Here is a 72,089-nt window from a genome sequence, read left to right as displayed (position 1 = left end):
GTCCCAGGTACACGGAGGCCAACGGAAAGCTCTCTGTGGCCAAAGTGGAACCGTTTGAGCAAAGGGTAATAAATAATGTCATAGTGGATTACAACCCAAAGTACAAAATCAATATGCGTGAGTCCACATCCATACAAATAAACTGTGGAATCAATGAGGAACAATAGGCAAAGCTCCCATGACCCCAAATTCTAGATAATTTGCATAGATACGCTGCCTCAAGGAAATAGAGCATAACCCATTTCCTCAAGTGTGGGGTGTACATAATGATTTCATTCCAAGGAATATAGAATGGGAATAGGGTTGGGGCTTACAGGCAGAAACAACACAACAAACATGCCCTCAGGCCGAGGACCAAGGTCAGCATCCGTCAGCCATCAGTCACGTGGATAGTGGATAGCTCGTACCTGCCGTGGTCTGAATGTCTGTGGCCCTCCCAAAATTCACAGGGGCAGCCATGGCCCCTCAGGTGCTGGTGTAGGAGGCGGGGCCTTTGGAAGGTGACTCAGTCCTGAGGGTGAGCCCTTGGGAGTGGATGAGGATGAGTGGTCTTGGAAAAGGGACACCAGCAGGCTCCCTCACCCCTTCCATTATGTGAGGACGCAGCTGGACGGCACCAACAGAGAGAGCGTGTCCTGGATCTTGAGCTTCCAGCCTCCGGCCTCCAGAACTCTGAGGAATATAGGTCAGCAGTTACGAGCCTCCCAGTCTGTGGCATTTTATTCCAGCAGCCCAAGCTGACTAAGACGTGGATGCCCTTGGTATGATGTGACAAGAGGGCGTTTGCCTCTGTGGTCTTCCTCCCAAAACCCATAGCCCCAAACACGTTCCAGTCGAGGGAAACTATGAAACACCTGATCAGTACTCCTCAGACTGTCAAGGTTTTCAAAACCAAGGAAAGTCTGAGAAATTGCCAGAGCCAAGAGGGGCCTGAAAACACATGGTGGCTAAATGTGATGTGGTGTCCGGGTGGAATTCTGGAACACAGGATGACATGAGGCCAAAAACAAGGGAAAGTTTAATAAGGCAGGGACTCCAGTTCGTAAGAGCGTATCAGTATCGGTTCATTACCTGTGGCAAATACGTGAAGCAGATGGAAGATGTTAGTAACAGAATAAGCCGAGTATAGGGCGTATGGGAAATCAGTAATATTCTCCCAACTTTTCTGTAAATTGAATGGTATTCTGAATGTAAAGGTTTAGTTATGCACACACACACACACACACACACGTGTGTGCACACACTGCTCCAAGACAGAGACAGAGCTGTGTTTGCCACCAGGCTGGCATTTCCCTTAGTTGGTAATGACCCAGCCTCCCCAGGGAAACTCCAGGAGCTGCAAGCAGGCGGGGCCAAAGTGACTCACACACCTCCCCATGGCCCAGAAAGCTCGCCCACAGGTAACACCTGAGAGAACAGGGGCCTGGAGGAGATGTCAGTATGAACTCGTGTCTAGTTTAATACATGTTAATACATGTCTAGTTTAATGCAGTTTAATACATGTCCATGCAAAACACACAGGCAGAGACGTTCAGAGGAGCTTTATTCTCCCTCCCTCCTCCCCACCCCACCAGCACCCTTGGGTCCAGGTGGCATTGCACCACGAGGTGTCTACTCGCTTGTGTAAGGCAGGCCCCTGGGTGAGCCCACCCCCCAAGCAGTAGGCCCTGCGTGTGCCAGCCATGGTCTGCCAAACTGCTTGGCGCTAGTTGGATGAGAGGCGCAGTGCACAGGAACCTTGAGCCTGCTTCTGCTCCGTCTAACTCCCCAGGGAAGCAGGCACAGAGTGCCTAGCCGCAACACCACTGGCCAGGGCACCGCTACCAATCCCTGCATGTCCCTTTGTCATGAGCAAGGCTGACTTCAGGGCAGCCTTGGCCTGAGGACAGAGGAAGGCAGAGGTGGGAAGGAGACCCCACCCGTATCAGTAAAGGGGTCTTTCTTTTGTCATTTTAAGAAAAATTCAAAGGAATATGGTTAACTGCTAACACCTGTGTGTTTGGGATAGAGTTTTCCTATGTACTCATTTATATTTTGTACTTTTCTGCATGTTGGAAATGTTTTACTTTTGAAAAGATGATTTTAACACAATGGTGATTGTTAAGGAGCGTGGGTTCCCTTCTCGGCGCTGTTGCCTGTAATCCAGCCCTGGTGGAACCAGCCCCTGGCACAGGGGCTCCCAGCAGACGGGTGGGGCCAAGTGTGGAGCAGTGGGCCCGTGGGAAGGATGATGGGCAGAGGAGAAGGAGGCAGCCCTATTGAGAGGTCCAGCAAGGGTCCCCAGGCCCCAGCTTCCCAAATCCAGACCAAGTAGAGACCAGGCCTGGGCCTGGAGCCAGAAAGAAGCAGAAATGGGACCAGAACCTTTTGCCAGACCCTTTCCTGCCCACTTTATCTCCAGGGCTGAGACTTCACTCCTCTGCCATTTGCCCATATTTTTCAAAGGAATTTCTGTGATCAGATTATGGTGAGTGTCCTGGAAGAAATAAAGAGGCTGCTGTGGGGTGGACAGGGGAGAGCTCTATCAGGACCTGAGTCTGAGTAGAAAACTAAAAAAGAGAAAGGCCTGGTAATTTGGAAAATATAAATATATATATTTTTCAGGCAGAGAACAAAAGTTACAAAGGTCCTTGAGACAGAACAGGGTTTGGTGAACTCAAGGTTCACAACACAGCCCAGTGTGGCTGCAGCATCATCAGAACAGGAAGCACTGGGGATAAAGAAGAGGAGGACGCAGGCTGAGTCCTCATCCTAATCACACACTGAGCCCTGACCCCACCCAGCCACAGAGTGAGCCCTGGTCACACACTGAGTCCTGACCCCAGTCATAGACTGAGCCCTGAATCCACCCAGTCACAGGCTAAGCCCTGGTCACACACTGAGTCCTGATCCCAGTCCTAGACTGAGTCCTGACCCTGCCCAGTCACAGGCTGAGCCCTGGTCACACACTGAGTCCTGATCCCAGTCATAGACTGAGTCCTGACCCCACCCAGTCACAGGCTGAGCCCTGGTCACACACTGAGTCCTAACCTCAGTCATAGACTGAGCCTTAGTCACACACTGAGCTCTGACCCAATCACAGACTGAGCACTGGTCACACACTGAGTCCTGACCCCAGTCAGAGGCTGAGCCCTGGTCACACACTGAGTCCTGACCTCAGTCATAGACTGAGCCTTGGTCACACACTGAGCTCTGACCCCAGTCACAGACTGAGCACTGGTCACACACTGAGTCCTGATCCCAGTCCCAGACTGAGTCCTGACCCTACCCAGTCACAGGCTGAGTCCTGGTCACACACTGAGTCCTGATCCCAGTCACAGACTGAGCCCTGACCCCACCCAGTCACAGGCTGAGCCCTGGTCACACACTGAGTCTTGATCCCAGTCACAGACTGAGCCCTGACCCCACCCAGTCACAGGCTGAGCCCTGGTCACACACTGAGTCCTGATCCCAGTCATAGACTGAGCCCTGACCCCACCCAGTCACAGGCTGAGCCCTGGTCACACACTGAGTCCTGATCCCAGTCATAGACTGAGTCCTGACCCCACCCAGTCACAGGCTGAGCCCTGGTCACACACTGAGTCCTGACCTCAGTCATAGACTGAGCCTTGGTCACACACTGAGCTCTGAACCCAGTCACAGACTGAGCACTGGTCACACACTGAGTCCTGATCCCAGTCCCAGACTGAGTCCTGACCCTACCCAGTCACAGGCTGAGTCCTGGTCACACACTGAGTCCTGATCCCAGTCACAGACTGAGCCCTGACCCCACCCAGTCACAGGCTGAGCCCTGGTCACACACTGAGTCCTGATCCCAGTCATAGACTGAACCCTGACCCCACCCAGTCACAGGCTGAGCCCTGGTCACACACTGAGTCCTGATCCCAGTCATAGACTGAGTCCTGACCCCACCCAGTCACAGGCTGAGCCCTGGTCACACACTGAGTCCTGACCTCAGTCATAGACTGAGCCTTGGTCACACACTGAGCTCTGACCCCAATCACAGACTGAGCACTAGTCACACACTGAGTCCTGACCCCAGTCACAGACTGAGCCTTGATCCTCATAACAACCTGGTCATGGAGTGAGCCCTGATGTCTGGTTGCAGATTTATTCTTCATCACCAGTCTTGAGCTGAGCCCTGAATCCTGGTCACACACTGAGCCTTTCTTGTACCTGGCTACAAAATGCTGCTTTGGTGGGGGAGGGGATTAGAAAGATGACCGTAGCCGGCCCTGCAGTGAGAGATTCCACCCCCAACCCCAAACACTGGGCAGGGGCACAGACTGGCCTGTCCTGCATATAGCCTGGCTCCCCCTTAGCAGGCCCATTAGTCACAGAGGAGGGTTGGGCGGCAGCATGAGGCAGCTGCGCCTGCGTGCATCTGCAAAGCCACCATTTGGTCCGCGATGCGATGCTAATTGCTCTCAGTGGTGCCTGGTGCTTTGTTAAAATTTTTTAATGTTGATTTTATTGAAAAACAGAAATAGCACAACATATGCTCTGAGCATCCTCCATGCTAACCGGCACCTTGGATGGGCCCCTTTACAGCCCCTCCTGGAAGCCTGCAGGCGCTGATGAAGACACGGCACTCAGAGGCATCTTGTTCTCCTGCCACGCTCCTGGGAGGTGCCCCTCAAAGGGCCAGGAGGTGCAGGGGCAGGGAAAGGTGGGGAGGGGCAGGCCTGAGCTCTGGGTGGAGCCTGGGGCGAGGACTTCCAGCCAGGCCCACCTTCCTTCCTCCTTGTGGGGTGATGGCTTAGGCGGGAGTGATCTCTAGGAGCTTCGCCTGAGCCTTGAGCCTCTGGTGTGTCTGTCTGGGAGCACAGGCACCAGGGGATGATGGTGACAGCCATGTGGCTGCTGTCCGTGCTGTCAATGGCATGATGGCAAGGCCAGGGGAGCGGGGCTGGTGGTCACACGTGTGCTGTGATGTGTGAGGTGACCTGTCGTCCGCTCCGGGCAGATGCCTGCTATGGACAGACCAAAGCAAGGCCTTCCAGGAAGGACCCTGAAAGCCAAGGGGACAGAGCACAGAGCCGCCTCTCCCTCCCTGGCTCTGGCTCTCAAGCCTGGACCTGCTGGTCCAGCCCTCCACCAGCAGACCCTGTCCCTCCCCAGTCTCCCCACAACCAGTCCTTCCATGTTTCCTGCTCTGCATTCCGAGTCCGACGTGCCTGTTCCCTGTACCCACCTTCCCACCCAGACCCTCTCAGTGAAGAGCGAGAACCACGGCTTGCCCGGCTCACTCCCCTGCCTGTCAGCTGCTGGGGCCCTTGTCATGCTCCGGGATCTTGGCTCACCCACTGCGCCCTTGGCCCTGGGGTTGATCCATGCTCCCATGTCAGCTGGTCATGCACCCCCACATGCATGGGTTGGCCTCGAGGGGTGACATGGCAAGGAGGGTGGCTAGGCAAGGAGGGGTAGCTGGCAGGTCCTCCTCTGTGGGGGTGCCTGTTCCCTCGTGCCTCCTTCAATTGTCCGTCACACTCGCTGAAAGCATCATCTAGATGCAGAGGGCCCAAAGGAATCTGGGTTCCCACCTCTCTCTTTGTCTCTCTCTTTCTCTCTCTCTCTGTCTCCATTTCCCTACATCTACCTATATACCTACCTACCTACCTATCATATCTATCTATCTATCTATCTATCTATCTATCTATCTATCTATGTCTCTATCTTCTATCTACCTATCATCTATTATCTACCTATCTACTGTCTACCTACCTACCTATCTACTTTCTGTTATATCTATCATCTATCTATCTCATTTCTCTATCAACTATCATACCTATTTATGTATCATCTATCCATCATCTATATGTCATACTATGTATCCATCTATCACATCTATCATATCTATATATCATCTATCATATTTATCTTATATTTATCTATCATCTATCGTATCTATTTATCTATCATCTATCCATCTATTATATCCATCTATCTATCTATCATCAGGGAGGAGGAATGCCGTGGAGAAGACCCTCCGGCCCAAGGTGCGGTGGCATCCATGGGGTAAGGGCGGCCTCTCTGGGAGGTGTTGCATGAGCCAAGGGCTGAGGCGTGCCAGGCAGAGAGGACAGCAAAGGCAAGGCCCCTGGGACCAGCAGGCAGGGAGGCAGGGATGGAGGGAGGGAGGGGAAAACCCCACAGAGCACTCCCAGAGCCTAGAAAGCACGTGAGGGTGTGGGCGATGGCAGGGTCAGGTGTGATGTGGGCTGTGGGAGGGTCACCTGGCCTTCTAGGGACAGTGAAGTTGTGGGGACAATAAGAGAGGCAGGTTTGACCTCCAGCGCCACCCCTGCTGAGTTGTGTGCAGGGGACACATAGCTGATCCCACTCAGCCTCGGTGATCCATGTGTGCCGTGCGCCCTCTTAGCTCTGGCCACAGTGGGCTCTGGGTGGGCTGACGTGTGACAGTGGCTGGGCCTCTGCAAGTCCTCAAGCCCTGTTCTGCCCGGCCACAGCCCTGTCACATGTTGGCTGACCAGGCTTTGACCTCGGGACCCCTGCTGGGCTTCCCCAAGCAAGAGCCTTGAAGGAGCCATGGAAAGTGGTGGCCAACTGCAGCCCCTTCCTCAGCCCCTCCCCACTCCCCTACACACTCAGAGTGGCTCTTCCCCAGGCTCCACCCATCCCTGGGCTCTGGCCATTCACTCTGCAGCCTCCCGCATGCTCCTAGGCCATAAGACCAGAAGGTTCAATGTATGCAGTAGCCAGGGGCCTTCCCGTTCCTCTCCCATCCTCCAAGCCCCTCTCTTCCCCTCTTCGCCTCTTGCCTGGACAGAGCTCCAGCCTGCTGAGCAAGCCCCACTGGGACGAATCAGGCTGCCACTGTAGGTAGTTAACCCTGGCCTAGCCCAGGTACAGTCCTGCACCCAGCTCATGCCCAGAGGCCCCAAGCGGGTCCCTGTTTAGAAGAAGGAAATTCAAGAAGAATAAAATCAAAACTCTCTAGTGTGCATTCAAAGCCCTCCACTAGCAGACCCCATACCTCCCCGGTCTCCCCACAATGAATCCTTCCATGTTTCCCGCTCTGCATTCAGAGTGTAACATGCCTGCTCCCTGCACCCCCTTCCCACCCAGACCCTCCAGCCGCGCCGAAGAGCCAGAACCACAGCCTGCCTCCTCACTCCCCTTCCCATCAGCTGCTCAGGGTGGGCTGCAGGGCTCTGGGCCAAGCCTCCACATTCTGGTCCCCAGATGACCTTCAAGGACACCTCCCGGGTCCCACCCGGTCTGCTGCATTGACTTCCTGCCTTCTTGCTGCCCAAGCCCCCAGGGCTGCCCGGAGACAGGTGCAAGCTCACCTTCGACCTTGTGGCCCATAAGCGCCCACCCTGGAGGCTGAATGGAGCCTCACAGCCCAGTCACTGAGCACAGCGTGTGAGGACCTGCACTCTAGCCCCCTCCCGCCTACCTCACCTCGTCTCCCCAGGGCTCCCCCGCCTCCCCGGCCTTCCCACAGGAACCCCCTTCCCTTCCTTGGGTCATGGAATTTCTACCCACTCCTCAAGAGCCCTTTAAAATACTCCTCCTGAGAAGCCTCCCTGATTTGGCCATCCAGGCAGTAGCGTGTCCAAGCCGGAGCTGCTGTTCACTGGGGGCTGAGGTCAGCTCACTCCCACCCCGACTGCCAGCCATGGTCAGCTTGCTCCCACCTCACTGCAGGCCACGGTCAGTTCGCTCCCACCTCACTGGGGCCCGAGGTCAGCTCACTCCCACCTCACTGGGGCCAAGGTCAGTTCGCTCCCACCCCCACTGGGGGCCAAGGTCAGCTCGCTCCCACCTCACTGGGGGCCACAGTCAGCTCGCTTCCACCTCACTGGGGACCAAGGTCGCTTGTCCCCACCTCACTGGGGGCCAAGGTCAGCTCGCTCCCACCCCCACTGCTGGCCACAGTCAGTTCGCTCCCACCCCCACTGTAGGCCACGGTCAGTTCACTCCCACCCCACTGGGGGCCAAGGTCAGCTCACTCCCACCTCACTGTAGGCCATGGTCAGCTCGCTCCCACCTCCACTGGGGGCCACGGTCAGCTCGCGCCCACCTCACTGTAGGCCACAGTCAGCTCGTTCCCCTCGCTCCCATCCCCACTGTAGGCCACGGTCAGTTCACTCCCACCTCACTGGGGGCCAAGGTCAGTTCGCTCCCACCTCACTGGGGGCCAAGGTTGCTCGTCCCCACTTCACTTGGGGCCACGGTCAGCTCGCTCCCACCCCAATGGGGGCCAAGGTCAGTTCGCTCCAACCCCCACTGTAGGCCACAGTTGGCTCACTCCCACCCCACTGGGGGCCACGGTCAGCTCGCTCCCACCCCACTGGGGGCCACGGTCAGCTCATTCCCACCTCACTGGGGGCCAAGGTCAGTTCGCTCCCACCTCACTGGGGGCCACAGTCAGGTCGCTCCCACCTCACTGGGGGCCAAGGTCAGTTCGCTCCCACCTCAGTGGGCCAAGGTCAACTCGTCCCCACCTCCACTTTGGGGAAGGGAGGCAGAATGACCTCCCTCTGTCTGCAAACCACAGAGCCCAGTGATAATTACAAGGTTGGCTGAATACTTGGGCATGATGCTGAGGGGCCGAGCCCACGTCTGCGGGGTGGGGAACCCAGCAGAGGGACGGTGGGGTAGGATCCAACAGTTCCCAGTGGCGACGTGGGGCCCTGTCCAAGGGCAGGTCTCAGCCTTTCCAGGGCCAAAGACGGTCTCACCCAGAACCTGCTTTTACAGCATCCACAACGTGATCTTGAGAAAGCACAGACGTGTCAACCCTGCCCCCATCTCCTGTGAAACGGGAGCATGACTGTCCAGCTCTAGCATCTCCAAACTGGTCCTGAGGCCAGTCCTAATCACGACATTAAGCTGTGAGGCAAGCTCGAGCATCAGTGGCCACTGAGCCTTGCCCTGGTCAGGCCCCCAGCCACGCTCCTTCCACATGTGCTATTGTATTTCAGTACCTGGCACAGGAATGCCAAATAAATCCTAAAACCTCCTGATGACCTTCATTATGGACTCTGTGCCTCTGTGTTTGCAGTCTCAGATTCTGGCAGGGCACCAGCCAGCCTTCTGCTGTGTGCGCCCCTCCTCCCACCTCCCATTCTGAAAGGCGCTAAGTCTGACAGGCCCTGACAGCTGAGCTGGGAAACCCAGCCTGCAAGGGCTGTAAATCTACCGGGCTGCTCCCCTGCTGCTGCGAGGCCTGCCTGCTGCCTGCTCCCCTCCTCCAGAGCCCATTTCTCGGGGCCAGATGCAGCCATAAAACACGAGCCCTCTGGGAGTCCCTGGCAGTGATTCCCTTCGCCGCCGGATTCCCTGGCATCTCAGACCTGGCAGGGTGACCTGCACCAAGACCCACCGGGTGACCCTGGGGAAGGAGATTTCCTGCAAACTGGACCATCTGGGCATGCTCAGGCTGGGGCCGTGGGGAAGAGGGCAGGACTGCCTTTGAAATTCAGGATTCTGCAGCCTCAGCCCGCTGCAGCCACCCGCCCAGAGAAATTCTGCAAGGAGCCGAGTTCAGGGCCAATGAATGAGCCCGCGCGGAGCTGCAGTCCAGGGAGAGATTGAAAGGCCTCATTTAATTGGAAACACCTGCTCTTCAATCTCGGCCACACAGGCCTCAGAGAGGGAATTAGAAAGCCCAGTGCCCAGAGTGCATCTTAAGCAGCCACTGCCCCAGCTCCAGGTACCGACACTCTCTACTCAAAACCTGTCACCTGGCAGAGGGAGGAGTGGAGAGGGTGGGGATGAGGGGTCTGAGGCTCCCCTCCTGCCTCTGAAGGGCTCTTTTGTTCAAGAAGGGACAGCCTGCTCCGTGGAGCAAGATACAAGCAACGTGCGGGGAATCCGTCCACCTGGGCAGCACATTTTGCATCTGGAAGGAGTCCCTGTCTCTGGAACTGTTTGGGCAGAAAGATGGGGATCTGGCCCCAATCCCCAGTGCCCTTAGAGGTGAGCTCAAGCTCCACGGAGGCACTGATTTTTCCTTTGTCCTGTCGTGGGTGGGAGACAGGATGATGACCAAAGGCTTGGGTGCTTCTCCAAGGCCGGAGTCAGCAAACCTAAGCCGCGCCTCCGTCAACGTCCCCCCACCCCAGGCCTGCGGGGTTAGGATGGGGTACTTGAACCTTCTCCCTCTCTGTTCATGTTGCTCAGAGCATGCACCCTTTGCCCTTGCCAGTGTGCTGCTGAGAGGACTGGGCATGTTTCTAGGACTGAGCGCTGCCAAGGACAGAGTCATTGCTTTGGTTATGAGCTGGAGGGTTGTTGCCTGGCCTATTGCACCACAACCCCCTGTGACACCGGCCACTCATCATCGTCTCCCTCTTGGGCAGCACAGGGCCAGTAGCGGAGGCCAGTGTCATATGCTTCAGACTTCCCTTGGGCCGAGGCTGTTCACCCTGCAAAGGACAGTCCTGCGGGCTGAACTCCTGGCCCTATCAGAGGTTACAGGAAGTCAGCCAGCAGGCCCATCACGGCAAAAAGTCAACTCCCTTGTGGGGTAAACAGCCTGGCCAGAGAGTTCCCACCACCCCTCCCATGCTGAGGGTCTGAGGACCAAGTGCCTACACCCCTAGGACCACATAGTACCTGAATAAGCCACCTGCCCCATTTGCACCTCACCCAGCCATTTGACCTCACAATAGAAGGGACAGGAGACAAGGGGAGGGGACAAAGCCCAGGGCAGACTCAAGAGTTTGGTGGGTGAAGGCCCAAGGGCAGGGGGCCCCCACCTTTCTAAATACAAGTGGGAAGCTGGGCAGGGCTCACCCAACTCTGGAAAATCATCTGATGAAGGCTCAGAGGCTGGGGGAATGTCCATTAGGGAGAGGAAGATACCACACCCAAGAGACATGGTGACCAGCAGGCCAGGTCCAAGCCAGCAAGGTTTGGGCTGTGGGTACATCATGGCAGCACAGGCTCGGGGGGGCCAGCAAGGCAGATGTAGTCACACACCGGGTGCCACCGAGACCCCACAGAGGCACAAGGCCAAGGCCAAGTTGGCAGAGGGAAGCTGTCTTAGTCTATTTAGTGTTTTGCTATAACAAAGTACCTAAGGCTGTGTATTTAATACAGAAATTTTATTTGGTTCATGATTCTGGAGGCTGTGAAGTCCAAGACCAGGCAACTCGACTGTGAGGGCCTGGTGCTTTTCAACTCATGAGGGGAAGTGGAAGGAATGTGGTGTGCAAAGGCACCAAACACAAGAAGGAACTAACCCCATCCTGAGAGTGAGAGCTTATGCCCCAGATGGCACCAACCCATTCAGGAGGCATCCACCCCGATGACCCCAACACCTCCCGCTAGGCCTCTCCTCCCAACACTGCCATGGGCAATTAAACTTCAGCCTGGGTCTCATGGGGGCAAACCACATCCAAACCACAGCAGAGACTGGGGTCTGTGGGCCTCACAGGGAACAAGGCCAAAGTCCCATCAGCAGCAGTGAAGTTCAGGGCCACAGGGCAGGAAGGAGCGGTCTCACACCCTCTAATGTTTACTAGGGCTAGGAATGATGCTGGAGCACAATCCTGGATCTTGAGAAGTCCACGAGGCATGCTTGAAGTCCTTAAATCCCTCCTGGGTAAGGCCCCGGGCAGAGGCTGCAGCTGAGAAAGGAGGGGCCAGGGGTCAGCAGGCCTGGCCGGCAGACAAGCCAGGGCAGCCCACTCATTGCTTCCTGCCCTCATGAGACTCTTGGTGGAAAGGCTCTGGGCTGCAATGGTGCCTCAGGATACGGAGATGCCCCCCAGCCAGTGTGACTTTGCACTGTGCTCCAACCCAGGCTTCAGAGCGCACAGGCCCTTCGGCAAAACAGAACCATCTCCTGCTCTCTGCCTGCACCACAACTGGGATACGTTGACATTCTGAGCACTGTGAGGTATGTTGCTGGCATCTTGATCTTGATATCCCAGCACAGTTCCTGGCCCAGCACTGGTGTTGAATGAATGCATGAATGGATAAGTGCAAGAATGAATAAGTGAAAGCATGCATGAAAAAGATGTTGGCACTGAGCCCCAGCCTGGAGAAACGGTGCTGAGCCATACCTGGAAGCCCCTAACTGTGTCCCTCCCTCAGTCCTCTCACACCCACACTTGACCCCCTTGGGACGCACAGAGGCTCATCTCCCAAGCCCTGGTCAAGGCACTGCTGGCTGGAGAGAGGGAGTTGCTGCAGGGGCGCTGTTCCCCAAGCTGTCCCTCTGCAGAAGGCTTCCCAGAGGCGTCAGTTTGCCAGTCTAAAGGACTATGATTATGGGGACATGGGATTCAGCTCTGCAGGGGGCGTTTCGGGGGCAGGTGGCCTGGGAGGGAGATGGCAGGGACCCTTGTAGGAATGAGGGAATGTGCTGTGCACTCACGGCACAGAGGCCTTTTCAGTGGCTAATTTTTCTGGGGGTTGTGTCTCCTTTCGCTTTACACTTGGCTTTATTAACGCCTCTCTCTCCTCCCCAGATTCTAATCGCCCTCCAGAAGCAGCTGCTATTAGCTCCTCTCCTGAGCCTCCAAATCCCCAATGCTCAGCAAAATTCCCCCTGATGGAAGCAGCTGTGTTCAGATGCCGCACGTCTGCCTCCAGAGCTCATCAAAGCCCCTCAAAGGGAAGATTAGCAGCAGCTCCCATCAGCGGGGGCATTGTCGCCATTCAGCGCCTGAGCCATGCTTGGCCACTCGGGCCTCATGGAAGACACCGAATTAGAGAATATTGGACTTTTAAAAGCACGGACTCTCAGAAGCGTAGGCTTTTGGAAGCGTGGAATCATCCAATCTTCTCCACAAATCAGCTTAGGGTGTTTGAATTTTAAGGATGCATCCTTTTAGAAGCTTAAACTGTTAGAAGTCACCTCAAATTTTATTCTGATTAAGTTTAGGGTAAAATAAGTAAATCTAATCTTTGACACCGTCTTAGAAGCCTGGCATCTTAGCTTATTAAACCTCAGAATTTGAAACATCAGTGAGCTGCAGAAACTGTATCATCTGGGGGGTCAGAGTGAGAGGAGCCTGCAGCCCAAGCCTCTTGCTCAGTGCCGAAACCTCTCGGGGAGCCAGTGGGTCCTTCACGCTCCCCTGTCTCTCGACGTGGCGCAGAGCTTACTGCTGGCATGCTGGTCTTGGTGGGCCCAAATGCTTCCCTCCCCCAGCTTCAGACCCCAAGTCCAGGCGGTCTCAGTGTGGGGCAGGCACTCTCGCTCTGCTGGAGGTAATGCTCTCAGATCCCACCAGGGCTCACGCCCAGCCTTCTGAGCCCCCACAAACAGACTGCCCTCCTGAAGGTCCTGGGAGACCCTACTCTGGCTTTCAGATGTGTCTAAGCCTGGAATCCTTTATTCCAAGGAAGACCCATGAATCCGAAGGGGCCGTAGGGATGGGATTCTGGGTTCCATTGGCCTCCACATCCCACAGGCCTGACACCACCCACACCGGCCCACTGTGGCCCTGGGGGCTCCATGGAGCACAGGGTGAGAATGTGGCTCCACGTGCCGGTCTGGTCTCAGAGCCAGGCCCTGCCCCACAAGCACCACGCACCCCGTAGTGGACCATGGGTTCAGGAAGGACGGCACCCTAGAGTCCAAGCCAGGGCCCTCATAAGCTGAGGGACCTCAGGCCACCCTGGCACCCACCCATCTGAGTCTCAGTGTCTTCATCTGTGAAATGGGTCCATCAGGCCCATGGATTCTTCCCAGGACCGTGAGGCAGCAGCTCTGCTCCAGGCAGGATGCTGAGGAGGGCGGCAGGGTGCAGTAGGTGCAGAGAGGGTTTGAGGTACCTCTGGAGGCCACTTGGGCGAGGTGCGGTCCATGCTGCCGGGGAGGAGGCAGAGGGGGAGTGTGGACGGCACCGGGGGCCAGGTGGGAGGACTGAGCAGAACCTTGGCCCCCTGTGCCCAGCTCTTCAGGGAACAGGGAGGTCCTCCCCACAGATGTGCTGGGCTCCAGGCACCTGCATTCTTCATTCCCACAGGAACACGACACCAGGCTGGTGATGACTCAGGACCAGAATCATAGGCCTGGATGCCTTTCCGGGTGGCCAAGGTGAGCAAGGCCGAGTAAGTGGACCCCACCCCTTCCGAGGCTGTCCAGGGAGCCAGCCAGCCCACCCACTTATGGTCTCTCCAGAAAGGGAATCCTCTCAGGGCACAGCCTGAGCCAGAGGGCACCCTGCCCAGGCCATGCCACCCACAGCCACCAGTGCTGTTAATAACTTGGCTGGGCAGGGGCCTCTGGGCCCCAAGGCCCCCCAGGGGGACAGGTTCTGTGGGCTCCCCTATGTGAGTCCCTCCTGCAGCCCCTTTCTTTCTAGGCTCACCCACTGAGATATCCCCACCACAGCCCCCGACCCATATCCCCAGCCTGTCCCATTGTCCTGTCCCCTCAGCCTGTCCCCTTGGCCTGTCCACCCCGCCTGTCCACCAGGTCTGTCCCCTTGGCCTATCCACTCAGCCTGTCCACCTGGCCTGTCCCCTCGACTTGTCCCCTCGGCCTGTCCCCCCAGCAGCCTCTCCTGGATGAGTGTGGCTACCCCAGCCCTGGGACCCTCCTGTGCTTCCCGGCCCTCTGCACCCCCCACCCAGACAGCTGGAGCTGTGGGACCTCATCCCACTCCACCACCATCTCTCATTGGCGGGCAGTCTCGCTGGCTATTCCTGCGCACCCACAGGGGTCCTGAGATACCAGCTGCATCACTCGCCCTCCACTGATCGGAACTTGACATTCAGAGAGATCAGGTTACTTAGGCAAGGTTACACAGCTCCTGGGTCACAGACCCAGCTGTGCCTATTCCAACAGCCTGTGACGGTGATGCCTAAAGGTGACCATGTGGGCGGTGACCCCCGTGGTCCTGCTGAGGAAGGTGCCCTCTGGAGGTGGCTGGTGCAGCAAAGCAGTTTCCACGTCTATAAAGTGGGGCCGGCATTCCTACCCACCCGACAGGCTGATGTGCAGATTGAATGAGTCAGGATTAAGTGCACATGAGGCAGCTTGCTGAACACCAGGCCTCAAGCTCAGCAGGGGCCCAGCCAGCAGGGCGGCAGCGGCAGGTGGAGCAGGGTGGCCTGGGGACAGTCAGACCGGCTCAGGACTTCTGTGAACCTCTGCCTCCCTCTTCCACACCAGGGAAGGGAGAGCGCTCATTCCTACCCCCGCACTCTCCCAGTTCCTGTGTGCTGTGTGTGGGGGAGTGACTTTCCATCCACTGACGATATTCTAGGTTTCAATTATCTTTGCCAAATTAACACGATTTTACATTTCAGAATCAACCATAGGACACGTAGAATTGCTGCTCTTCCTGTCATTGCTTACCCTGATCTTATTGCAAAGTCTGCATGCTAGAGCCTGCAAGGCACGTGTAATGTCTGCATGCTAGAACCTGCAAGGCACGCGTGACATCTGCATGCTAGAACCTGCAAGGCACGCGTGACATCTGCATGCTAGAACCTGCAAGGCAAGTGTGACGTCTGCATGTCAGAGCCTGCAAGGCACGCGTGACATCTGCATGCTAGAACCTGCAAGGCAAGCGTCACGTCTGCATGTCAGAGCCTGCAAGGCACATGTAACGTCTGCATGCTAGAGCCTTCAAGGCACGTGTTGCACATATTTTCATTTGTGTTCTTGATAACAGGGCAAGGAAAGCCTGGCCTGAGCTCCATTTCTGAAAGGAGGGCACAGAGAACCAAGTAGGCGGCTCAGGGCAGCTAACTGAAGTCAGAGCCAGATAGGAGCTGGGCAGTAGAGGTCTTTGGCTCTTGCCTGCCTGGCCTCCATCCCCTCTGGTGGCACCCAGCACTTCCTGGGGGAGCCTTCTCTTCCCAGCTCCATCCCTGTGGAGGTGTAGGACATTGCCATGCCCCCAGGCCCCACCTGTGCATGAGCACACGGCCCTGCCTGGCCCGTCAGCAGAGCCTCTCCTCTGGACTCAGTGATTGGTTTGGAGGTGACCATGGGACTCCATTTGGGGACTTTCCCTGGAAGTGTCAGGGGAGAGGAAAACTCTTCCCCTTGCACTGGCTACATCCTTGGGTATAAGCCAGGTGTGGCCCAGCCTGCCAGAGAATGGTGGCCTCTCAAAGGGAAGATGAAACAAGAGACAGAAGGCAGCAATGGTAACGTTGGGTGCCTGGGACTTCCCTCTTTGGCTTGAACCAGTTGAGATGGGTTTCTGTCCCTTAAAACCAAAAGATCCTTGAAAAGCGCATCAAATGCCACGCTGCCCTCTCCACAGGTCCCAGGATGAGGAGGTCAAGCCTGCAGGAGGAGGTCAAAGCCCCAGGACGGGAAGGATTTGGGTGGAGGAAGAGCAGGGCACAGCAGAGGGCCCCTCTGCCGCGGCCATGCCTGCCCTGCACCTCCTGGCATTCAGCCCTTGCCCTCTGATCCCTGGAGAAGCCTTGGAGGGGGTCACACCCAAGACTGGCACCCGGCCTCACCGAGGCCGCTGGACCACACTGTTCAGCTGTGCAGCCCAATCTCACACTAATGACAAACATCTGTCCTCGCACAGGAGGCATTTGCGTGTCACGCTCAGGAACACAGGACCTGTTTCCCTGCCAGGCCTGGCGACCATCACAAGCCCATTACGGGTGAGTGAAGTCGAGTGAGTCAGCCTCCCAGGGGCGTGGGGCTGAGATGAGCCAGGCTGTGCTGGGGAGGGGGTGGCTGGACCAGTGGGGCTGAGTCAGCGTCGTTAGACCTTGACTGTGTGTCAGGCAACTTCTGTGGGCGTGGAGCATGGAGGGGAGAGGGGAAGAGGAGAAGAAGGGAGGGGAGGAAGCGGGGAGCAGCCCCTGAAGGCAGGGAGAGGAGAGCTGAGCAGGGAAAGAAGGAGGCCAGGCCGTGTGCTTCACCATGGAAACCTCAGCCTGCATCCTGGGTCAGGACCCTGTGCTCTGCCAGGAAGCGTGTCCCAGTATAGCCTGGCCCTGAGGTCTGTGGGGCTGGAACCCCATACCAGTGGCCTCCTTTCTGGGGATGTGGGTGGAGGAACCAGCCGGCTGGTGAGCAGCAGGAAGGAGTGTTGCAGGGGCTTTTTCTGAGAATGTCCCATCAACATGGAGTGTCTGACGGCCCCTACAAGTGCATGGAGCAGAGGGTTAGCAGACTGGGGCGGGGAGCACGTGGACCTCCAGGGAGCCAAGCTCTCGAGGAGGCAGGGATGATGCAAAGCTGAGATATAAGACTTGGTCTTCATTTATCTACATCAAGGGCAAGGATCCCAGGCAGGTGACCAAGAAACCCAAGAAACATCTCACGATCAGCCCACGTGGTGGGAGCAAGGGTCGGAGCCACAGGATATCAGGACTTGGTCACGGCGTAAGGACAGGGCCGGCCCAAAAGCCTGACCTCGCTCTAGGGCTCCGGATCAGGGCTGGTTCCGCTCCTCTCGGCCTGCACTGCAGCTGGCCCAGGCTCTGGCTCCATGCCGCCGCCTACTCGCCTGTGACCTTGTACTGCTGGCTCCCACCTGCAGCAGCGAGGGTGGCCTGAGTGCTGCGAGCCCCTCTGTGGCACTGCTGGACGCCTCCCTCCCTCCCTCTCTGTTCTCTGCCCATCTGACTCACGATCACCGGTCACCGCTGCTGTGAGAGTCAGTCTCCAAGCTCAGAAGCCAATTAGGAGAAATCTGTCCCCAGCCCCAGCTCTGAGGAGGCTGCCTCCTCCCCTCCAGCCAGGATGACTCAAAGCAGCGAGTCCCCAGCAGCTGTGGCAGCACCCGCGCCCACAGAGCTCACAGAGGAGAAGCTGTCCTGGAGGATGGCACCAGCTTCCCTGGCCTTGCAGGCCCTTCAGGTGACCACAGAATGAGCCCAGTGTCAAATGATGAGAGGGGCCAAGCAGCCCAGGACTCTGTGGCTATCTTTCTAGTCCTTACCAGCTCTCGGGAGGGCCACTGGCTGTTGGCAAAACCAGGACACTCCCAGATCAGAGGGGGTAGCTGCAGGAAGCCCTTGGATGGTTCCAAGCCCTGGACACTTGCAGGGGAGGAGGGAAGCCCTGTGGCTGCTGACCTGCGTCCGTCTCCCCCGCCCTCCCCCTTAGCTGAGCCCCCGCCCAGCAGAGGCCAAAGCCACCCACGCAGAGGAGCTAAAAAGTGGTGGTGTTCGATGATTCCAACACAAGAGCAGCCATTGTGGGAGCTGGGGGGACAACCGTGTTCCCTCCATACAGGGTGACAGGAGGAACCAGGAGGGGCCATCTGAACCTCACACCACCTGATGCTGATGCTGCTCTCGGGGGCTCTGCCCAGAACACTTGGCTCAGCCTGCCAAGCCCAACTCCAGGTCACCACCCCCTGGAAGCCCTCCCAGCCACCCAGCAGGCAGACTTCTTTCTCTGAGCTCCCGTCCTGTCTGCTGGACATTGGCGTCCATCACTCTGCCTCCTGCTACAGACTCTTCTCCTGTGGGGTCCACCTCAGACACAGCCCTGAGTGCGAGGGGCACGAGGACAAGCCCCGTGATTTACGGCTGAGGAAAGGGAGGCCGAGAGAGTGATTTTCCAAGGCCTTCGGGTCAATAGGATGGCAGGATGCAGGCCCAGGCCCCACACCCTGAAGCCTCTCCATAATATGTTCCACTTGTCAGTTACGCTGGCACCTCACGGCTAGCCCCGTCCCCCTCCCAGAGGGTCTGCCTTGATTTCCCCACCTGCAGCCCCGTTTCCAGCCTCACAAACCCGAGACCCTCTCTAGGTCCTGTCCATGCTCTTCCCCCAAATAGGGCCCCATATTTAGTAACTAAAAGATATAGGGCACCAGCTAAATGTAGATAAATTTAAATTCATCTAAACTTGAATTCCATATAAGCAACATTTTTTAGTACATGTATGTCTGGTGCAATCATTGGGACATACTTATGCTAAAAAAATTAGTATTCACTATTTAGCTGAGATTAAAATTTAGCTGGGCATCCTGTTTTCATGTGGAAACCCTACCCCGAAGGCCTCTTTCCTCACCACCTGTGGAATCCTGGAACGGATGGCTCAGTGACTCGGATCGAACCCAGGCAGCCTGGCCCCCACGCCCCATCCAACAGCAGTGCTGTCAGGTCTGGAGCTCTGCGCTGTGCTCAGCATGCCAGGAGGGCAGGCACAGGCCTGGAGTCCTCCCAGCTCTCCTCTACCAATGTCGTGACATGTCTGGGACCCGTGGCAGGGCCTGAATGCCTTAGACTGGGTCGGCCGGGGCATACGGGACGGACGGTGCTGCAGCCGCCTTTACCGCAACACCAGTCACAGCCACACCTGCCACCCGCAGCAACTGAGCAGCAGCAGCAGGCGGCACGCGGCCCGGCCCACACCCCGCACCAGGCTTTGCTCACAGCACTTAACTCAGTCCTCAAAGGATGCTGGGAGGGAGCTGCTGCGTGCCCCATTTTACGGAGGAGGAAACGGAGGCCTGAGTAAGCCAAGTAACTTGTGTGAGGCTGTTAGTAGCAGAGGCAGGAGGCAGACTTAGCCCCAGATTTATGCTCTTCACCACCCTCCTCTCTCCTCATGTGCCAGCACGGGCGGGTATCCACCCTCTGCCCTCTCCCCGTGGACACAGGCCTTCCCTTTCTGCCACACTCACTCCCAGGTGACCTCTGGGTTTAGCCTCATCTTTCAAGCCTGCTTGCCCATCCCTTCTGTACCCCTGGGCCTGGGCTGCAGTCTCCTGCCTGGGTGGGCTTCATGCAAGAAGCCTCAGAGCCCTAGGAGTCCAGGCCACATGGATACCTCATGGCTTAGAAAGTGTTTTCACGATGTTGGCAGTGGTGACGATGGTGCTTAGAATTTCTGGCTTAACCTACAGGAAGCACCACGCTTACTAATGAACCTTTAGAAGCATTTCCATTAGTGAGGAGTAAGAGGAGAATGCCCGCGACTGCCCATATCATCTTCAGTTTAATACCCAAGCGTGAGTCTCACTTGAGTAGTTGACTGTGCACATGGAAGAAAAGAAAAATCCAGGTGTGATCCAAATGTGATAAAACACTTTGAGCTAATTAAAGCACAGAAAACTTTTCTATGACCTCAGGGTAAAAAAGAGTTTTAAAATCAAAGACATAAAGAGAAAAATGATCAGTTTGAATATATCAAAATTTGTAACTTCTATGTGAAAAAGGTCCATAAACATAATTAAAAGGTAAGTGACTTTGTGAGGCAGACTTTTGCAACATGCAGCAAATAATGGATCAATGGCCATAATATACAAAGAGTATCTACAAATCAATAAGGTGACAACCCAAAGAAAAAACGGGCAAAGCATCTGAATAGGCAACTCCACAAAGAGGAAATCTACATCATGAATAGATATGAGAACATGTTCACTAATATGTGATGCTTATGTCAATATTCCCTAGAATATCATTCCACATCCATCAGAATGGCAAACATCTAGAAGTTTGACAATTCCAAGCATAAAAAGTTGCACACACTGTTGATGTGAGCAATTTAGAACATGATTGTTTGGGAGACCACCTAGGAAAATCGAGTTCAGAACAGGTGAGTCTAGACCCTGCACATTCCCTCCCACACATGTACCCTATACAAGTCAGGGATGCCAGGTGGCATGGCAGCAGAGCCAAGGCCCCAAACCCCAGGACGAGCCTCCCAGGGTGTCTCCCAGCTGGTCAGCCATAGGCAGGCCATGTGCTTTTGCTGTGCCTCAGTTTCCTTAACCGGAAAATGGGCACTTCCCCATCGAATGTCATCATGTGAGTTCCGTGAGAGGATGTATATAAACTTACTAGAACAGCCGGCGACAAACAATGAGTCTAATAGATGACGGTTATTTTCACCATGACTTTATTTGTAATAGAAAACACTGGAAACAAGCCAAATGCCCATCAGAATGGAAATGAATACATACATTTAAATATTTTCACATGATGGAATACACTACAGAACTTAAAACATATAAAATAGACTTAGATTGTCACCATGAATGGATCTTAAAAATAAAATGTTGAGTAAAAAGAGAAATTGTAAAACATGACTTATACCATAATCCCATTTATGTAAATGTTTAAACACACAGTACAACAGAACATATTGTTTATGGAGCTCCTATGCAGAAAAGGTCTAAAACGTGGACTCATTACTCTCTCATTCATGACGGTGGGCTGCCTCCAGGAAGGGATTTTTCACTTGGGGCGGTAGGAATGTGAGGGTTTGTAATAAAACCCTTTCTGACTTTCTGGAGCTTATTGTTGCAATATTTTTCTTGTTAAGCTAAGTCTCTCGGAGGCATCCCATCACACTTAGAAGCACCCCTGCTCCCATGGTCCACGAACCCCCTTCACACCCACAGCCCCGGTGCCTGCTAGCCTGGCTGAGTCAGCTCCTTGGCCACTGCTGTCCCCCTTGCTGATTTCAGCCCCACTGGCCCATCCATGCCTCACAGCCCACACCATCTGTCCCCTTCACCTGAGATCCCTTCTCCTGCTGTTTCCCTTCCCTGCAAGGCTCATTCTTGAAACCTTCCCACTCTCTGGGTCTCAGTTCAATGGTCACGCCTGGAGAGACGGTGCCAGACCACCTGCCTTCACGGGCACCCACCCCACCCTTCACTCTGGGATTTGTGCAGTTTCGTGAAGGACTTCTCACCCTCTGAATCATCTTGTTGAGATACCTCACTTGTATTTTCTCTGTCAAACTCTACCCCAGGGGACTGTGAGGCCCACCAGAGCTGGGGACCTTGTTTGGCTCACAGCATAACCAGCACCTATTCTAGTGCCTGCCACAGAGTCAGAGATGGAGTGCTCAGAGGGGGTTCTGATGGATGGACAGATGGGCAGATGGACCTATGGATGGACAGATGGAGTGATAGACGGATGGACAGATGAGTGGATGGATGAGTGGGTGGGTGGGTGAACAGGTGGATGGAAGGGTGGATGGATAGATGGGTGGGTAGATGAATGATTGGATGGGTGGATGGATGGGTGGATGGATGGGTGGGTGGATGAACAGGTGGAAGGATGGATGGGTGGATTTATGTGTGGTTGAACAGGTGGATTGATGGGTAGATGAGTGGGTAGGTGAACAGGTGGATGGATGGATAGATGGATGGATGGATGGATGGATGGATGGATGGATGGATGGATGGGGTGGATGGGTGGATGGATGGATGGGTGGGTGAACAGGTGGATGGATGGGTGGATGGATGGATGGGGGTGGAAAGGTGAACCGGTGGATGGATGGATGGATGGGTGAACAGGTGGATGGATGAATGGATGGGTGGATAGGTGGATGGCTGGATGGGTGGGTGAAAAGGTGGATGGATGGGTGGATGGGTGGATAGGTGAACAGGTGGGTGAGTGGATGGATGGATGGATGGATGGACGGATGGATGGATGGATGGATGGATGGACAGGCAGATGGGTGGATAGGTGAATAGGTGGATGGATGGATGGATAGGTGGATGGGTGGATGGATGGGTGGGTGGGTGAACAGGTGGATGGGTGGGTGGATAGATAGGTGGATGGGTGGATGGATGGATAGATGGATGGGTGTGTGGGTGAACAGGTGGATGGATGAATGGATGTGTGGATAGGTGGATGGCTGGATGGGCGGGTGAAAAGGTGGATGGATGGGTGGATGGGTGGATAGGTGAACAGATGGATGGATGGATGGGTGGATGGGTGGATAGGTGAACAGATGGATGGATGGATGGATGGATGGATGGATGGATGGATGGATGAATGGATGGACAGGTGGGTGAGTGGATAGGTGAATAGGTGGATGGATGGAGGGATGGGTGGATGGAAAGTATGGAATACAGGGAAGGTGGTAATAATAACAGCATAGCTACAGCTGGCTTTTGTGGTGACAGTGATGGTCCAGGGGCCATTTGGTGACTGAAAATGGTGATAGCAGTGATGGCAAAGGTGACAATGACAGCACGAAAGCTTGTCCATCCCTGCTTTCCAGTCCAATTCCCTGTGCTTACAACAACCTACAGTGCCCTCCCTCTGCCATGTGTCAGAACAGGTCTGTTTCCTTGACAATTCATTCTCTGCAGTGACAGCTGCCCCTGGCGCTTCCCATACAAGTGAGGGTTTCCTCCTGAGTCCTGGCTTAGCCACTGGAATCCAATGCACAGCTGTCCCGTTCCCCAGGCCTCCCGCCTCTGCCGGCTGCATGCGGGGTCTCCCAGACTCAATCCAGCCTTCTGGGCTGAGGAACACCCTCTGGAGCAGCAGCAGCTGCGGTGGGGTCAAGCGCCGCCCCTTGAGGCCCCCAGATTGATATTGGCAACACTGGATGGAATGCCATCATTACCCACTCCTCCCTGTGGGTTAAGGCATTACCACCTTCAAGTCACCTTTCATCAAGGCAGGTTCCCCAGATGGGCGGTGCAGTCAGAAGGAAGGGTCTGTCGTCTGTGTTGAGCTGAGACTGTGGCGGGGCTGGGACCAACAGAGCATGTGCAGGTCTCATTTGTCCCCCCACTGGCTCTACTGGGCCGCCATCGTCCACCCACTCCACCCACTCCATAAGGGGTGGCATCCGTCACAGGCCATCGAATGTTGGGCCCCACTCAGCCAGCTCCTTCCTGCCTTCCCCATGACTGGCAGGAATCTCCCTCCTGGGAGAGCCCTTCCCAGAGCTGGGCACCGTCTCCTTTGATGCTGCTATTGCCATCAGCAACTGCACAACCACGTCCTCACTCACTTGCTTTACCACTATCTCCACTGGACTTCCACCCTGCCAGGGCAGGAGTCATGCCAGCTTCCTCACCATGCCACGCCAGGCTCAGCTCATGACCAGTACACAGAAGCACTCCCCTAATGCTTGCTCATGTGTGAATATGTGGATACAGGTCACAGAAACAGAGCTGGGGCTCAAACCCAAGCCCCTCGGACTGGAAACACTGGGCCATCCCTGGGCACATTTTCAGCTGGGTGGCCTCCGTGGTTATCACCAGGGTGTGTGATCTGGGTCTGAGGGCAGAGGAGTGGGACCCTGCCGAGTCTCTCTTGGGTGTGCCTTGCTCATTCACCCAGCCTCTGTCCCGCCTTGGCCTGTAGGCTGCTTCCTGCTTTGTATCCAGCAGGATAAAGTGTGTAGATGTGCTTTGTGCTTTCATAACATCGTCTGTGCATAGAGGATCCACTCTGCCTCCCACAGTCTAAGAACTGTCCTTTAACTAGTCACAGGCTAGAAGATCGCGCTAACATCAGCTCAAAATCCCTCCATTGCCAGCCCTGCCTCAGTTTCCCATGTAATTGCTCACACTATTAAAAGCTGGGGCACTGGCCCCAAACCTGGGAGGACTGGGCCACGTGTGAGCAACCACGACTCCTGGAGCCCGGCAAGGGACTGGCTGGGCAGCCCTGGGGATGCGGCAGTTCTGACGGTGCGTCAAACCAAAGGACGACAACATAACGCCCTGCAGTCCCAGCCAAGCCGGCCAAGCCAGCCTTCCCCTGCCTTCCTCCTGGGTTCCACGAGGGCTCCCTGGGAAAGGGGACTCTCCCAACAGGAGGCCACCAAGGTCCAGTCTCTGCACTTGCTTGCATGAAAGAGGGCATAGGCAGTCCCTAAAGGAAACCCAGACACAAACTCTACAAAGGGACCCGGTGAGAACCAGCATAGCTTCGGCCCCCACACACATCAGGGTGCACCGCCCGTACTTCACCTGCCTCTCTGGGGTGAGACTAAGCCCCTGCACGTTAGCATGGCCCAGTGACACCACCCCTGGGGCTTCGGTGGCACCACCCTCCTGGCTGTGGTGATAATGTGGGCTGGCTGCCTCCCACAGTCTGAGAATCGTCCTTCAACGGTTCTCCGGCTGGAAGATCACACCCAGCATCAGATCTAGATCCCTCAACCACCCGCCACACCCGCCAACCAGGAGCGGCGTCTCCCACTCCTAATGAACAGGGTCCCTGTGTGCAGCTCACACCTCCCTGTGCGGGCGCTCTCGTAATGGCTCCAGGACCCATGTTCCATATGCTCTCCTCTTAGGACCCGCCTGCACGGTCCACCCAGGGGGTCCCTGTTTGGCTGTCTCTCTGGCTCCCAGCCCTGCAGGGCCTTTCCCTTTACAGCCCTAACTCTCCTCCCTCACCCCTGAGTCTGGGAACAAGCCCTTTAGCAATGACTGTTGGTCTCCCTAGGCCTGGGGTGGCCATCCTTATGGGCCACCTCTGAACGTGAGGGTCTATGTGTGTCTCAGTCCTCCGGTCCATGCCCTGGCCACTGGGCATTGCAGACAGCACCCTCAACTACCATTTCTGGTGCGTGTGGCTGACCCTCAGCATCAGATCCAGCTTCTGCTGGTACCACTGAGGGATCTCCTGGACACCCCTCTTCCGGCCCCCCTCCACCTTCTCTTGCTCAGAGACACTGCTGTTCTCCCAGTGGATCCTGACTGAGAGGCTTCACATTGCGCCTGGGCTAATGGCCCGATTAAGCTCAACTTAGCAGTACATGAAGAGGCACTGAGATAACGGCAGAGACTGGAAGGGTCATTACCAGAGGGGGCTGGAGAGGCTGAAAACCAATTAATAGATAAGGATTTCCATCCTCCTACTCCCCGAGCTTCCATTTGTCACTGATGGAATCAGAGCAGCCACCCTCTCAGGAAATGAAAACTCCCTCTGGTGAAGAGCTGGGATGGAAAAGAGCCCAGGAGCAAACAGAAGTCCAGGAAGCATTTGGCATCAGATGCACGTGTGTGTCGTTAACACAGCCACCTCCACAAGCACATTATCACCATTATATAGTCATCATCACCATGCCTACTATTACCACCACCACCACCATTCTACCATCACTGTCATCAATATCACCACCACCATCGCCATCATCACCACCACCACCACCACCATCCTATTACTATCATTACCACCACCATCATCACCATCACCACCATCACCACCATCCTATTACTATCATTACCACCACCATCATCACCATCACCACCATCACCACCATCCTACCACCATCATCCTGTTACCACAATACCACCACCATCATCACCATTACCGCCATCACCACCATCCTACCACCACCATCCTATTACCACAATACCACCGCCATCATCACCATCACCACCATCCTACCACCATCATCCTGTTACCACAATACCACCACCATCATCACCATCACTAGCACCACCACCACCATCCTATTACTATCATTACCACCACCATCATCACCATCACCACCATCACCACCATCCTATTACTATCATTACCACCACCATCATCACCATCACCACCATCACCACCATCCTACCACCACCATCCTATTACCACAATACCACCACCATCATCACCATCACCACCATCCTACCACCATCATCCTGTTACCACAATACCACCACCATCATCACCATCACTAGCACCACCACCACCATCCTATTACTATGATTACCACCACCATCATCACTATCACCACCATCCTACCACCACCATCCTATTACCACAATACCACCACCACCATCACATCACCACCACCACTACCACCATCCTATTACTATGATTACCACCACCATCACCATCACCACCATCACCACCATCCTGTTAACACAATACCACCACCACCATCACCACCACCACCACCACCACCATCCTACCATCACTGTCATCACCATCACCAGCACACACCACTACCACCATCACCATCATCACCACCACCACCATCATCCTACCACCACCATCCTACCACCACCATCTTACCACCATCTTATTACCACAATACTACCACCATCATCACCATCACCACCACCACCACCATCCTGTTACTATGATTACCACCACCATCACCACCACCACCATCCTACCACCACCATCTTACCACCACCATCCTATTACCACAATACCACCACCATCCTCACCATCACCACCACCACTACCACCATCCTATTACTATGATTACCACCACCATCATCACCATCACCACCATCACCACCATCCTACCACCACCATCCTGTTACCACAATACCACCACCACCATCACCACCACCACAACCACCACCACCACCACCATCCTACCATCACTGTCATCACCATCACCACCACACACCACCACCACCATCACCATCATCACCACCACCACCGCCATCCTACCACCACCATCTTACCACCACCATCCTATTACCACAATACCACCACCATCCTCACCATCACCACCACCACTACCACCATCCTATTACTATGATTACCACCACCATCATTACCATCACCACCATCACCACCATCCTACCACCACCATCCTGTTACCACAATACCACCACCACCATCACCACCACCACCATCCTACCATCACTGTCATCACCATCACCACCACACACCACCACCACCATCACCATCATCACCACCACCACCGCCATCCTACCACCACCATCCTATTACCACGATTACCATCATCACCATCATCCTACCACCACCATCCTATTACCATGACTACCACCACCATTACTATCACCACCATCCTACCATCACTGTCATCACCATCACTACCACATACCACCACCACCATTTTACCACCACCATTCTATTGCCACTATTACCACCACCATTAAAATCATCACCACCACCACCACCACTATCCTACCACCGCCATCATCACTGTCACCACCATCCTACCACCACTATCACCACCATCATCAGCAGCATCACCACCACCCCTACCATCCTATCATCACCCATCACCATTACCACCATCACCATTGCCACCGCCACCACATCACCACCATCACCACCACCGTTATCACCGCTACCACCACTACTATCACCACCATCAAATCAGTATCACCAGGAACACTTTTATTGGGTCACTAACTTCAACATGACCACAGTTATTATCAGAAAGATCAGTTCCACCATTATGTTCCCAGGACTTGACACATCTTGGCATATGCCAACAATAGTTGACAGATATTCTCAACAAACAGTTGAAGGACTGAGCTATCATCACCTCTATCTCCACCTTTCAAATCACCAGTCGTCATTTCACTCTGGGCTGGGCCTCTCACCTCTCCTGCAGGAATGTCCTCTCATCCAGGCACTGGTCGCTTTGGTGCCGCACACTCTTCACTCTTTACTCCTAGGAGATTATCAGCCTTCAATCCCCATGGGTCCTCCACTCTGCTGAAATAGCCTAGGAGACATAGAGATGTCAGGATCATCCTTTGCACTGATGAGAGACTCTGTGGGCTTCTGGTGGTGGCCTGGACACACTCACCCTTTGCCCCTGGTTGGCAGCCTCTCTTGCTGGTCTGTGCACCTATGCACCTGTGGTGCATCTCAGCAGCAGGGCGTGGGCCACTGCATCTCCAGTGTTCTGCCCCACACCCTCCTGCCACAGAGCTTCACCCCTTCCTGTCTCAGCCACCCATGGTTCAGTCCACCCATGAAGTGCTGGCCAGTTGCTGAGCCTGCCTACCCCACACCAATCCCAGTGCTCCCTGCTGCTGAGGCCTCTGTGGTTTGCTCCCTAATGGGTGTCTTAGATTGGGCTCCCTAGAAGGCTTCTGAAACAGATTTGTGTGCAGGGGCTTTACAGCAGAGTGCACTCTAGAGTGATGACTGTGAGCCAGGGAGAGACAGGACCAGGCAGAGGGAGAAGTCAAGTTCTGGCACACTTGCCAGAGGCCTCGGCCTGTCCCATGGGGAGCTTTGGGGCTGCAATAGCCGTGCAGACTCATTCCAAATTGAGAGCAGGGCCTTTGGCCAGAAAGAGTCATTGGATGTGGCTTGGACCCAGGCGGTGCTTGGAGAGGGGCAGCTGTGAGCAGTCACCTGGGGCACTCCCTGCAGCGGTGGTGAGTGGCTCAGTCCTGCAGGGCAGTGGACAGCATGCCAAGTGTCTTCCACAGTGCTCAATTTCCTCTGCTTTACACCCCTGGAGGAGAGGAGAGGCTGCCACCTCCATCTGGGGCCTATGGCCTCTACATGGCCTGCTGGCAGCAGGCACAGGAAAGAGAGGCTCTGGGGAGGTGAGGACAGGAGGCCAGGCCACAGGGAACCCTGTCTGGTCTCTGCTGCTCAAGTCATGATGACCTTGACCTTGGAGATGAGAATCCACCCCACCCCTCCATCTCCCATCTTCTCCCCCTGGACGCCTCTGCCCCACTGCACAGACCTGCCAGCTATGGAAGGAGCCATTCTTCTGCAGGTTGGGACCCCCAAAGTGCTCTGCCCACTGTCTGGATCACACCTCTTCACCCTTCACTCCCTGCCTACAGGTCACCTTCAGGGAGGCCTTCACTGACACTTCTCTGCAAAATGTTCCACACATGTATGTTACCTTCAGAATCACTATGTGTTTGCAGAATGACTAAATAAGTGTAGCATCTTTTTGTATACAATCGTATATATTCGCTATTACTTTGGACAAACAAGAGGGGGAGTGTCTCCATATGTCTGGAGGTGGGGGTGGAACAGCGCAGACATCGGCAAGGGTTTGGGATGCCAAAAGTGGCCCGGGGACTGAGACGCCACTAAAGCCAAGGAGCTAAGCCCTCGACCCCTGGGAAACATGTCTTCCTTGCCTAACCTCTGCTCCCACAAGCCTCAGCCCAGCCACAGTGAGGAGGAATCCCAGGAAACGTCACTTCCAGCTCACTGTCACCTGCCAGCCTTGAGAAGAAGACACCACAGCCAATAGAATCCAAGCCACCTTCTTTCCCGTGTCACCAGCCCATACCAGCATGTGATGAGACTCTGACCCCAGCACCCTCATTCTGTACAGATGGAGAACAGTGGAGTGGGACAGACAGGTCACTAGCCAGTTCCAAAGGGCCCTTGCCCACCTCTCCTGACATAATGGATGCCCTCAGAAATGCAAATGTTATTATCATTTTTATGTGACATCTACCAACTGTGTGGTCACCCTTGGAGCCTAATCTGAACTGACAGCTTCTCTGGAAAGAATGCCCAAGTCATCCATCTACAATTTTCCATGAAATATGTGTCATTAAGATACCAGCTGGGCAGGCAGAGAGTCAATTGTCTCCCTGTGGCAAGCAGACCCAGCCTCAAGCCAGGGACCAGGTGCCCAGGTTGTGCTCCCAGCTCTGCACCCACTTGCTGTGTGACTATGGAGGAACCACGGAGACTTGCTCTGTTTCTGTTTCTTCATCCATAAAAAGAGAATAATGCTTGATGCTTCTGCCAACACACAGGGCATGGTGAGGGTCCAGCCACCCAGGGGACACTGTGGACACTGTGGACATCTTCCCTGCACCAGACACAATCCAGATAAGGCAAACATGCTGACTGCAGTGACACTGACCACAGCACCCCAATAGCAGCACTGACACCAGCACCAGCAGCAGCACTGATGACATCAACTACAGCAGTACCAAGAGCAACATATGGACAACAGCCCCGAGAACACCACACCAACATGACACCAACACCAACAACACCAACACCAACAACACCAACACCAACAACACCACATCAACACCACACCAACACCAGTACCAACACCACCAACACCACACCAACATGAACACCCCCAACACCAACACCACTACACCAACACCAACAACACCACACCAACACCAACAACACTAAACCAACAACACCAACACCACCACATCCACCACCATCACCAACACCACATCAACACACCAACACCAACATCAACACCACACCAACACCAACAACACCAACACCACACCATCAACACCAATACCACACCAACCCCAACAACCCCAACAACATCACACCAACCCCAACACCACCAAACCAACACCAACACCAACACCACCATGCCAACACCAACACCACCACACCAACCCCAACAACACCAAACCAACAACACCAACACCAAACCAACACACCAATACCCCAACACCAACACCAACATCAACAACACCACACCAACACCAACAACACCAACACCATGCCATCAACACCAACACCAAACCAACAATACCAACACCAAACCAACACACCAACACCCCAACACCAACACCAACATCAACAACACCACACCAACACCAACACCACCAACACCACACCATCAACACCAACAACACCACACCCACCAACACAAACAACACCAACAACACCACACCAACACCACCAACACCAACACTGGCAATGCCAACCCTGACCACAGCACATGGACTAGAATACAACTAACTATACCATAGCAACACACAACAACACTGATAACAGCATTGACAACAACACACCAGCAACACCCACACAGACACTAACAGCCATGCACTAACCACAACACACCAGCAGCAACACTCACACACACATTAACAGCAATGCACCAGCCACAACACACCAGCAACACTCACACAGACACTAACAACAATGCACCAACCACAGCACACCAGCAACACTGACATAACCACTAATAACAGCAACATGGAGACCGGCACACCAACCACACTGACATCCACACTAACAGTAACATATCAACCATAACACATTAACACCAACCCCAAGGGCAAGGACACGCATGACAACCGCACCCACCCACCCACCAACTTATTTATTTAACAGGCGTTGGTTCGTGGCAAGCGCTATGCTGTGTGTTATAAGCATAGGTCTTGGTTCATTTTCTGTTGCAATAACAGAATCCCTGAGATTGGGTAATTTTTTAAAAATGAACTTTATTTGGCTCAGGTTCTGGATGCTGGGAAGTCTAAGGGCAGGGCGGCAGCTTCTGGACAGGCTCTCACACTGTCTTCAAACACAGCAGGCAAGTGGGAGGGGAAGCAAGTACATGTGAGAGAGACCACAAGAGTCAGCCCAGCTTGCTTGTGGAACAACCTGTTCTCATGAGAACTCACTCACCCCAAGAGAAAGGCGCTAATCCACTCACAAGGCCCCTGCCCTCATGCCCAGGTCACCTCATAAAGGCCCACCTCTCAATACTGTTACTTTGTCAATTAAGCTTCCAGCACATGAAGGTTTGTGGACACGTTTGAACTGTGGCCCGGCTTAGCCACTATGCTCTCATGACAGTCCTAGATGGTGGGCTCCATTATTGTCCCTGCTTTACAACAAGGAGCCTGGGGCACGATCAAGTGAGATGATCAAGTTCACAGGAGCCCAGTCCCCTGAGCCCATGCCAGGCCTGCTCTCCACCCGGAGCATGCACCCCTCCTAGGCCTCTGCTCTTCACATGCGGGAGGAGAGGGGATGAAGGCTCTACCTGAGGGGTCACTGCAGTGCTGTGGGCAGGGGCGTCTCAGACATGCAAGGAGGAGGGTTGGCACCCACAGTGCAGGAGGCAGGGAGCATCTCACAGATACCAGGCTGACCAAAGACCAAGCGACAGGCACTGCCTTGGTGCAGCATCCAGCCTCCTCCTGGCTCCACTTCTCCACCATCATCACCACCACCACAGCCTCCACCTTCTCAGGCAGCCAAATGAACCAGCTTCAATGTGGGTTTCACATTTCTCAAGGAAACTCCATTCTTCCTTCAGTGAAAGTGCCTAAAATGCCACCAGTAAGTAAAATCTGAATCATAAGTCAGCATTATAAAATATTAGATAAGATTTTATTTTAATCCAGGGCAAGTTTCATTTTTCCCACATCTCCCACAGAAATGGACATTCCATGGTCAGCTCTGGCCTCTCCAGACATCAGCTCAGGGACCCTGGGGTCTCCTAATCCCCCAAGGGCCCAACCACCCGCTGAGAGCCAGAGGGGTACTGCCAGGGGAGAAGACGCAGGGAAGCACTTCTAACTTCAGTTCTTTCCATCACCGTGTTTTTCTCCACGTCACTGTCACATGGCACTGAAGAAACGCCCCAGAAAAGGGACCCCAAAGACCAGGCGACATCCGTCACTCATTATTTGTACAACTTCAAAAACACCATTTCTTCTTTTTAGCTGCATTTTCTTATTCATTTACTCATTCGTCAAATTCTGTGTGGAGCTCTGTGCACTTTTCTGGGCAAAGAGCTGCCAGGAAACGAGACAGACGTGGTTCCCGCCTCATGGAGCACATCTGTCTGCAGGGGTTAGGCAGCTTTTGCTGCAGACAATGAATCTCACATCTCACTGGTTCCTAATGGCATACATTCGCTTCTAAGCATAAGAGTCTGCGGGTCTCACCTGGACCCAGCCAGGCACGCCCAGGCCTCCTGGGCCTGGTTCTGGGCTCAGGTCGATGAGGCAGCAGCCAGCAGGGCTTACTGGCCTTGCAGTGAAGGGCAGGGAAGCAGAAGGGTGAGAGGAAACAAACAGTACCCCCAAGTGGTCCTGACCCGCTTCCACCACGTCCTATTGGCTGAGCCATGTTGCACATCCAAGCCCAGCACCCGTGGGCAGGGCCATGCCGTCCACCTGCAGTACGGGCTCTGTCAGTTCACTTGGTGGAAGGCACAGATGCAAAATTTCAACCCAGGGAGGGAACAGGGAACCCTCTTCCCATCTACTCCAGTGGAAGCAAAACAAAACCGTGTAGAAAGACCAGGTTGTGAGAGACGCTAAGACAGGGAAGCAGGGGCTGAGGAGGAGTGAGGGGCTAAAGTGGGTCCAAGGGATCTGAGGGGTCCGAGTCCCCCGCCCCAGCTCCCTGGCAGGGACTTTTTGTTCCCCAAACCTGTGCCACGCAGCATCATCTATTGCCTCTGAGGTGCAGATGTCACTGAGAGGGGCCTCCTTAAATCTTCATCCACTCAGACCAAGAAGAAGGGAAACATACGGTAACGATCAGGGCCTGCTCTGTGCCGGCTCGGGGCCAACAGCATTTTCTGTGTTGTTTTGTTACAGCCGCACAACCTCAGTGCCACCCCTTTCTACTCAGCTGATTGGAAAGCTGAGTTCAGGAGAGGACACCAGCTGCTCACCGACAGCGAGAGGAGCAGAGCCGCCCCCACCTTCAGACACACAAGCCAGGCCATGCCCTTGTGGGGCCAGGACAGTCAGGGCTGTGATTCTGGGGTTGGCTCCCCACGTGAGAGGGCCCCACTCCCCCAGAGGGGAGCTGAGGATCGGCGGGGAAGGGACCAGCTCTAATGCAACAGGGTCACCAGGATCCCAGCCCCGGTCCAGGGAAGGCAGACAGGGCTGGGTGTGTAGAATTCAGAACCCCCCTTCCCATTAATTCACACTCCTCCGCGGATCCCTACCAGGTCAACTTCCAGCTACGCTGGCCGCGCTGAACTCTCCCACCTGAGCTGGAACAAGGCCCAAGTGGTTGCCACGACCCTTCGTCTTTGAGAGGCATCTAAACAAACACACAGCTGCCTGCCTTTCTTCAAAATGAAATTGAGTTTTATATGTCAGCATTTGGCCAGGAAGAAAAAATAAATGCCACTGAAGGCCAAGCTGTCTTGCCCACGTTGCGATCGTTTACCAGAGCTTAAACGCAGCAGTTAGCACGGAGTGAAATAGGAGAACCTTGGGAGGGGATGAGACCCAGCATCTCACAGTGGCTTCCGAAAGCAACTGGATGTCACAGTTGCCAAGGAGTTTGGGACAGTCTGGACAGGAGAATTGTTTCTCTTGCCAGAAAAATGAGTCTTCCATACACAGCTAAATACCACTAGCCTTGCTTCACCACTGTGTGACTGCTTTGCAGCAAATCTCCCTGGCAGGCTGGTGCTCTCTCTCTCTGAGCCATTTCCCTCCACCCCTGGCCTTGCAGCAAGCACCTCAGGCTACACGGAACACTCCTTCCCCAGGGAAGTGTGGGCCACCATGCCAGCCTGCCTGCCCTGCATGTGGGGCCAGGATCTCGCTGCCTCTGTTCCTCCCTGATCTTCGTCCTCTGCTTCCTGATGGGGTCTCCTCTTAGGCACATGCGGGCATTTGCCTGGGTCCTCACTCTGAAGTTCTCCCCTGGTTGCCTGGGGACAATCGTCTTGCCTGCCCTTGAAGATGACACAGAAGAAATCCACTGGACAAAAAGGTGGTGTTTGTGTGCGGATTTGGGCTTTGAAGTCCAGTCATCATCTGACTGGCGCCCTGTGCAGAGGCCCAAGGAACTTCTCCATCTGGATTATGCTAAAAAATGTCCAAGGTCCAAATTGTGCTTGAGGCCACCAGAGTTCCCTTACCAATCCCAACCTCACCTTGGTCCTCATCCCTCCATGGGGTGCAGACAACCAAATCCCGCTTCCTTCCACGTATCCCTGGCTCCACTGGCTGCAGCTGCAAACTCCCATTGGCTCTCATGGCCCTCCAGTCAGGCCCCGGCACACACTCCTGCCCCTTCCCCATCTGTTCACACGGAGTCAGATTCCACCTTCAAATGTAACTCTAGCTTCATCCCTCCCCTCCCCGGGCTGACTTCTCGGCATGGGCTGCTGGGCCCTGGACAGTCCTATCCCTGTGCCAATGGCAGTCACACCTGCCAACAGCCACATGATGCCTTCAGATCCCCAGATGATCCACACCCAGTGCTCCCTGGCCATGCAGCCTTGCCCACAGTGCCACCAGGCTGGCTGGAGAGGAGGACAGAGGTTGGAGCTTGACTTCGCATCTGCCATGGCCCTCCTGCCCAGGGCTACAGCCAGGCCTCCCCTCCCAACACTCAAGGTGCTGCAGCCTGAACCCAGCCTCCCTCTCCAAGGCAAACTCACCTCACTTGTTCCTGGGGTCTTTCGATCAATATCTTGAGTGCAGCACCAGGCAGACTCTAGGGGAACCCAATGAGTGCCCCCTCCTGGGATTCATGCCCATGCAATCCCCCAACTTTAGTGTGTCCTGGACTTGCTTTAACCAATAGACTAGGGCCCAGAAGATGGGACATCACTTCTGTAGTTATGTCACAAAACATTGCCACGTCAGTCTTGCTAGTATTCTTTCTTGCTGGCTTGGCTGAAGCAAGTGGACACTTTGGGGACACCCATGTGGCAAATAACTGGGAGTGGCCTCTGACCAACAGCTGCCTAAAACTGAGGCCTTCAGTCCCACAGCCCCAGGGAACTGAACTCTCAACAGCCAGGTGGGCATGGAAGCAGAACCTTCCCCAGTCAGGCCTCAGATGAGACCACAGCCCTGGCCGCACCTCGACCACACCTGTGAAGCCATGACCAGAGGACCCAGCAAGGGCATCCCAGGCTCCTGACCCCAGGGACCATGTGCTGGTTGAAGCCACAGAGTTTGTGGTCATTTGTTTCACAGCAGAGGCTACTCATCCAAGTGCCTGCTGCAGGCTGTGCACTGAGGAATGGGGGGAGGCTGTTTTTGCTTTGACTTTCTCAGTCTGATGGATATGCAGACAAGCAGGCAGACAGCAATGAATCTGTGGAGCTCTCCACTGAGGAGGCGAGCAGAGGAGGCCAGGGCATGTGCAACACAGAAGATGCTGCCTTCTAGGTCAGACATGCTTCCCAGTGAGGGCAAGGAGGGGAGATTTCAGAAGGGTCCCACCCCTGGTCTATGGAGAAGTCCACCCTGCAGAGGTCAAAGAGATTCTCAGGCTGTGTGGCAGCAGCAGAGAATCAATGTAAGCCCAACGCACCTGGTGAGAAATTAGAATCAGGTGGCAGGTCAGAGAGAGGTAGTGAGGAAGGGGCCACAGGAGAGAGGCCCCTGCTGCCTGCAGGGCTTTGTGGATGCCTAGGCAGGCTGGGCCTAAAGGAGGAGCTCTGCAATGGCTGGAGTGGGGCAGGCACCTCCTCAATGCTCCCATCTGCCAGTCGAAACTCAGAGCATCTCCCAGGGCCCTCTGGCTCTGAAGCCCTGGGGTTCAGTGGATGAGCTGTGATTGTCTGAGTTGAGCTGATGGGGAAGTCATTTTTCTCTCTCCCTGGAGAAATCAAAGGTATGAAGCTCATAGCTATAACGGCCTCAGTTCCAAACAATTGGCCCAACAGAAAAATATCAGGACAAAAAGTCTTTAGAGGAGAAGCTTCATCACACGGTGGCTATGATCTCAGGCTTGCCCCTCTCCCTCTGCACCTGTGGCCCCAGGACCTGGAGGGGCACGGACCCTGAGTGCCTCGAGTGTGCAGGGACCTTCTCCTGTACCCAGCACCATGGCCCAGGCTGGGACCCTCCCCACCCTCTGACCCTTTCTTTCCACTCTCCCTTTGGTCGAAAGCAGATGAAAACGCTGCCTCCTGGATGTGGGAAAAGTAGCAGTGAAACACTTGTAAAAGTGCTTAGTAGATATTCTATTTCCAGATGCCATTGTCGAAGTAATTATACATAGTTTAGTAGGCCTCATTGTTTAGAGCAGTTTAGGTGTTAGGAAATTTCAAAGGTAATTCACAGATGGATGAGCAGACACAAGGCAGCAGACCCCTCAGCTGGCCGTGGGGAAACAGCAGTGCCATCGCGACTCCAGCCACCCGAAGGTGCAGGCCTCCCAGGGGCGCCGCTGAGCTGTACACAGGACAAAGGTTTGCTGCAAGCCTACTTCCAGAGGTGGATCCAAGACCCTTTTTCTGATTTGAGAACCTGGGTGACTGCCCCTTCTCCATTTCGACAGAAGAATGCACCTGGCTGACTGCCCCTTCTCCACCTCAACAGAAGAATGCAAGCTTATTTTGTGGAGACGGCCAGGAGGACAGTGCCTGTCTCAGGCAGGCATCACAGGGATCACAGCAGGGACAGGGGCTGTTCTAGGAGTAGGACTTGAGTCAGAATCTGTGTGCAGCCTCTGGAGAGCCAGTCCTAGATGAATGTGGAGAGTGTTTCCTGGGGAATCTGACCAGCTTGGAGAGAGACGCACAGACAGGGACCCAGTGTCTCCCAGGGACATGGTTCCCCTGGGTCACCCTATGCACAGCCCACAGCAAGGCTAGTTCACACCACACACAGCCCTCATTCAGGCTCTGAGTGTTCTCTAAATGCAACACCCAGCCCGGAGACACCCAACAGACAACAGCGTCCACGGTGGAAACAGCACCATGACCAAAGACACGGCAACCTGGAAGACAAGCAGGCAAAGCCGTTAGACGGACGGTGGCCAGCATCCTTAGAGATGCAAATAAGATACAAACAGGATGCAAGAAAACATAGTCGGGGGCTGAGAGCCCAGGGAGAGAAGAGCAGAGCAGAAACAAAAGCCATGGGCAGTGAGGGATCAGGTGAGTGAAGTGCCTCAGAAAGCAGAGAAGACCTAACAAGAAAATAATGGGCCAGCCTAGGAGGATCAGCATTTTATCCATAGAAATTCTAGAAAGAGAGAACCAAGATAGCAGAGGGGAGGTGATGTCTGAGAAATAGCTCCGTAGCTGCTCCCCAGAAGAAAGGGCATCCGTGTGTTCTGTGTTGTCCCCCAAATTCCCGCATCAAAGCCCAAACCCCCACGACCTCAGAACGTGGCCGTTTGAAAACCAGGCCTTGAGAAAGGTGACTGGGGTAAGGTGAGCTCACGTGGGTGGGGTCCCAGTGCAGCATGCCTGGTGTCCTCATAAGAAGAGGCGATGGGGACACAGACACCAGCAGAGGGACGACCGTGCAAGGACATGGGAGAAGACGCCATCCACAAGCCAAGGAAAGGGGACTCAGGAGGAAGCAGCCCTGCCAGCACCTTGATCTGGGACTTCCAGACTCCAGAGCTGTGAAAGCATTCATTCATTTCCATTGCTGAGGCCCCAGACTGTGGCACTTTGCCACGGCGGCCCTAGCCAGCTAAAGCAGGCATGCAACTTCCGAATCAATGGGCCACTGAAAGCACAGCCCCCAGGAAGAAAACCAGCCCACAGCAAGGAACGGTGCTATGATGTCTCAGAACGTGGAGAACAAAGAGAGCATCTGAGCAGCTTCCAGAGAAGACAAAAACCAAACCAGTGAGCCAACGCATTTCACGGAAAGGATCAAGAATCAGGATGGCGCTGGTCTCAAGAGCAGGGCCGGGTGCCGGGACGCACAAAACACGCAGCCCAAACGTTCTCAGGGAAACAGGCCCCTGCCAGAGCCCCACATCTGGCTAAGCTATCCACCTAGCAGGGGGCACAATAAATACGCTTGTTCCACAGAGGCTCAGAGGGGCCTCCACACACCTTTTCCAGAAGAATTCGCTCCACCAAGATGGAGGAGTAAGGCAAAAAAGAGCAAGACAGACATCCGGGAATTCCTGAATGAGGCTCTCAAGAAGAAGAGAGCCGGGCAACGGCTTCGAGACAGACCAGGCCCGGGGAGAGCGATTTCTTCAAAGAGATCAAATTAGTAGGATGCCTGATGTGTTTAAATGTCCTGATGTGTTTGCACAACTGGGGAAGAGTTTGAGATGGAATTACTGTTAAGGGTACAGAAAACTAAGCAAATGAAAAAATAAGACCATTATTAACTCCAGGAGGGAAACTGGACGCAGGAGAAGAAAAAGAAGTCCTGCATGATGGGCTCGGCGTGGCGGTGAGATCAGTATCGATCTTGCTGAAATGGCATTGAGACTGCGGGGAGGGTGGGGGCAGGCAGCGGGCAGGCGCGTGGAAGTGCTAAACTCACAAACCCTAAGTCCCAATCCTGCACGGCGGGAGTCAGTAGATAAAGCCCGAGACTGAGAAATTGACAAGCCGTGTGTGTCTGCATGCCATCTGGAGGTACAGAGGCAAAATATCAGAATCACCAGGGAAGGCAGTGAAGATGTTTGCCTCTGGGGAACTGGAAGGGCAGGGAGGGCAGGCTGGACGGAGGGTCCCATGGCAAGCCCGAGAGAACTTGCAAGTTGGAGACCTGGGCAGCGCATCCATATACGTGCATAACTGTGTTCGCCTCCCAGGGCCGCCGTGATGAAACGCCACAAGCTAGGTGGCTGAAACCCTCACACATTCAGTCTCTCACGGTTCTGGGGTCCAGAAATCTGAAATCAAGGTGCTGCTAGGGTCGCACTCTCACCCAGGGGTCTGGCAGAGCGTCCGTCCGTGTCTCTTCTGGGTTCCGGTGGCTCCAGAAGCTTCTTGGCTTTTGACTGTGCCTCTCCAAGCTCTGCCCTGTCTTCACGGGGGCTTCTCCACTACTCCGGGTGTCTCTTATAAGGACTTAGGGCCCTTAGGATAATCCAGGAGAAACTCATCTCATGATCCTTAATTTCATCTGCAAAACCCTTTCTCCGAACAAGGTCACATCTGCTGGTTCTGGGGTTAGGATGTGGACATACAGGAGGGGAGGGAGCACCACTTAATACCTTAAATAACTGCAAGAAAAAATAAAGGTACATGGCTCAGCTTCCTCACACAGTGTCCCCAACAGGTAGCCCTTCCTCCTGCTTGAATGCCACTAGAGATGGGAGGCTCCCTGCGTTTCATTACTGAGCAGCTTGCCTAGACGTGTCTTCACACTGAGCTAAACCTGCCTCCCTGGGACCTTGGCCTGTTGGCTCTGGGGCTAGTTCCTGAAACGACACAGAGTCTGGGCAGGGAGGAACACCTGGGGTCTGTGGTGTGGACTACCAGAAACCAGACAGAGTCCTGGCCTTGGGCCTGCTCCAAGTGTGGTCTGAGATTCATGGGGTGAGGATTTGGGCGGGAGTCCTGGGGAGGTGATGACAGCTGAGCCCCTAGAAGCCAGCGCTTCCCATGGGGCAGGAGACAGACAGAGCTGCCTGTGGTCTGGTCCCGTGTGTGCAGAATTCTAGGAGTTTCCTCTGGCTAGCTTGCCACTCTGTCCTCCTTTAAATCCCAAATCCATTCCTGGAAAAAATATTGAGGTCACCTGGCCATTCCTGTTCAGGGTCTTTGCAATAGCTGTTCCCTCCAGAGGCAACACAAGCCCAGACCCCACCTCCCTGGTTCTTTCAGCCTCAGTGAGATGCACATGCTCGGGGAGGCTTCAGTGGGCTCCGTGTTGAAGTTGCTTCACACACACACACACACACACACGACCCTTCCTCATCACACATGCACACACATACACACACACACTCACAAAGCCCACACCCTTGCACACCCTCACACTCACAGCAGCTCACAAGGATGCCGTGGTGGGGGCAGGTCTGCGTAGGGAGGACAGGGCTGTTTACAGGACTTAGGGTGGTTTCTGAGGGAACAGCAGAAATCAGGGAGAGCAGCTTCTGTGGGAAGCTTTGCCTGCGCTGTGCTTCCGCTCAGAGCCAGGTGACACTCGGAGTCGCAGGCCCACGCATGTGCCGGCCAACCTCGCCTCTGCCTGCTCTGAGCTGGCACACACCTGGCGTGGGGCCAAGGATCTGTATGTGTTCCCAGAATCAGCCCCTGGACTTCCAGTTGTTGAAGGCTGGACCCGGGGAGGGGCTGATGCGCCCACAGTCACACAGCAGAGAAGGTGCGGAGTCGGCCCTGGATTTTGGAGTCTCATGCCCTCTCCAGCGCCCATGCTGCACCCCGCCCAGACAGGTGTGTGGCCAGGCCCCAGCTCCCGGGACACAATCAGCCGGCTGCCTTCTCACCAGGGCCTGCGTGTCCCACCTGCTGCTTGCCCCACAGATGCTCCCAGGCTGGCCTGGCACCTGCTCGTGCAGAGGGATTTACCACCCAACTCCCCCATTGTCCAAAGTGCAGGGCTTTCATTCAACCCCACACACATATGACTTGCCAGAACACCCAAGGGACAGCAGGTTGGCCACCAGGAGATGTCCTCTCCCTTCACGTGCCTTCCACAGGGTCAGCCCCATTTCAGCATGCCAAGGATCGTAAGCCATTCATGTCAGGATATTTCCACTTTAATTCCAAACAATCATGCACATCACAAGCTGCTGTCCTCAAAGTTCGGCCATTCAGAGGACGTCAGGCAGGCCTGTGAGAGGCAGCAAGATGCCTGGTGATGCGCATAGTCACTCTCAGCCGGCCCGGCGCCCTCCTGCTCACCGCAGTGGAGAGGGAGGAGCTGAGGCCGGGGGCACTGCAGGGGAAGGATCCTGCTGCCGTGTGTCCCAGAGGGCTATGGTTTCCTGTCTACTATTCCTTGTCTGTTCAATAGGCATCGTCCAGCGTCTGCAGGTACAGTGGTGGCAGCTGCTGACGAGGTCAGATCAGTGCTGGAAGACAGCCCTGGGTGCCCCTGCTGCTGCTAGAGACGAGACGGGGGAGGGATACCAGGCCAAGGGCAAGGAGGCCACTGGGTCACAAAGGTAGAGAGATGGTTGGGAGAGGGGGATGGTGCTTGCCACGTATGCTAAAAATAATTGCTGATATTTATAAGGGAAGGAGCAAAACAGGCTGACCGGCCTTTGCCTCTTCGCTCTGACTGCAGGATTTGATGGCATGAGGGAAACACAGGATGGGGTGAGCGAGCTCTGCGGTGCTGAGACCCTGGCGTTGTTTGCTTCTCTGTCTCAGCAGCTGTTCCTCCTGGGGCAGGGTCTAAAAAATTCTAAATCCATGCAGTGTCCAAAGATAAGCTTGGGTCCCTGACCCTCCCTACCAAAAAGAAAAACAAGTGGAGACAAAAGAATGCTATGATTTGAGTGACCCCTTCCAAACCGTGTTGGAGCATGAACCCTGATGTGGCAGTGTTGGGAGGTGGGGCCTTCAGAGGGGATTGGATCATGAGGGCTCTGCCTCCATCAATGGACTAATCCACTTGTGGATTAATGGATTAATGGGTTACCATTGGAGTGGGACTGGTGGCTTTATAGGAAGAGGAGGAGAGACCTGAGCCAGCAGGCTCAGCCCCTTTGCTATGTGATGCCTGGTGTCACCTCAGGGTGCTTCAGAGTCCCCACAGCAGGAAGGCCCTTGCAAGATGCAGCCCCTCAACCCTGGACTTCTCAGGTTCCATGATCATAAGAAATAAGTTGCTTTTGTTTATAAATTACTCAGTGTCAGGTATTCTGTTATAAGCAACAGAATCTGGAGCTCTCACGCATGTGCACACTGCCTGGTCCCCGCACGACTCCTGGCCACGTGAGAAGCACTGACCTTCTCCCCCTGCCCATGCCCCCGTACCAGCGTCCCAGGGGCCTACAAGGCTGGAGATTCCTGGGCCCCTGCTCTGGGGGTGTTGAGGGTCTCAGGCGATCCTGGTGCAGCAGCTGGCGGCGGGTGTGGGTTCTCCTAAGAACCTGGTCCTAGACCACCCACCTGACCCAGTGTAGGGGCATAAGTGCTGTCCCCTCAGAAACCACCCCAAGTCCTGTAAACAGCCCTGTCCTTCCCACACAGGCCTGCCCCCACCATGGCATCCTTGTGAGCTTTCAGCGGGGAGGGGAGGGTTGTGGGAGAGGGAGGACATCCCTCCTTTTCAGTGCTGCTTTTCTCCCTGCTTCGTGGGCCACCCCCTCTGGCCTCCTGGGGAGGGTGCCAAGTCTCCGCCCAGGCTGCCAGGGCAGCGCTGATATCCTGGGGTGTCTGCTCGCTCTATGCTATATGCCAGACCTGGGCTCTGGCTCCTGGTCTGGTCCTGGGATGGACCCATCCCAGCAGGTGCTGTCCGCACTGGCACAGCTCTCTCCCTTGGGCCACTCAGCCTCAACGGTGGAGCGCCCATGGCAGGCACTGTGCTCCTGTGTGTCCCTCGGACCCTCTGGCCACTGCCAGTCTGGCCTCCACGCCAGCACCTTCCCCTGCCTGCAGAGCCCATCAGGTACATCTCCCTGTAGACGTCTGAACTCACAGGCAAAGTTCAATTGCTTTCCCATGGAACCCCTAGACATTTGAACACACACGCTCAAGTGCTTTGCCATGGGACCCTTTTCATTCTAGACAAAAGAGGAGCACGGCTACACTCGTGTGGCCACAGACATTCCCGGCGGTCATGGTGGGTCACTGGCCCAGGACAATTGGAGCTCCCAGACCACCTCTGTTTAACTGCATGGGAGGCCCCCTACACAGCCACGCCCCAGGATAACACCACAGCAAGGCCACAGGTACCTGCCCGTCTCTACGACCGTCCCTAAGGGTCTGTTTTTATGTCTGCGTCTTTCGTGGGGCTGATTTTTTAGGAAGCATATCCGGAACACTGGCGCCAAGCTCTGCTGCACCAGTCCAGGGATGAAGCCAAACCACGATCAACGTCGAGCTGGTCTGAAGGCAGGAGCTCTGGCTCCACCCTGGGCTGGCTCTGGGGTCAGCACCCAGGCCAGGGCCCAGCACCTGCTCCCACCAGGCACTGCTCAGCACATAGAACATCCTGGCAGTATTGGTCTCTCCTGCTCACAGCCAGTGCAGGTGTCAGAAGCCCACAAGCAGGGACGCAGCTGCTGGCTGCCAGGAGCAAAGGCAGCTTGGAGCTGGAGTTCACCGGTGGGGGACCCTGCCCTTTCCCCTCTGTGCCCGGACCCCCAGCAGTGCAGGTACCAGGTAGGGGCTGAGTCAGGGTCCTTAAGTGAATAAATCAGGTCCCTGCCCCCAGGTCTGCCTCTCCCCTGCCTCTCTCCCACCCACACGTCCAGTGTCAGAGCTGACACCAGCACATCACCTGCATGACTGTTGTGATTTCAGGCCCACAGAAACCCTCAGAGGTACTGGCATCACCCTGACTGCACTGAGGTTCACCAGGTTAATTTGCCCAAGCTGCTAGCTGGGGTCCAAGCACAGGCAGTGTGACCTGGAGCCCCAACCCTTTGCCTGAGATCAGACAGCCCTCCGCCGGAGGGGTCAAGCTAGCTGAGGACACGGGGCGGCCATGGCCAGCACGTGGGGGCTGTGGCTGGGACTCCACTTCCCAGCAGGGTTTCCCTCCGTCTAGCGTGTCTGATTAGCAAGCGAAAGAAGACACTCGGTTACATTTGAATTCCAGGTAAACAAGCAATCATTTGAGTATAATTGTGTCCCGTGTAATCTTCGGGACCCTACTTAGACTAGAAACTCGTGTGTTGCGTATCTGAAATACACACGCTGTCGGGCATCCTGGGCTCCACCTGGCCACCCCGCCTCCATCCTGCAGGCCCCAGGATGCTGCTCTCTGGAGCCCACAGGGCTCGAAGGCTTGGGGTACGGAAACTACCATGAGAGTCTGATGACCCCAGTACTTGGCGGGGGAGGGGGCTCTCCACAGAAAAGGACTGGGGAGGAGGCACAGAGAAGAGGGCATGCCAGGGAAGCCTGAGCCCTGCTCTTGGGCTCAGCCTGTGGCAGGACCCTGGGGCCATAATCAGCAGTTCTGTCTTGGGGCACCTGCCGAACACAGGCACGTTCTCCACCATCCATGTCTTGGACCCTTGGGGAGCACATGACCCATGGGCTGGGAGGCCTCAGCCCTCTGCCTTCCAGGAGGCACCAGACGGCCACAGTGGGGACCGGGATGCTCCGGCATGAGGGGTGGCAGTGTCTTCTCCCTGACTCTGGGTTTGCAGAGCCCAGCTCAGGGGAGGAAGCAGAGGGTTCCTTTCTGGTGCAGAAAAGCGTTGCTGCCTCGGGGCCAACTCTGAAGATTTCACGGCCTTCACTGCAAAGGGCAGTGGGCCTCCGACACACTTCATCTCCCTGTGCAAATCGATTTTCTTTTTCCTTTCTTATTTTTTTCCTTTGTACAATTAGTGATTGAAGAGGTTGGTTTTAAATCAGGAAAATGAGACTTTAGGATTTAAATAGCTTGACAAAGAGGCTGTGGCCACCTGAAGGAGTCCTGGGCTCCACACGTCCTCCACAGACATCATGGGGGTGCAGCGGACAGAAGGCACTCCTGCTGCTGGTGTGTGCAGGACAGTGCCCGAGGGATGGTCTCTGCACTCCCCAACCTGGCTGTCCTTGTTCACTGAGTGGGGCTGGGGTCCCAGGCTGGAGGAGAAGAGTGAGGCTGAGAGGGAGTGGGGTCTGCGGATGTGACCAGGACCAAACTGAAATTCTCCCAGGAAAGAGGGGAAACCAGAGTGATAAGGAGGTGTAATGAAGGGAAAGATCATGGGGAGAAGTTCCTGCAGAGGACAGATGGACAGACGTCACAGGGGCTGGGCACCTCCGACAGAGTGGGGTAGAGAAAGCAGGGGTCCAGGGGACATCGCAATGGCCAGGGACAGGAGGAAGAGGGGAGGTGGGAGGAGAAGCCTGGAGAAGTCACGGGGAAAGGGAGGCCAGGGGCTGCGTGTGATGCCCACCTCCTCCCAGCCCTCCCTTCAGCAGGCAGAGCCTTGTGCCCACCCCTCCCAATGGGAGCAGGACCAAGATTTGCGCCTAGCAAATACATGTGGCTGGAGTGGTGGTCACTTAGGAGACTGGGTCATAAAAGGCACTGCGGCTTCCTCCTCTGTCTCTCAGTCTCCTCTCCCTCCCTGGTCACTTGCTCTAAGGAATACCAGTTGCCATATTGTGCAGAGCTCACACAGCTCCACAGAGAGGCCTGCATGGTGGGAAATGGAGGCCTCCTGCCTGTAGCTATGGGAGCAGCAGATCCATGGCCTCACTCAAGCCTTCAGATGACACAGCCCCAACTGACTCCCTGACTTCGAGGACCAAGCCAGAGCCGCCCAGCTTAGCTGCTCCCTGTTCCTGAGCCACAGAACTGAGATACGCATGTTTGTTGATTTAAGCTCCCTAAATTTGGGGTGATTTGTTACACAGTGATATCAGTGCTGTGGGGGTAAAGGAGGGACAAGAGAGGAAATGGAGACACCACAGGGTCCACACTGCCAAGCAGACAGACCCCGCACTTTGGACCAACAGGTGAAATCACCTCAGAGTTAGGAGGGATTTGGAAAAGGCCTTCCACAAACTCAACAGCAATCCTGGCTCGAACAGACAGACAGAGATGGAGAGATGGGCAGTGGGAGGGACGGAGGCCCTGGTGATGCCAGGCTTAAGCATGTGATTCTGAGAGGGCTTCAAAGCACAGAGGGTTCGAGGGTAACAGGCTCCTGGCCTGGCACTCACTTCATGGACGAGGAGAATGAGGCTCTGAGAGGCCAAACGTGTCCAAGCCAAGGCAATGGTCAAAGAGTGTGAAGGTCGGGTCCAAGGGTCCCTGTGCTGTGCCTGTCCCCAGTACTTAGCCCACCTGGGTTCTGGGGTGGGAGGAGCCATGAACCCGGCCACCCCACATGGTAGGACGAACCGTGCCAGGAAGGGTGGCTGGAGGGACAAATCCTGACTCCTTGACCTCCTGACCTCCTGCCTCTGCGCTCAGGTCTGAAGGGTGCCTCCCAATAGATCCGAAGTTCACACGCCCACCCTCCAGGTCAGCACAGCCGCTACCCACAGGCCAGCCTGGGGTGCCTTTCCCCCTCCCCAGCACCAGCCACTTGCCCTCTGTGTTCCAGTTCTAAACGATCTCTCCTGAAGCCTGCTCTCCCTGCCCCTATCCCAGGTACCCTTCTCCCATCAGCCTTGCGTGTGAGCCTCGCCCCTCGGAAGCTGGTCTCTTATCCCTGTTGGACAGGGAGCTGCTGGGCGTTGGGGGCCATGGGTTACAACCCTGATGGCCTCACTAGTTTTTGAGCCTAATTTATCCCTGAGTGAACCGGTCCCGACCCAGGAGGGTGGGGAGAAGACAAGGGACCCCAGGATCATGAGGCTCCATGGTCTCATCAGAGGAGATCCATGCAGCTACACCGGGAGTGGCCCCAGCTCCCTAAGAGTGTCAGTCATTCCTATGACAAGGCTCCACCAGTTTACCCAGTACTTTCCCTCCACTCACCATTTAGTCCCTGCCCCAGGCCCACCCCCAGGTCCACACTGCAGAGATGAGGAGAGGGAGGCACCAAGAGGTTAGGCCACTAGCCCAAACCACAGAGCAGCTGGAGCCGAGGCACCAGAGACCCGTGAGCACCCACATGGGCCGCGCGGTCATTGCATTCAGGCTGTTTCCGGGAGACTGACATCGCCAACAGGAGGGACTGTATCTGTCGTGCTTGGCATGGAGCCCTGTGCCCAGAACAGGCCTGAGGCCAGCCCCACCTTGAATGAGTGTTGAAAGGACGAATGGGCCCGTGGATGGACAGACAGACGAATGGACGGGTGGACAGATAGGTGGATGGACTTCCCAGTCCACCACCTCAGCCGCCCAGCTAGCCTGTCCCCTGTCTGTCCCCAGCTCTCAGATTCCCAGGACCATGAAGGCAAACTTGCCCCTCCCCTCCCAGCCTCCCCAGCCCCACAGTGACCAGGGGCCTGCAGCCTCTGCCTGGCCCCAGCCCAGCCTCAGAAGGGGCTGGACTCGCCGCCCAGGAGCCCTTGCCTGGCTGCTCTCTTCCTCCTGCCATTTGGCTCCAGGAGGCCGTGGCCCCTCCCCACTCTGCCTGCATGAAATTCTCCTTATCTGCAGCAGCCCAAATCTGAAAGAGATTTGCTGGGGGTCCGTGCGGCTGGCCTGGGATTAAATCCCTGCCTTTACCGCGTCGGGGAAGGTGATGCCCTTGAGTTGATGTCACAATTTTCTCTTAATTAGAGAGAAAGCTCAGCCAAGAAGGCAGGGGAGAGGGGGAATGAAGAATTAAAGGCGTTTGCCTGTAGAAGGCCGGCAGTTTGAGGCTTTCCATTTAGAATTTAAAAGCCTCCCCGCGTGTCTGCTGCACAGAGATAGGAGTGGTGAAGGAAATGGCAATTTCGCACCTTCCCGCCTCCCCCGCGTGTGTGTGCTGGGGTGGGGCGGGGGGCAGCTGTGGGAAACCAGTGAGGATGCTCCTGAAATGCCCACAGAGGCCTCAAAGGCTGGGACCTCTCCAAAAACAGCACTTGGCAAATGCATGACTAATCTTCACTGTCTTCCGCTGTTGGCCTTTTCCCTCCCCCAGGTGGGAACCAATTGGCCGTGGTGCTGCTAGAAACCTGGGGAGGGCGGTCCTGGGCGTCATGGACCATGGGGCCCCTCCCACCCTGGCTTAGATGCTGCTGAGGGACCGGGCTCTGTTTGTAGAGCCCCTGGGGGTCTGGAGGGTGCTCTCCTGGGATGGGAATTTTCTCTTCAAGGGCTACAGCAGGGCTTCCTCTCCAGTCTCCTACCGTCCTGCACCATCACTGCTATCATTCCTGTTTTGAAGCCAGAGAGACCAGATCAGGGCCGAGGGCTTGCCCTCCTCACCAGCGTGGGGCTGAGGGGGCTCCAACTAGGTCTTCAAATCCCAAGGCCAGTCCTGCAAACAGCAGGTGTCCCTTGGACCCACAGATGATTGACCGGAAAGGGTCACAGCTCCGTGGAAGGGAAGCCGGGAGCTGCCCAGGAGGAAGGGGCGTGGGTGGGACCGAGCCTCGTCACAGAGACTGTGACCACCTGCCCACCAGCAGCCCAAGAGGGAAGGAAGCTCAGGGAGAGGAAGCCGGCAGGCGAAACCCAGCCCAGGCCACCTGCTGTGTGTGGGGACAGAGGTGGGCAGTCCAGGTGATGGCCGGAGCATGGGAATGAGCTTGGGGGATGAGCAGGTCCGAAGCTCCCCTCTCTCTGACAGTTTTAATGTTTCCCAGCTGGCAGCAGCCCTCTCAGGATGGGGGCCCCACACATCCTGCAGTTTCTGGGCAGTTTATATTTCATCTCATTGGAGTCACTGTCTCTGATGAGTATTGACTGGGGCTCTCTGGCTACCCTGGATTCAGGCCTGAGCCGAGCACTAAGGCACAATCGGCACACAGAGCCCAGCAGCTGAGCACCCCTCGAAGCTCACCTTCATCACGCCCTGTGTGCTCTGTGGCAGCCCAGGGGCCCAGGCCACGAGGGCCTGCAACGAGGACAGAGGACAACTCAGGCACCCTCTGACCACTCGAGCTGACCACTGCCGGGTGGGGGCTGCTTCTGCTTTGGGTCACTGTGATGCCCTCACACCCTGAAGGGGTCTCAGCGCCGCAAGCTCTGTTCCGTGGACAAGCTGGGCTGGCCATCATTCCCCCCCTGGGGGCGATCCTCTGCCCCATCTGGCAGAGACCTGGTCCCTGTGGAGGGAGCGCCTGTGGCACTGAGGAGTATATCCAAACACCTTCTGCAGCCTGTGACGCCCAGAATTACGCAGGGGCCACCTCCCACTCTGGCCTCCTCTCCTGTCCCGCCCTGTGGCAGCCTCAACCTCATGCCAACACTGCCCCTGCCCCTTCCTCACCTCTCCCGAGCAGCATGGCTCTGCACCAGCAGCCTTCCCTGCCCGCTCCCACCGTGCTTAGTCCTCCTGGCTTGGTCCTCCCAGGCAGCACTGGCCCTTACCCAAAACTCAATAAAGTGGGGCTTTCACCACCTACGTTGTTTGGACCCCGCCTCAAATGTAAGTTCCACGAAGCAGGAGGGAGTGCACAGCTGGGCTCCTCTGCTGTGACATCCCCGGGGACAGTGAATACAATGAACAAGGCTGGCCACAGGACACCCAGAACTCTTTGATGAATAAGTGAATGAATGAATGAGTGAGTGAGTGAATGAGTGAGTTAATGAATGAATGAATGAAACTCTCCCCTGACCTACCCTTCCCAAATCTGGACCACTTTCTCATTAAGAATTTCCTGAACTTGGAAAGGAATGTTTAGATGATGGATGAGGATGAGGAAGAACTCTAGAGTTTCTTCCTAGTCCTCTAGAGTCTTCTCTAGTCCTCTAGAGGTTCCCAGGAGGAGGAAGCTGGAAACAAAAGGCGGAGGTGGGAGAGGTAGAGAAGGGCCCTGTGGTGGGGTGGGATGGGATGGGATGAGCCTCAGGTGCTGCTGGAGGACCATGTGTGGGAAGCAGCTGGTGGTGGAGGTGCCTGGCGGCCAGGCTGTGGTGAAGGGCATGCCTGGGTGTGGGTGGCAGTGGTGAGGAAGGCCACAGAAGAAAAGAGGGAAGGAAAAGAACATGAGTAAGTCTCTCTCAACACCAGGGTCAGGCTGAGGGCTTATCCCACATCTTCTCTCTGACTGCACACCGGCCAGGGGACCCAGTGTTATCCCCACTCAGCAGAGGAGGAAGCAGAGCACCATTTGCCCTGTAAGTGGCAAAGCCCAGGCCCGATGGACGTCAAGCCTTCCTAAGCCTTCCTCTTTCTCTAAATAATGGGGTGGCCTTGGGCTGGGGCTGGGGTCTGGTCTGAAACCTGCAAGCCCCCACTCTCCCAACCCTGCCCCCGCTCACCCCCGCCCTGGCCCTCACATAGAAGCTGTCAACAGTCTTGGCTGAGCCAGGCATACCCAGAGCCTGGTCATCCCGATGCCGCCTGCGTGCTGGTCATGACGGTGGCCTGGGTAACCACGGTAACATTGACCTGTGCCCCAGGAATTTCCCAGAGGGCCAGCATGGAGCAGGGCCCAACAGCAGCGCTGCTCGGAGCCTTGGCGTGCTGTCCAAATGCCAAATGCTTATTAATCTCCCAGCGCAAGGTTCCCTGGAGTGGTTGCCCCCACCTCCTCCATCTCCTTTGTCTAGGGCATAATTGTCCAGACCCTTCCTCTCCAATTGCTTAATTAATTGCTTTGAGGAAGGCAGCATGGCTGTTAACTCCTTCCCGTCTGCACCTCATCTCCAAGGAAAGTGACAGGTGCTGGAAGGGGCCTTTGCACATAACCTAGACTGGGGTCAGGACCCCAGGCTCTGGGCCCCACTGCTGCCCTTCATTGCAACCCTCAGTTCCCCATTTCTGAAATGCAGATAAAGCCCCTGCCCTGGCTGTAGTTAATTCATCTGCTCTGTTTAATTCAACTCCAAATCTCTTGACAAGGATTAGACCCATTCAAGCGTATCTATCACACTAGTCAGCTTGCAGGAAGGCCTGTTACAGGGATGAATAAATCAAAGGCGGAGGTGAAGGGGAGGGAGGGCCAGGGAGGGGGAGGCCTTCCACAGGTGCAAGCATGACAGGTGCATCCCCGGCGGGAGCACAGGGGCTCTCCACACAGGGCAGGAACCCAGGGGACCTGAAGGAAAGGGAAGATGGCAGGAGCCACCAGCAGCCACGGCTTGTTGATGGCAGCCACAACCACCACGTGTGCATCGCCCACTCAGTGTGCACCAGGCACCCCCCCGAGCTTGGGTGTCTACCCAGCAGCCTCCTGCACGTACCGCATGTGATGTGGGAGCCAGAGGCGGGATTGGGAACTGGGGCCTGGTGTTCAGAGGCACCTGCAGCTTTTAAAACACCTCTAGGGTCAGATGTCATGATGGGGATGGAGCACTCAAGAGTCCAATGATCTTCTCTCTTTCTCTCCCATGCATGTGCATTCCTTTGAATGAATGTTTATTGAAGGGGACACTTTGCCTCATGTCCTGAGGAGTTCACCTTGCAGCTGGAAGCTCCTAAAGTTTCTAAAATGACTGCCACCCCCTTTGAGCCTCCCAGCACCCAGAGGGCTAGGCAAGGTGATCAGGATGAACGCCCTTATACAGATGGGAATGCCAAGGCCAGGGGACAAGCCCAGCTCTGTCGGTGCCCACTGGCAGATAGAAAAAGGGTAGTGAGACGGGGCACTGGACTGCCAGATGGTTCTGGAAACAGGAGGAGGTCAGGAAGTCAAGGAGAGGCTGGCAGTGAAGGGCTGTGAGGTGAGCCAGGCAGATCAGAGCGAGACCCGGGCTCCAGCCTTGCCAGAGGCCATGCCAAGACCTTCACCTTCCCCAGGCCCAGTAGCCGAGGTGTGAGAGGTGCCCAGAGAGCTTTCCTCTCAGGGCTGGGAACAGTGAGGCGAGTGAGACAGGTGCCTGCCTGCAGAATGTAAGGAGGTGCCAGAAAACTCAGAGATCCAGAGGAATACTATTCCAACGCATTTTTGGAAACAATTTCTTTTTTAAACTCCAAGGTGAACAAAATATCAAAATTGTAATAAGGATAGGATCCCGCAGGGCTGGGATTCTGGTGAGGCAAACGCAGAACCCTCAGCAACCAATAGGAATGATAATTTCATGCAGTTTTTCCAATGCATCAGGACCTGAATATCAACATTTTTTGTATTTTTAAATGAATTTTACTGGACAACTAAAAACTGTATATGTTTATGGTATACAGCATGATGCTTTGAAATATGTGTGCACCATGGAATGGCTAGCTGGGGCCCAGGAGCACATGCATTCCCTGGCATGCTACCATGTTTTGTGAGAACACTTAAAATCTCCCTCAGAGATGTTAGAGAGTATAACACATTTAAATAACTGCATTTCCAGTGAAGACAGGACTCCACCCTGTGCTTACACAACTCACCTCAGCTGCCTCACGCTACCACCAGCCTTGATGGATGCTATCTAGATCTTAAATTTTGTTATTTTGCTTCTTCTGAATGTGTTTGCATTAATTTGGATTTTTAAAGTGTGGTGTTAAAATAGCATTTGTCTTGGTTATCAAGTGTTTGGATCTCAACCCAGCCCAGCCCTTCCCGGTTCCTGCCCCAAGCCCTCCCCTCTCCATGGCGCTGCTGAGAAGCTGGGAGTACACAGCCTGAACCAGGACTCCTCCCAAGGCATCCCTGATTCATGGGTGCCCTCAGCCCTGCCCCTCCCAGGAGCCCCACCCTTTCTCCTCATTTCCCAGCCACCACACTAGGCCGGGGATGAGCCCCTGACCTGAGCTAAGCCAGGGGAGTTTCCTCCCAAAAAGGTGGACTTGGGCTGTTGAAATCCAGAGCCAAGCAGCCTGGCCCTGGAGCTCTCATGGCTGTCATCTTGGCAGAACCAAGATGGGCTTGGGCAGACAAGGACATGAGTCTTCCTGTGTCTTGTGTCCTCAGCATCCTCTGGCATCGCCCCACCATGCTCCTTCACTCTAACAGGCGGGAGCAGGTGCTGCTCTTTGCAACCAGATGGGACTGGACAAAGAACCTCCTAGCCCGGGTGGCTTTTCAGGTCCTGGGATGAGGCCTCGGCAGGGGCTGGCTCGGGCGGCCAGGTAGAAGTCTTCCCTGCCCCCAAAGGCACTTGGGGTTTTAAAGTTTCCAAAATGGGGAGAATGATACCAAGTGGGGTCTTGGAAGAAGGTGCAGAAATGGAAATGTGTTTTCAGCCCCTATTCATATGACCTCGAACAGGACACTGCACATCAATCTCCCTAGCTGGGAAATGGACAGAAAAGTCATGAGAACAAAGTGACCTACTCCATGGGCATGGAGGTTGCACACTAAGGAGCCAGCTGTCCTGGATTTGAATTCTGGCTTTCAATTTGCTGGACTGTGGACCCAGCAAGAAGCTGAGCAACCTCCCTTTCTGTCATCTATAAAATGGGATAACGCTAGCATGTACATCTTAGGGTTGCTGCAAAGATTAAATAATGTATGCTAAATGATAAGCAATGTGCCTAGCACCAACAAAAAGTAGTCCAAGGGCACTTAAGGTGTGATAAAATCACCACCAGCATCATCATCACAATCACCATCACCATCATCATCATTACTATTATCATCATCACCATCATCACCATCATCATCACCATCATTTCCATCATCATCCCCATCACCACCACCATCACCATCACCACCACCATCACCATCATCACCACCATCACCATCATCACCACCATCACCATCATCACCACCACCGCCACCATCACCATCATCACCACCATTACCATCATCATCACCATCATCATCATTACTATTGTCATCATCACCATCACCATCATCACCATCATTTCCATCATCATCCCCATCACCACCACCATCACCATCACCACCACCATCACCATCATCACCACCATCACCATCATCACCACCATCACCATCATCACCACCATTACCATCATCATCACCATCATCATCATTACTATTGTCATCATCACCATCACCATCATCATCACCATCATTTCCATCATCATCCCCAACACCACCACCATCACCATCACCACCACCATCACCATCATCATCACCATCATCACCACCATCATCACCACCATTACCATCATCATCACCATCATCATCATTACTATTATCATCATCACCATCACCATCATCATCACCATCATTTCCATCATCATCCCCATCACCACCACCATCACCATCACCGCCACCATCACCATCATCACCACCATCACCATCATCATCACCATCATCATCATTACTATTGTCATCATCACCATCACCATCATCATCACCATCATTTCCATCATCATCCCCAACACCACCACCATCACCATCACCACCACCATCACCATCATCATCACCATCATCATCACGACCATCATCATAATCACTATGATCATCATCACCATCACCATCATCCGTCAATTAAATAATGTATGCTAAGTGATAAGCAATGTGCCTGGCACCAACAAAGAGTGGCCCAAGGGCACTTAAGGTGTGATATAATCACCACCAGCATCACAACCATCATCATCACCATCACCATCATCATTATTATCATCACCATCACCATTACCATCATCACCATCATTATCACCACCATCACCATCATCATCACCATTATCACCACCATTATCATCACCACCACCACCATCATCACCACCATCACCATCATCATCACCACCATCACCACCATTATCATCACCACCACCACCATCACCACCATTACCATCGTCATCACCATTATCACCACCATCACCATCATCATTATCATCACCATCACCATCATCACCACCATTACTATCATCATCACCATCATCACCATCACGATCACCACCACTATCATCATCACTATCACCATCATCATCATTTCACAGCTCTGCCATGCATGTGAGGTGAGGTCAGGGGCATGCATCTATGTGCAGACCAGAGAATGCCATAGGGATGTTATTTTCTCAGTTTATCATTTCCAAGTCTTCCTTGAGTGTCCAGGAATGGAGAGGTGGCCTCAGATAATGTTCATTTATCCTGCACTTTCTCACAGATCCCAGTGTCTGGAAAGCAATCAGTCTCACATCTCTCATAAGTTAACAAGAAATGAATTTCCTTTGCTCATTTTACTGAGATCTAACACGCAGTGTCTGTAGCAATAATATATGGCAACAACAGATGATACCCTGGTGACAGCTCAGCTGCAAAACACACACCAGGAGTCAGCATGGCCCCTGCAACCCTCAGCTGACCAGGAAGGCCCTGGGAGAAGCCGGCCACACCTTGCTGCTGCTGGTGAGGGCTATGGCACTGGTTCCAAGGGGAACCCACTCCAAACACCCTGGAGCCCAGACTGGGGAAAGAGAGAGAATAAGAGTCCAGATCTCGAGCCTGAGTCCAGTGCTATTCATGACTGGTTGTGTGATGGTGGCACAGCCTTGCCCCTGGGGAGCCTGAGCAGTCCTTTCTATAAAAACAAAGAGGTTCAGACAATAGTAAACTGAGCAAAGACCACAGCAGGCATTCATAGTAGGAGTCCCTGAATGGCTAAGGAACAGCTGAAGACACAACCAACTTCAGCAGTAACCTGATGAACACACGGTAAAGCAGTTGCTTTGTGACCCCAGAAGGGCTACGATTAGGAAGGAGGACACGGCCGGGTACACTGGCTCACCCCTGTTATCCCAGCACTTTGGGAGGCCAAGGCAGGCGGATCACCTGAAGTCACGAGTTCAAGACCACCCTGGCCAACACGGTGAAATCTCGTCTCTACAAAAATTACAGAAATTAGCTGGGCATGGTGGTGCATGCCTGTAATCCCAGCTACTCGGAAGGCTAAGGCAGGAGAATCGCTTGAATCCACGAGGTGGAGGTTGCAGTGAGCTGAGATCATGCCATTGCACTCCAGCCTGGGCGACAGAGCAAGCCTCTGTCTCAAAAACAAAAAAAAAAAGAAGGAGGTTGCTGCAGAGTGCTGGCGAGGGTGTGGGGAGAGAGGTTCTTTGCTGGTTACAGGGACTAGGCTGGCACAGCCGTTCTGCAAAACAAGTTGGTCTTAGTCAAGTTCAGTTAAACCCATGCAAGCTAGGACTCAGCACCCCGGCTCCTGGGATGTGCATCTCACAGGAATCGCGCGGAGATCCACGAGGTCACTGTGGCACAAGGAGCCCTTCACAGTGCTGTTTGTGACAGCCAGGAGTTTGCATCAATTAGCTCCGCCTCTCCAAGGAAGCAGCATTAACACCCCAAAGCTGCAGTGGCACACAATAAGCCTTAGGGAGGGGCTGGTGGGAGGTCAGCTGCCGCAGTCCGGGCTGGGTTGCTCGTGCGGCTGGGGTCCACTGGCTGTCCATCTTGTTGAGATAATCAGGGTGAGCTGGTTCTGCCCCATGGGACTCTCATCCTCTTCCTGGGCTCACCGGGCTGCCTGGTCACGTCCTCCTCGTGCCAATGGACGGGGCAATGAACCCCAAGGCAAAAGCTTGCGTCAAGCCTCTGCTATTATATCTTGAGTCTGACAAATTAGACTTTAAAATGAGGTCACACAAACAATGGGACATATTTCGTGAGGCCTCACACGTGCTGACACCCATAACAAACCTATCAGAGAAGGTGCCCGTGGCGAGTGGGAACAGCTAAGTGGGAAGCCGCAGGCAGGCAAGGTCCGTGCAGGGCTGCAGGGCCCACTGAGAAGCAATGTGGACGTGTGGACTCTGAATGAAGCAAAAGGGGAAAGGCCGTGGGGCCCGAGATCCGTCAGTTCTGGCCTGGCCGGGACACCAGGGAATGCAGCCTGCAGGGCTCTCTGCACCGTCACTCTGAGCCGGGTGTGGACTGGTCTCGGGTTCTGCTTTCACCAAGCAGCTGAGAGGCTGGAGCTCCCCTAGCACTGGTAGGAGAGCCCGGCATTGCCTGGCAGGGGAGGGGGATGGCGTGTGTGAAGATGATGGGGCCGGGAGTGCCCAGGATGGCAATCCCTGACTTCCTGAAGTGCTACCAACCCCACAGCCACTCCGATGCCGAGACTCAGGAAGGGCCTTGTTAAGCCACTCTGAGGGCCAGCCCAGGTTGCAGCTCCTGTGACCTGCTGGGGCAAGACTCAGCCTGCAGCCCAGGGCCTGTCTCAGTGGGGAAGGAGCCCCTGGAAGCCAAGGGGAGGCTGAGAGAATGAGGGGGAAACTGAGGCCCTGCCTGCACTGCCTTGCCTGGGGCAGGCCCTGAGAGTCAGAAGCAGTAACTCTGCCCTGAGGAGGGTTCTCAGCCAGCCCTGAGAAAGCTGAAAGCTGAGGTTCTGAGTTTACAGGAGGCTGAGGCCGGCAGGGGCCTCCTCCAGCTGCAGGTGCTGGCACAAGGAAGCACTCCTGGGGGTGGGTGTGCCTCCAGCAGCCAGAGCGGAGCCCTCTTGGGCACCTCCCCACCTCCCCCAGCCGCATCCCTCTAGGGGAACTTGCCCAGGCCCTCCATCCACCCCCAAAGGCGCCTGCCCTGGGCCCCGGCCCTCCTCCTCACATTTCTTCAACCAGCCTCTTTGGCCTCCAGAACCAAGTCCCAGGCCTCAGTGAGGCAGCCCAGGCCTGTGACGTCTGCATCAGGGCCCACGTGGCACATGACCTGCGCGTGCCCCACCCTCAGGGGAGGTACTTGAATCCGCAGTTTCCGGCTTCACGTCACCCCCAGCGTTGCCGCTGGCGCTCCCTCTGTCCAGGAAATGCTCTCCCAGCCTCTGTTCCTGTGGAGTTTCTGCAGCAGGGCCCCCGCCCCTGTCACCTTCTCAGACCCCAGCCTGGAGATCCAGCCTCCCCGACACTGGTGCTGACCCCGTCATGGCGGAGGGATCTTTGCCGGGCCAGTCACCCTCTGATTTCCATCCCCCTCCATCCCCTTCCAGAGATCACCACCGCCAGGAATCGGACGTTTATCATTCGCTCACGTTTCCCACTTTTACTACATTTTTATGTTCCCATAAACAGTAGAGAATGTTCTTTTGCAGGGTTTTAAACTTTACCCGATACCATGTTACTGTACTCACCACCCCAGCTAGAGGTTCTCACTCACACTCATCTCTGCAATTTATCCTTAGTGGTCGATGTGGCTCCAGTTCACATTTTAAATGCCCGGTCTCTTATTAAACACACTACGGTTGACTTACTGGTCCTTGGTGGGCAAGGTAGGCTGTTTTCAATTTTGCCAGTGCAAGGATGCCACAGTGAGCAATCTTAGAAACGTCTGTCTGTGCATGCTGTGTGGAACTTTCTAGAAGCAGTATTGCTGGGTTGTAGGCCATGAGAGGCTGCACCAGGTGGTGGTGGGAACGTCCACTCACGGGCCGCAGCGGGTCGGACAGCTCGTGCCCCACACCCTGACCTCACTTGGTGCTGGCCAACTTCTAGCATTAGCCCATCTGCTGAGTGGGAAATAGCATTTCTTTGAATTAATTGTCATTTTTCCCAAGTAGTAGTGAGATTCAACTTCTTTTTATGTATTTACTTGCCATTTTGTTTCCTCTTTTGTAAACTGGCTATTTAAACTCTTCATCTATTTTTCTGTGAAGGTTTTCTCGGTCTTTTTCTTACTGATTTGTGGATGCTCTTCATGTTGTGGATATTAACATTTTGTTGGTTTTGTACATCGAAATTGCTTTCTCCCATTAGCAGAGTAGGGGAGTTTCAGGATTCTGTTTTGGACTGGCTCCTTCTAGTCCACGCAACTAGTTTAAGATTGGCCCACACTGTTGCATGCGTTTCTGATCCGTTCCTTTTTGTGGCTGAATGATACTCCATGGCATGGATGGAATGCATCACCATGGGTTATCCATTCGCATGTGGATGGCGGTTGGGCTGTTTTCATTTTTCAGCTTTTATAAACAAAGCTGTTGTGAATATTCGTGTGTAAGCCTTGCTGAGAGGCACACTTTCTTCTCTTCTGGGAAGTATGGCTGGATCCTGTGGTAAGTGTATGTTTAACTTTTAAGACGCCATCAAACTTGTTTCCAAAGTTTGTAAATATACCATTTTCCATTGCATCAGTAGACTTTGAGAGCTCCAGTCCTCCCACATCCTCCCCAGCACTTACAATGATCAGTCTTTCTTATTGCAGCCACCCAAATAGGCATGTAGATGCATCTCAGTGGGACTTTAATTTACATTTTGTAAATGACTAACACTGTTGCACATCTCTCCATGTGCTTATTTGTCAGCCTTTTATCTTTGTCAAAATGCCTATTCCTATATTTTCACTATTTTTTTTTTTCTTGTTACTGAGTTTTGAGAGTTCTCTATGTGTTCTGCATGGAAGTCCTGTATCAGATATATGACTTGCAAATATTTTCTTCCAGTGTGTAGCTTCCCTTCTCATTCTATTAACAGTATCATTCAACGAATAGATGTTTAAAACCTTATGAAATTCTTTTTGTTCTTTGATTATGTTTTGGTGTCATATTAAGAAATCTTTGCCTGACCCAAGGCTACAAAGGTTTTTCTTCTTATGTTTTCTTCCAAAAGTTGTATAGTTTTGTTTTTCATATTTAGGTCCATAATCCATTTTAAGTGAATTTCTGTGCATGGTGCAAGGAATAGATTAAAGCTCCCTTTTGAGTTGGTAGGGGTGTTGCATATATGAATGACTAATATTCCCAGCACCATTTACTGTAAAGACTGTCCTGTCTCCACTCAATGGCTTTTGCACCTTTGTCGACTTTGGTTGAAAATCATTTTTTGTTGTTGTTGAAAATCATTTGTCCATATATATGTGGATCTGTTTTTTCACTCTGTATCCTGTTTCATTGAAATACTTGTCTATGTTTGTGTCAATACCACAATGTTGTGATTACTGTAGTTTTAAAAGTCTGGAAATCAAGTAGTGTTAATCATCCAATGTTGTTCTTTTTTTGAAAGTTGTTTTAGTTATGCTTGGACCTTTATATTTCTGTACAAATTTTAGAATTAGTTTGATAATTTCTTTAAAAATAAACTGCTTACATTTTCATTGGGATTGCATTGAATATACAGATCAATTTGAAGAGAGTTAATATCGTAACAATATTGAATCTTTTGATACATGAACAGGGTATATCTCTCGCATTTATTTAGATCTTTAATTTCATTCAGCAATGTTTTGTTGTTTTCCAATGCACAGGTCGTCCATGTCTTTTATCAGATTTGTTCCTAAGTATTTCATAATTTTAATGCTATTTTAATTTTGATGCCAAATTGAATAAAAAATTCAATTTTCAATTGCTTTTTGGTAATACATAGAAATAAAATTACTTTCGTGTATTGATCTTACATCCTGCAACATTGCTAGACTCAGTTATTAATTCTAGTAGGTTTGGGTTTTGTTTGTTTTTCAGATCCCCTTAGATTTTCTACAAAGACAATCCTGTTGTCTGTGAATAAAGACAATTTTACTTCATTTTCTTTTCCAATTTGCATGACTTCCATTGTTTTCATGCCAGTTGAACTGACTACCACTTCCAGTACAGTGTTGAATAGAAATGATAAGAGTGACGATCTTTATATTGTTTCTGATCAGAAGGAGAAAACATTCAGGATTTTATCATTAAGAAGGTGTTTATTGCAAATATTTCATAGATGCCTATTATTAGCTTGAGGAAGTTCCCTTCTCTACCTTATTCACTGAAGGTTCTTATTATAAATATGGATGTTGGACTTTGTCGAATACTTTTTCTGAGCCTATTAGGATGATTATATAATTTTTATTGTTTGGTTTGTAAACTAGGTAAAATAGATAAATTTTTCAAATGTTAAATCAATCTTGCATTCCTGTAGATAAACACCACATCATCATGATATATTATCCTTTTCATACATTGTTGAACTTGATTTGCTACAATTATGCTTAAAATGTATGCATCTATGTACATAAGAGGCACTGGCCTATGGTTTTATTTTATTGTAATATCTTTGTCTAGTTTTGGTGTTAGGATAATGTTAGTTTCATAGAATGAGTTGGAAAGTATTCCATCCCATTCAATTTTCTGGAATAATTTTGTATAGAATTGATATTATTTCTTCCCTAAGTGGTTGGTTGAATTCACCAGTGAAGTCATCTGGGACTAGCTTCCTTGAGGGAAAGTTTTAACTCCCACTTCAATTTCTCTACTAGATATAGGACTAATCAGGTAATCTGTTTCTTCTGACACGAATTTGTAGTTTTCACAGAATTTATTCATTTTATCAAAGTTTTCAGATGTATTGGTGAAAATTAGTTTTCTTTATTGTTCTGTTAATATCTGTAGGATTTCTGTTGAGGTTACCTCTCTAAATCCTGATATCAGTAATTTGTGTCTTATCTCATTTTTTTCCTAACTAGTCTGTTTAGAAGTTTATAAATTTTGTTTATTTCTAAGAACTAGCTTTAGATTTCATTGATTTTCTCTATTGTTTTTATACTTTCAATTTCATTGATTTTCAGTCTGATGTTTATAGTTTCATTTCTTCTGCTTACTTACAATTTAATTTGTTCTTCCCTTTCTAGTTACTGCTATAAATTTTCTTGTAAGTTCTGCTGTAATGGCATCTTCAAAATTCTGATTTTATCTTGCCATGTCAATTTGGTTCAAATTACTTTCTAACTTCCCTTTTAATTTTTTCCCTGACCCATGCATATAAGTATCTTATTTAATTTTCAAATATTTGGAGATATTTCAGATATCCTTCCATTATTGATTTTCACTTTAATTCAATTGTGGTTAGAGAATATACTTTATAAGACTTGAATCCTTTTAAATTTATTGTGAATTATTTTATGGCCCAAAATATGGTCTAGCTTGATAAGTGTTTCATATGTTCTTGAAAATAACGTACACTCTGCTGCTGGTGCTGGAGTGTTTTATAAATGTCAATTAGATCAAGTTGGTTAATGGTGCTATTTAAATCTCCTATACACTTAGTGCTTGTGCTGTCTACTGATTCAGTCAGTTATTGAATGAGGTGTATCAAAATCTTCATCCATAATTGTGCATTTTTCTACTTTTCCTTTCAATTCTATCAATTTTCCCTCATATATTCCAAAGCTCTGTTATCAGGTGCATAAACATTTAGGATTTTGCCCTCTTGGTGACTTGACCCCTTTATTATAATGAAATGCTTGCTTTTTTCCTTTGTACTGAAATCTAGTTAATCTCATTAATGTAGCCACTCCAACTTTCTTTTTTTAAATCATTAGAGCATTTTACAGAAACGTTGAGCAGAAAATACAGACAGCTTACCGGTATCCCTTTCTATCATGTTTGATGTATCCCCTTTCTCTCTGCTCACAGTTTCCCCTGTTATCAACATCTTGCATCAGAGTGGTACACTTGTTACAACTGATATATAAAATTAATGTATTGAATACTGATATATTTTTATTAACTAAATGCCATAGTTAACATTAGGGTTCACTCTGTGTCACACAATTCTGAGTTTTGACAGACGTACCATGTCACGTGTCCACCACTATGGTGTCATACAGGATGGTTTTACTGCCCTAAAAATCCTCTGTGCTACACCTACTCGTTTCTTCTTTTCCACATTTACTCTGATTATTTATGTAGCCAAAATTAAATCTGACATCTTACTACTTTTTTCTAGTTGTAGAAATAAACTTTTGTTCATTGTTTCTTTTTTTTCTCTTTTTCTGCCTTGTTTTGTGTTAGCTGTTTCTATGACTATATTTTATATCCTTTGCTGGCTTATTAAATATAAGTCTTTCTTTTGGTATTTTAGTGCTTGTTGTAGGATTTCTAGTGTACATTTTAAATGTATCACAGTCTACCTTCAAGTGATACTGCATCACTTCACATATAGGATAAAAGTCTGCTGAAAGCATCCTTCCATTCTGGGCACTTGCAGGCTTGTGCTGCACTCTTATTGTCACACATTTCACTTTTATGTATGTTATATGCCTCTCACATCTACGTACACAGATTTTGTTATCATTGTTACTATTTTTACTTAAAAGTCGGTTTTTGGCCAGGCATGATGGCTCATGCCTGTAATCCCAACACTTTGGGAGGCCTAGGCAGGCGGATCATTTGAGGTTAGGAGTTTGAGACCAGCGTGACCAACATAGTGAAACCCTGTTGCTACTAAAAATACAAAAAAATTAGCCAGGCGTGGTGGCAGGTGCCTGTAATCCCAGCTACTCCGGAGGTTGAGGCAGGAGAATCACTTGAACCCGGGAGGTGGAGATTGCAGTGAGCCAAGATCCCACTACTGCAACACAGCCTGGGTGACAGAGTAAGACTCTGTCTCTATCAATTAATCAATAAAGTCAATTTTCCTTTAAAGATATTTACAGAGTAAGAAAAGTAATGTTATCTACGTATTCATGCAGTGCTTGTTCCTGTGCTCCTCAGTCTCTTAGGCAGATTCTAATTTCATTGTGTATCACTTACCTTCTGCCTGAAGAACGTTGTTTAATATTTCTTTTAGTGCAAGTCTGATGATGATGCATGCTTCTTGACTTTTATTACTGTCTAGAAGAGTCTTTACTTTCTTTTTGAAAGACATGTTCACTAAGTGTAGAATTCTGGGTTGATGGCCTTTTCCCAGTGCTTAAAGATATTGCCCCATTGTCTTCCCACCTACATCGTCTTCACTAAGAAACCAGCTGTCATCCTTGCTGTTGTTCTTCCAGATGTGTGTGACTCCCACTTCCTGTCAAAAGCTGGCTGCTTTAGAGATTCCTCTTTATCTTTGGGTTTGAGCAATTTGATTATGCTGTGCTTCAGTGCAGTTTTCTTCATGTTTCTGTGCTTGAGATTTGTTGAGCTTCCTGGAGTTCTGGGTTTACAGTTTTCATCGATCTATAAATTTTTTGCTATTATTCCTTCAAATACTTTTTAGTGCTCCTCCATTTGGGGGACTTCAATTACGCCTATATTCAGCCATGTGAAGTTGCTCTGACGCTTGCTGATTTTTGCTCACATTTTTTTTTAATTGTCTTTCCTCTTCCAGTTTCGTTTTGGATGGTTTCTATTACTGTGGCTTCAAGCTCATCCTCAAGCTTATCTTTTTGTCTTCATTGCCAACTTCACTATTAATTTCTTCCAGTATAATTTTTATCTCACACATTGAAGTTTTTATTTTTAGAAGTTTGATTTGAGTCATATTTTTACAACTTCTGTGCCTCCACTGAACTATTTTGTTCCATTTATTAAAATTTATATTCATGAGTTCTATTTCTACTCAGGTTGTGAACATATATATATATTTGAGTCCTGTCTGCTAACTTGAATATCTGTCTTCTGGATTGATTTCAATTGATTATTATTTTCTTCTCATTATTGGTTATATTTCCTGTTTCTCTTCATGCTTGGTAATTTTTTATTGGAAGCCAGATATTGTGAATTATATTTTGTTGGGTGCTGAATGCTTTTTGTATTTCTGTCACTTTTTTTTGAAACAGAATCTCACTCCCATAACCCAGGTGGGAGTGCAGTGGTGTGATCACACTCATTGCAGCCTCAACCTCAAGGGCTCAAATGATCCTGCTGCCTCATTTTTTGATTTTTTGTAGAGACACTGTCTCACTATGTTGCCCAGGCTGGTCACAAATTCCTGGGTTCAAGCAATCTTCCCACCTCACCTTCCAAAATGCTGGGATTACAGGCATGAGCCACCTCTCCAAGTGTCCTATTAATATTTTTGAACTTCGTTGTGGATGCAGTTGAGTTACTTAGAAAGAGTTTGATACTTTCAGATCTTGCTTTTAACATTTGTTGTACATGATCAGAGAAGTCCTCAATCTACAGCGAATTATTCCCCACTCTTTGGTAAGACCCTGCTGTATACTCTTGCCGATGACCCATGACTTGTGGGGTTTTCTAATCTAGCTGGTGGGGATGAGCACTACTCCTGGCCCTGTGTAAACATCGGCACTGTTTCATCTAGCCCTTTCAGGTGGTTCTATCTCCATTCTCAGTTAGTTCTTTCATATGTGTGTGCTGATCAGTGCTTGGCTGATTACTCAAGAGGGACTCTGCAGTTGTCCATACTTCCCATTGTATCTTCTCTCTGGTACTCTGCCCTGGGAACTCTCCTCAACTCTCTGTCCCCTTTCTTCAACCCAGAAAGATTGCCACGCTCTATTTCAGTTCCCCTCCTCTTGTGGCCTGAAAACTCTCAAGCCCATAACTGGGGCAATTTTAGGGATCTCCTGATTCATTTTTCATACATGAGGGCCCACCGTTCATTATTGGACACCCCGTGTTATGAAAGCCATTGTTTCCCATTATGTCTGATTTGGGAGTTACCTCATGTGGGAGAATAAGTATGGCTTCTGTTATTCCATCTTTGTTGGAAGCAGAAATGCTCTGATAGCTTTGAAAATTGCCTTTTGTATTAGAATTCTCCAGAGAAACAGAACTGGTAGGATATATATAAATATGTAGACAGAAATGTATTGTGAAGGATTGGCTCATACAACTATGGAAGCCTGGAAATCCCACAATCTACTGTCTGCAAGCTGGAGAGCCAGGAGAGCTGGTTGTGTAATTCCAGTGCAAACCCAAAGGCCTGAGAACCAGAGGATCCAATAGCTGAGGTCAGGGAACAATGGATGTCCCAGCTCAAGCAGAGAAAATTCGCCCTTTCTCCACCTCTTTGCTCTATTCAGGGCCTCAACAGGTTGAATGATGGGGTATCATTCATGGTGGGGTATTCTTTACTCAGTCCACTGATTCAGATGCTTGCCTCTTCCAGAAACACCATCATGGACACACCCAGGAATCATGTTTCACCAGCTTTCTGGGCATCATTTATCCCAGTCAAGTCGACACATAAAATTAGCCATCACACTTCTTCATCCTCTATGTTCTCCATGATGGCAATGATGTACCATGGGTAGGCTATTTTTATTTATCTGACTCAGTTTCTCTGAGGGCTCTTGTAATCTGAGGACTAATGTGACTCTCCATTTCCAAAAAATTCTCAGCCATTGTCTCTTTAAAAATTGCTTTTCTGCTGGGCATGGTGGCTCATGCCTGTAATCCCAGCACTTTGGGGGGCCAAGGCAGGTGGATCACTTGAGGTCAGGAGTTTGAGACCAGCCTGGCCAATATGGTGAAACCCTGTCTCTACTAAAAATACAAAAATTAGCCGGGTGCGGTAGCAGGCATCTGTAGGCCCAGCTATTCAGAGACTGAGGCAGGAAAATCACTTGAACCCGGGAGGAAGAGGTTGCAGTGAGCCGAGATCACGCCACTGCACTCCAGCCTGGGCAACAGAAAAAAAAAATCTTTTTTTCCTCCTGTCTCAAAAAAAAAAAAAAAACCACAACAACTCATTCTCTATTTCACCCAGTGGGAGGGTCTCCATCTCTCCCTCAACTCTATTGACTGTTTTTTCATTTTTTTATATTTGTTTCTCTCTGTGATGTATTATGAGTGAATTCTTCAGCATGCTCTTCCAGCTCAGTACTTCTCTCTTAATGACATCCTTCTTAGGTTTACATTATCTATTGCATTTCATTTTTGACAGCTCTATTTCTTTTTTTTTTTTTTTTTTTTTTCTGTATCCAGGGTTTTTCTTTGGTTACACATATCCACTTAATCTTGTTTTCTTTCTGCTTTTCTCTTTGTGTAACTTCTTATTCTTTCTGAATAATTGTACCTTTGCTAACCTATTTAAGTAACCTAAACATAATTAAAGTCTTTCTCAGAGACAAAACCATCGGGAGAAGGTAAAGGGCATGCTTGGTTACTTTCACCCAATATCCCAGCATCATTCAAGTCCCTCTACCTAAAGGCAAAATGAGGAGTGAGGCAGAAAGGCAGCCCCAAGAAGTGTCAGCCAAACCCATGTCTTCCCACTCAGTCCTGACCCTCAGTCAGTGCCCTCTGTCACAAGCAAGTCAGACACCTGGAGGTCACCCATGAGTCTCCACTTCCTGTTTCCCCTCAGTCACCACTCCTATTGATTCTGCCTCCCAAATCACTCTCCACTCTTCCCCCATCACCCTTCTCCAGGGCCATGCCTGTCATGTGCACCTGTCCAGGACACTGCTGCTCCTGAGCCTCCAATCTTCCAATCCTCCCAATCCTTCCCCATCAGCCTTCTGCAGCGCCACCTCTCATCCGCACCTGTCCAGGACACTGCTGCTCCTGAGCCTCCAATCCTCCAATCCTCCAATCCTCCCAATCCTTCCCTGTCACCCTTCTACAGGGCCACGCCTCTCATCCGCACCTGTCCAGGACACTGCTGCTCCTGAGCCTCCAATCCTCCAATCCTCCCAGTCCTTCCCCATCACCCTTCTTCAGGGTCACACCTCTCATCTGCACCTGTCCAGGACACTGCTGCTGCTGAGCCTCCAACCTTCCAATCCTCCAATCCTCCCAATCCTTCCCCATCACCCTTCTCCAGGGCCACGCCTCTCATCCGCACCTGTCTGGGACTCTCCTGCTCCCGAGCCTCCAGTCCTCCCAATCCTTCCCCATCACCCTTCTCCGGCGCTATGCCTCTCATCCACACCTGTCCAGGACACTCCTGCTCCTGAGCTGCCTGAGCATTGTAGTTCTTCATGCATTTTGGCATTTTGCTTTGCAGGCTCATAGAGAGTAGCAGGGGTTATGTTTGTCTGTCTTACTTTCGTCTTTCTTCTTCCCTGTCTGGTTTTCGGGGCACTTCTTCCCAGCCCTCCAGGACTCTACACAGAAGCACAGAGCCAGGCTTAGTGATGGCAGTGGGGACTACTGCGCCTCAGTCCCCTTACAGAGCCCAGGGCCCAGCTGGGCTCCCAGGGGAAAGTCTCTTTCTGCATCTCCCCACTGACTTGCCTGTCTTGGCACATGTGCAGCCCCAGTTGGCCCCAGTGGGTCTTGTTTTATGTGTTTGTTGCTGCCTTTTGCACGTGGGGTGGAGGGGAGGGGGACAGCCCTGGCTTGAATCCAGGAGGCCAGCCCCAGTCCAGCCATCCTGCCGAAGCTTTGAGTACCATTAACCTGCAGGAGCTGAGCACCCAGCCCCTGCTGCCTGCTGCCAGGCCCTGAGCCTAGGACACCTGTGGCTTCAGCTCTGTTCCCTGCAGCCAGCACATGAGGCCCCATGACGGGCCCCTGACCACCTTTCACACTACTTCCATCATCTTCCACCAGCCCACTGCACCCAGCTCTGCTCCCGGCCTCATTGCCTTGGCTCCTGCTGGAAGCCCCTCCCCGCTCCATCTTTTAAGACTCACGTGGGAGTCACCTCCTCAGAGAAGCTCAATTGGACGTCTCTCCTCTGCACCGCCTAACTCACTGTGCACACTCAGGCCACTGCACTCAACGCACCATTTTCTACGCGTCTGTCTCCATCTCTGGACCACCAGGCCCTTCAGAGGCCTGTGCCTTATTCATAGCTGTGTCTCTGGCCCCGAGCACAGCCCCCAGCCTAGAGGAACAGGTTCATAAATGATACTGCATGAATGCACACGTGCCAATCCTCCCATCAGGAGCCACTGGAAATCCCCAGGACCCTCCCCACCTCAGCCTCATGTGTGGATGGTGCCACCTCCATACCCCCTGCTCTTCAGCATCAGGTAACGTGCACCCCTGACAGTGCCATCCTGGCACTCTCCTCCTGGGCATTTTGCCATTCTCCTAGGAGAAATCATTCAAAATGGCCCCTCCACCTTCCTGCTTGGACATCTGAGTGGACATCCCGAGTGGAATCCCAGAGCTCCGAGATAGCCTGGGCTCACCACAGAGGGAGAGGAAACCCTGGGAGCAGGAAGGAAGACAGCTCCTGGTCAGAGACAGGGTTGGCTAATGGAGAGGACCCTGCCAGAGGCCAAGGGGAGGTGGCACAGCCCACTCATCTCATTCTGCCCCCCACGCAGGCAGCCCACACATGGGCGAGGAGAGACACTACCCAAGGGGCTGCTCCGGCTGGAGGGCACCAGTGGCAGGTGACAGCCCCTGCAGACCCTCCTTCATGGGGCAGGAAACAGAGAAATGGTGGCATTCAGATGCACAGTGTGGAATAGCAGCTGCTCAGGCTAGGACAGGGGTGTGAGCGTAGCCAGCAAAGGCCTCTCTGAGAAGGTGGCCTTTGTGCTGAGACCTAAAAGATGAGGGAAGCACCATGCATGAAGGTCGAGGGGGAAAGCAGCCCACAGACCCTGGTGGGCTGGTACCAGTGGGTTAAAGAGGTAGACAGAGGTGGAGGCAGCTGGAACACAGAGAGGAAGGCCAAGGACACCTAGCACGACCCGAGTACAGGCAGAGATGGCAAGAGTTGGGGCATGGTCAGGACTCCATGCTGTCGGAGTCAGGGGTCTGGCTCTGGGGCCTCCTGGAGGGGCGCAGAGACCTGCCATGAAGCCATTGCTGCCTCCAGGCACACGGGGGACCCCAGCCGCCGAGAGGGCAGCCCAGCCAGGTGACAAATATGTCTCCAAGGGGCAGCTGGCGGCTGTGGATGCTCAGGAGTGGCATAGGAGGCAGTGCACGGTCACCACGAGCAGAGCCAGAGCCCAGGTGTGTGATTACATGATCCTGAGATGGGAAGGAGCAGGGGCCAGGATGGGGACAGATCGGGAACTCCATCGAGACACTGAGCGGGCCACGGTGGCAGGAGCGGGAGTGGAGGGAGGGGATATGACTGCAGATGTGAATTTGGGGCACAGAGGTGGCTTTGGAAGACACAGGAGACCCCAGGAGTACGTGAGGGTGGAGACGCTCTGCAGGAAAGGACTGCGGATCCAGCCATGGGCTCTGGTGGGACCTGAAGACCCCTCCTGCCAGGAGCCAAGGTCTACTGTGGAGCTCGGCCGCTGCCTGCAGTCCGGAAATGCAGACACCGCCTCTGGGAATAAGGAAGCCGGCCACCCACCCCGGAGGCTTCCGACAGCAATTGAGCTGCACAGCTGCCAGCCCTTGCACGCTCTTTAGGAACTGCAATTGACGCCCAGGCTGGGGTCTAATTGCTGGCCTGTTGCTGTGATCTCAGAAAAGGCTGCCACCCGTGGGGGAGCCGAGAGTATGAGTCTCGCCGCCTTCCCCAGATAAAATGAAGGAGGTTTTCTCTCTCCTCCTTTGAATGGTCTGCAGGCAGGAAACCAGCAATTATGCATCAAAGCGTCGGCGTTGGTGTGGCTGGGACTGGTGGAGGAGGACTTACTCCCGAACACAGTCCCCAGCAGCATGGTTAGGAGGGCCTGGGTCACGCAGTTCAGCTCCCCCTCACCACATCTCAGAGAACCGGAGCTGCTGCCTGGACCCATGAGGCAGGGGGAGCCAGCTGTCAGCTGCAGCAGCCACCCCCCAGTGGTGCCACACACACCCAGAGGCAGGATGCAGCGACTGGGGTCGGATTCTTGGGTTGGAGCTCTTAGAACAGAGGAGGGGTAGTGCCCACAGGTGATAAGGGGGCACCGCTGCATGGGCTGAAGCACCAGAGGCCTGGCTGGGAGCATCCTCCAAACCCAGGTCCAGACTCCAAGGCTCCCAGAAACAGCAAGCCCAGCTGAGGTGTATCCTCAACCAGCCCAGCCTCCCCACACCACCCCCATCGGCATGGGGGCCCCAGGAGTCAACCCAGACCCCACTGAGAGGATGAGTCCCTGAGGATGCCCCCCAGCCAGACGTTACAGCAGATAAGGGAAGAGAACACCTAGGAGGATGGGATGGACAGCAGTGGGCGGCAGCAGCCCTGGCCCCCAAGGCCAGGCTGCACCAGGGTCATGGGCCGTCCCCCTGTCCCCGCCCCCAACAAGGCCAGGCTGCACCAGGGTCATGGGCCGTCCCCTGCCCCCACCCCCCAAGGCCAGCACCAGCATCACAGGCCGTCCCCCTGTTCCCACCCCCCCAAGGCCAGCACCAGGGTCACGGGCCGTCCCCCTGTTCCCACCCCCCCAAGGCCAGGCTGCACCGGGGTCACGGCCCCCGCCTCTCCTTTCTGCAGTGTGGCCTTGTGAGACCCCTTGTGAGAAGGCACCTTGCTGGGGTCTCCACCATTACCAACTCTGAGCTCCGTGCCTCTCCCACCGACAGGCAGCCTAGAAGGAAAGGATGGGGCAAGGGCTGCCCGTGGGAGAGGATGACCCAGACTGAAAGTGTCGTCCACAAGGCTGGGAGGGAGCAGCAGCAGTCGGAACTGGCCCAGCCTGGAGCTCCAAAGCCAGGCTCCAGGCCATCAGCCCGACACTCTCTAAGACATGTGCAGCCTCCAGTTCCCCTGAGGTGTCTGTCCCCTAGGATTGGAACCTCTCTGGTGCTCAGGGCAGAATAACCCAGCACGGGATCCGGAGTCTATGCTGGGCCCTTTCATTATTTGTTGGTTCACAGACTCAAAAGCAGCTGTTGACTTTCCAGCCCACTCTGACATGTGCAAGCGCTCTCCGTGGAGAGCTGAGTGGCCGCGAGCTGTTCCCTCGAACCTCTGTGAGCCTCGTTCCATCACCAAGTTTCCCTCGAACCTCTGTGAGCCTCGTTCCATCACCAAGTTTCCCTCGAACCTCTATGAGCCTCATTCCATCACCAAGTTTCCCTCGAACCTCTGTAAGCCTCGTTCCATTGTCAAGTTTCCCTCGAACCTCTATGAGCCTCGTTCCATTGTCAAGTAGGGACTATTATAGCCCCCCATGAGGTTGTTTGGAAAATTAAACATAGCCCTGTGTGTGTAAAACACTTCACAATATTCATTCCTGCCATGACTGCAGCTGCTGCCATCTCTAGATCGCTGAGTGCTCCCTAAGTCCCTGGCACAGGTGCAGCTCACTCACCACGAGGGTCCTG

This window comes from Chlorocebus sabaeus, chromosome 8 (assembly GCF_047675955.1).
Source record: "Chlorocebus sabaeus isolate Y175 chromosome 8, mChlSab1.0.hap1, whole genome shotgun sequence".
Classification (NCBI taxonomy): Eukaryota; Metazoa; Chordata; class Mammalia; order Primates; family Cercopithecidae; genus Chlorocebus; species Chlorocebus sabaeus.
Note: the sequence above shows the minus strand (reverse complement) of the source record.